At 40.1% G+C, this 60,796-nt stretch overlaps 2 protein-coding genes across 5 annotated transcripts; both read left to right on the top strand.

The window, feature by feature from the left end:
* The first annotated feature begins 309 nt into the window (after positions 1–309).
* LOC113007039 (uncharacterized) lies at positions 310–11,654 on the top strand. Of its 2 annotated transcripts, XM_026143363.1 has the most exons (15): positions 310–496; positions 615–683; positions 1,494–1,615; positions 1,732–1,792; positions 1,938–2,084; positions 2,929–2,997; positions 5,115–5,236; positions 5,353–5,413; positions 5,567–5,719; positions 6,174–6,242; positions 6,910–6,927; positions 7,030–7,080; positions 8,476–8,532; positions 10,342–10,551; positions 10,811–11,654. In XM_026143363.1, the coding sequence occupies exons 2-15, from the start codon at positions 623–625 to the stop codon at positions 11,104–11,106; spliced, it is 1,497 nt and encodes a 498-aa protein (XP_025999148.1). In that variant the 5' UTR covers positions 310–496; positions 615–622; the 3' UTR covers positions 11,107–11,654. The 2 variants fall into 2 exon arrangements, with proteins under 2 accessions (XP_025999148.1, XP_025999149.1); XM_026143364.1 differs by lacking the exon at positions 6,910–6,927.
* Positions 11,655–13,350: 1,696 nt separating this feature from the next.
* akap7 (A-kinase anchoring protein 7) lies at positions 13,351–60,463 on the top strand. Of its 3 annotated transcripts, XM_026194053.1 has the most exons (11): positions 13,351–13,971; positions 14,044–14,296; positions 16,101–16,256; positions 16,608–16,762; positions 16,864–17,000; positions 19,027–19,187; positions 22,394–22,506; positions 22,982–23,028; positions 23,523–23,623; positions 53,389–53,424; positions 57,703–60,463. In XM_026194053.1, the coding sequence occupies exons 1-11, from the start codon at positions 13,789–13,791 to the stop codon at positions 57,921–57,923; spliced, it is 1,563 nt and encodes a 520-aa protein (XP_026049838.1). In that variant the 5' UTR covers positions 13,351–13,788; the 3' UTR covers positions 57,924–60,463. The 3 variants fall into 3 exon arrangements, with proteins under 3 accessions (XP_026049838.1, XP_026049839.1, XP_026049840.1); XM_026194054.1 differs by lacking the exon at positions 53,389–53,424; XM_026194055.1 differs by lacking the exons at positions 53,389–53,424; positions 57,703–60,463 and adding an exon at positions 34,203–36,363.
* Positions 60,464–60,796: the final 333 nt, after the last annotated feature.

Genomic DNA, 60,796 nt, shown 5'->3' with positions numbered 1-60,796 from the left:
GTTTGCATGCTGAGCTCTTTCAATCTGGCTCTGTAACACAAACCTGAAGACTGATGCTGTGGGACTCGAGTGAAACAATGAAGTCCTTACTTAACTGTTATATAGACTTTTAAAGTTTTACAGATGAGACACATTACAGGATTACATTGTGACATGGTGTTCTTGTTCGTTTTGCCAAAATGTGAAATGTACTTTGTGTAAAAATTATGTGTACGTTTAACACACAGTGCATGACTTTGGATATTTTAGGACCCAGACTTTTTTTAAGCAGTCATAGTGGGCGGGGCTGCTCATGAACCAATGGTTGCTTAAAGCCCTGCGACGTCATAGCATGACCAACCACTTCAGTCAGTCTACTTTCACTTTCCTTTGACTGTAAACGGTTTTTGATCAAGCTAGGCTAGACTGACGATAGATCAATATATATCTGAAAGTATTTGGGGGTTTTTTCATCCCAGCGTCTCTTTTGCTCCCGAAGACCCCATTTGCACAGCAGGTCTGTTTCCACGTTGTTCAGATGTCATGTCGATCCAACAGGAGAACAGAAACAGGAACTATACAGTATGAGAAATGTCCAACATCCGTATTCTCTGACTTTTTCTTCTTTTCTGCAGGTGAAATCATGGATGGTTTGCTTAAGGAAATAAGAAGCAAGGACCAAGCAGCCGCCTCTGTACTGGAACGTAAGTGGCAGAGAAAATGAGAATATTTATCCTAGGGCTGTGCGATATGACCAAAATCTCATATCCCGATATAAGAATTCTGTCGTCCTGATAACGATATAAATCACAAAAATGTAACATTTTCTGTAAATTCTGTGAATCTTTAACAGATGCATGAAACTATACATTTTTAGACATAAGTTAAGCCGTTTTCTTTGTGAGAATCTATAACACGGCGTGCTGCGGGGAAAAGCCTGTTCTAACGTTTGAGTCTAAGGTTTAAAGGTTTATGTGGAACATAAACAAGCGGACACGCGATGCTGTTACCGTCGTTGTTGCTAACCACAACACATAAAAACAGGCGCTTGTCCGTCTGTAGTGTGGTTATATTAAATATAAGAGAAAGAGAGAACTTTAAGAAATTAATATAGCCACTACAGTGACCATCAAAACGATGAAAAAATATTGCTGTAAACAGTTTATTTTGCGACACCACGAAACAAACGATAGCGTAAAATGAAACGATAGACGTTTTTATATCGTAATCCGATATATATCGTTATATCGAACAGCCCTAATTTATCCTACACTACTAGAGTAAATAAGATGAAAATATTTATGCAATGTAGGTAGGCTCCGTTGTTGCAACAAATGAGTATAGGTGTCAGAAACCACTGGAAACTAACAAGAAGAAAATCAACAGAACCACAAATTGAATGTTATTTCAATTCAGTTTTATTTATACAGCGCCAAATCACAACAACGAACAATAATAACTTTAATTTGTATAATCAGGAGGCTACTTGATCAATAACAGATCTGCTCTTTCAGAGGCGGATTTACGCAGTGACTCAGATCTCCAGTCACTGACTTTACAAGACCTGGGTTTGCTGTTCCCTGGAGTTAAAAATGTCAAACTGAGAAGGGATATCTTTGATATAATACACAAGCAGGTAAGCAAGCAAGCTGTGTATAACTGAGAGGAGAGGGATTCAGCTGGACGTGTGTAACCCATATAGAAAGTCAGATCTGGACAATAAACACTTTTATTTGTTTTTCTTTGTTTCAGAAATCAATTGGTGAGCTCATAGAAAAATCCAAGCACTTCATCCCACATGACTCTCTCAGGGGTAAGTACAGCCTGCTAACATTGTTGGCTCTTGCATTTGATTTGGATAGGCGGAAGAAAATAGATGGATGGATTTAGGATGTTTTGGGGAAGTTTTAAAATATCACATGCATATTCTTATACATAACCTTAAACTTTCCATCTAGCTGCCTTAACTGAAAATGGAGTTTTGGTCGACTACCTGAAAATGTTGAAGGAAATGAAGACCCAAATGAATAAAGATTTCCTTGATCCGCATATCAATCTACTGGAGGACTTCAGGAAATCTCAACCATCGCAGGACCAGGACAAAGGTTTTTAATCCAGTTTTTTTAAGCCTAATATTAACGTGTCTTAATTTCATGAGTGCAGATTCAAAGCTTTTACAGAGGGTAGCAAACTTCAACTTAATGTAGGTAAAGCTTTTTATCTCATCCAGTCCATTTATGCTGAATATGCATAAGCCATGTCTTTGATATTGAATAGACACAATATCTGACCACAGCTCAGGCTTGTTTGCTTTTACATCTACTTTTACATGAATCCACAGAATGGAAATAACAGAGACATGAAGTCTCAGTTGACATGTCATTCTCTCAATGTAACGGACAGATTAACAGGCATCCATTTTTTTAGTCAATAATGGGCCCTTGCTGCTCCAACATGACTGCACACCAATGCACCAAGCAAAGTCCATAAAGTCATCAATTAGCCACTTTGGTGTGGAAGAACTTGACTGGTCTGCGCAGAGTTCTGACCTCAACCCGACACAACAACTTTGGGATTAATTAGAGTGGAGACTGGGAATCAGGCCTTCTCGTCAACATCAACGTCTGACTTCACAAATTCCCATGAACACTAACCCTTGTGGGTTAATTCTGAAATGATGGGCGTTTTGTGATCAGCTTGGCTAGACTGACAACACGATCAACAATATCTACAGCTAAAAGTGTTTGGGGGTTTTTTTTGGGGGGGGGGGGGGGGGGGGTTTCATCCCAGCATCTTCTCTTTTGCTCCTGCAGGCCCAGCTTGTAGAGCAGGTCTGTTTCCACATTGTTCAGATGTTATGTCAATCCAACAGGAGAACAGAAACAGGAACTATACAGTATGAGAAATGTCCAACCTCCGTTTTCTCTGATTTTTTCTTCTTTTCTGCAGGTGAAATCATGGATATTTTGCTTAAGGAAATAAGACGCAAGGATGAAGTGGCAGCCAATAAACTGGAAGGTAAATGGCAGTTTTTTGAGAATATTTACTGTCAGAGTAAATAGGATGTAAATAGGCATAAATATATTACACTGAGTAGGCTCCATTGTTCCTCCATTATGCTGCAAACTAACAAGAAAAAAGCTAACAAAGCCATAAATTGAATTATAATTGTAATTCAACTCAGTTTTATTTATACAGCGCCAAATCACAACAACAAACAATAATAACTTTTATAATGTATAATCAGGAGACTAGTCTAAGGAGCTTGGAAAGAAAAGCGTCTGGACTTCTTTAAGTTGCTTGAAAACGTTTCACCTCTCATCCGAGAAGCTTGTTCAGTTCTAAGAGTCAAATGGCGGAGAGTCCCAGATTTAAACCCAGTGGGAGTTTCCCCCCAAAGAGGGACAAAGGACCCCCTGATGATCCTCTACCTAATCACATGAGTCAAGGTGTGAAAACGGGTGTTGGTCACAATGTGCTAGGGTTTCGGGTGAGCTCATTGTGAAACCTGGCCCCACCCTATCATGTGTTTTTCTAAGGTCAGATGGTCCCGATGGCCAACAAGGTCCAGAAACTTACCCTGGATCCAGATTAAACCATAGTGTTCTTTGATGTAGTCTCTCTCTTCACTTGCATACCTACCACGGAGGCAGTGGAGACTTTCAGAAAACGACTAGAAGAAGACAGCTCCTTGGAAGTCAGGACCAACTTCACACCCGATCAGATTTGCACCCTGTTACACCTCTGCCTTACCACTTTATATTTCGAATACAATGAGGGTTTCTACAGACACCCCCGTGTCACCTATTGTAGCCAACCTTTACATGGAGGAAGTGGAAAAAAAGGCTCTTGGCTCTTTTAAAGTTAGAGTACCCAGCCACTGGTACAGATATGTAGACGACACCTGGGTCAAAATCAAAACACAAGAAGTGGAATCCTTCACAGCGCACATTAACGCCGTGGATAAAAACATCAAGTTCACACAAAGGATAACTGTTTGCCTTTCCTGGACTGCGCTGTGCACACTGAAGAGAATGGCAACCTCAACATTGAAGTTTACCGGAAGCCCACACACATAGACCAGTACCTCCTCTTTGACTCCCATCACCCTCTGGAACACAAACTTGGAGAAATTAGACCCTACACCACCGGGCAGAACATGTTCCCTCTAAGCCTGAAGGGAAAAAGAAAGAACACACACATGTAAAGGAAGCACTCAAAACATGCGGGTATCCTAACTGGGCATTTATAAAGTCAGTAAAGATGCACAGAAAAGAAGATCGGACACCAGCTAGGGAGGATAAGAAAGTCAGACGCAACAACATTGTCATCCCCTATGTAGCCGGTGTATCAGAGAAACTCAGGAGAGTTTTCTCCAAGCACGACATCCCGGTGCATTTCAGACCCAGCAATACAGTCAGACAGAAACTGGTTCATCCCAAAGACAAAACTCCAAAACACAAACTTAACAATGTGGTGTATCCTGTACAGTGTAGCGAGGGATGCCCAGACCTCTACATTGGAGAGACCAAACAGCCACTTCACAAGCGCATGGCACAACACAGAAGAGCCACCTCCATGGGACAAGACTGGGCGATCCATTTGCATCTAAAGGATAAAGGACACTCTTTCGAGGATGCCAATGTTCACATTTTGGACAGAGAGGACAGCTGGTTTGAAAGAGGAGTGAAAAAAGCCATTTATGTCCACTGTGAGCGACCATCTTCCCTTCCCAGACACCTTAACACCCACTCACACCCTGGGCCATCTGACCTCAAGAAATCACATGATAGGGTGGGGCCAGGTTTCACAATGAGCTCACCTGAAACCCTGGCACATTGTGACCCACACCCGTTTTCACACCTTGACTCATGTGATTAGGTAGAGGATCATCAGGGGGTCCTTTGTCCCTCTTTGGGGGGAAACTCCCACTGGGTTTAAATCTGGGACTCTCCGCCATTTGACTCTTAGAACTGAAGAAGCTTCTCGGATGAGAGGTGAAACGTCTTCAAGCAACTTAAAAAAGTCCAGACGCTTTTCTTTCCAAGCTCCTTAGACTACAATGACCTGGAGGACTGAGAACCTTCACAGACAATCAGGAGACTACTTGATCAATAACAGATCTAATCTTTCAGAGGAAGGTTTGAGAGCTGACTCAGATCTCCAGTTACTGACTTTACAAGACCTGGGTTTGCTGTTACCTGGAGTTGAAAATGTCAAACGGATAAGGGAAATCTTTGATATAATACACAAGCAGGTAAGCAAGCAAGCTGTGTATAACTGAGAGGAGAGGGATTCAGCTGGATGTGTGTAACCCATATAGAAAATCAGATCTGGACAATAAACACTTTTATTTGTTTTTCTTTGTTTCAGAAACCAATTGGTGTGCTCATAGAAAAATTCAAGGACTTCATCCCACATGAATCTTTCAGGGGTAAGTACAGCCTGCTAACATTGTTGGCTCTTGCATTTGATTGATTTGGATAAGCGGAAGAAAATAGATGGATGGATGGATTTAGGATGTTTTGGGGAAGTTTTAAAATATCAGATGCAGATTCTTATACATAACCTTAAACTTTCCATCCAGCTGCCTTAACTGAAAATGGAGTTTTGGTTGACTACCTGAAAATGTTGAAGGAAATGAAGATCCAATTGAATAAAGTGCAAGATTTCCTTGATGCACATATCAATCTACTGGAGGACCTCAGGAAATCTCAACCATTGCAGAACCAGGACAAAGGTTTTTAATCCAGTTTTCTATCTGATCCAGTCCATTTATGCTGAATATTTATAAGCCATGTCTTTGGTATTGAATAGACATAATATCTGACCACGGTTCAACCTTCTTTGCTTTTACATATATTTTTACATGAATCCATAGAATGGAAATAACAGAGACATGAAGTCTCAATTAACATGTCATTCTGCCCATGCCATGCTCAGAGCAGTCTGTGTACAAAAAGTGTTACATTTTGTACATGAATCACAAACACATGGAAAAGGTAAAGTCTGTCAAAATTCTACTATGTTGCCGTTCACAAGATAGATTCTCAGAAACCCCTTACATATAGTATATAACTATGGCATATGACTATATGGTAAATTAGAACTAGAGTACAGTTAAAATTTTTACATACATTCATAAGATTTTTTTTAAAGTTCTTGTAAATGTATTATGCCAATGTACTCAACAGGTTCTTCGTCAAGTGGTCCAGTGAAGCGCCACAATAGCCAAACCAGTGACCCTCCACAAATGCAACAAGGTAAATCTCACCTTGTTTTTCTTTGCACTCCAGTAAAATTTAACACAGGCTATTGTTAAATTTTAATGCTGTTTTACATGAAGGTTTATTAGATACAATTACCAGTAGTGCAATGTTGTCCCCACCAAGGTAAATTTAGCTCTTCACCAGGTGTTAAGGTCAGTGTTGGGAAGGTTACTTTTAAAATGTATTCCACTACAGATTACAGAATACATGCCCCAAAATGTATTTTGTAACGTATTCCGTTACATTACTCAATGAGAGTAATGTATTCTGAATACTTTGGATTACATAATATATTATCATGCTTTTTACAACTACATGAATGTACTATTGCTGTGTGATTTATTACTATTACTGAAGGCTACTCACCTTACCAATACCAACTAGATTTTTAAATCTTAATATAAAATGAGTAACAGTAGGGTGGACATTTTGCAGCAATCGCGTGGTTATAGTGGGCGGGGCTGCGCATGTACTCCAATAACCAATGCCGGATCACAGCATGACCAAACTGTTCAGTCAGTCTACTTTCACTTTTTGTTGACCGTAAACGGTGGGTGTTTTTTTGATGAAGCTAGAATAGACTGACAGTACAATGCAAATATCTACATCTAACAGTATTGGGGGGTTTTTCATCCCAGCATCTTCTCTTTTGCTCCTGCAGGCCCAGCTTGCACAGCAGGTCTGTTTCCATGTTGTTTAGATGTCATGCCGATCCAATAGGATAACAGCAACAAAAATGTCCAACCTCTGTTTTCTCTGATTTTTTTCTTCTCTTCTGCAGAGGAAAACGTTTTGCATAAAGAAAAAAGACACAAGGATGAAAAAGCAGCAGGTAAACTGGAAGTTAAGTGGCAGTGTTTTGGGAATATTTATTCTACACTGTTAGAGAAAATAAGATGTAAATGTTTGTATTGGGGTGGGACGCGATTAAAAAACTTAATCTAATTAACTAGAGGTTTTGTAATTAATTAATCTCTATTAATCGAATTTAATATTATTTGCTTGCTTTTCAATGTCATAAAGCTGTTGAATTTTACATGATATAGTTTTTCTGCATGGCATTTGGAAAGTTGAATCACCTGACTCTAAATAGCACATTTTCTAACCCCCTATCTTGTACCACTGATGGTGGTCTACAGCAATCCATTCTCTGAGAGATTTTGTAAGTTTGTCTGTTGACTCACTAATTTTGGTCCTAAAACCAGTCATTTCATCAAGTTTGGGCTGCCGACACCTTTTGTTGATACTCGAACGGCTAGGGCTAACAGCTCCCACAGTTTCTGTGCTCGCTGCAACATGTTTTGCATTTAGATGGTACCATAAGGTGCTTCGGTGGTATGCAAACCTTTTGCACAGTTTGCACAAAACCAAGATTTTATCAAGGCTTCCGTCGGGTAGTCTTTTGAAATGAAATTTGCCTCCGATCAGTCCTAGCAAAGCACTTTCTTCCGATTCTTCCATTTTTCTAGCTGTGTAGTGTAATCGGTATACTAGGAAATCGTGCACTGACAAAAGTTCCCCTTTGCTTGGAATGCAAAGTGCGTTAAATGCGTTAATTTTTTAACACGTTATTTTTTTTTTTTTTTCAAATTAATTAATCGCAATTAACGTGTTAAATTCCCACCCCTAATTCATATATATATATGTATATATAGTTACAGTAAGTAGGCCTCTTGATGCAACAATTGAGTATAGGTGTCAGAAACACCTGGACTACCTTATGCCGCAAACTAATAATAATTAAAAAAAACACAAAAGTAATTATAATGAAATGATTTGTATAATCAGCCTAATCTTAACGTGTCGTAAGTTCATGAGTGTAGATTCAACAGGCATCCATTTTTTTAGTCAGTAATTCAAACACTGCTGGCTTTTCATTTAGTTGATTTTATGTATTTCTCACTGGTTAGAATTAAAAGTAAAAGTGCAAACATTTGTGTAATTTTATCTGATTTAAGTTCTTGCCACAAAATCCGCTGGTGTAGCAGTCTGCTTCAAGTGTTAAATCTTGCACATGAATCACAAACACATGGAAAAGGTCAAGTCAGTCGAAATTCTGCTATGTTGTCATTCACAGGTTAGATTTTCAGAAACCCCTTACATATAGTATAAAACTATAGTATATGACGATATATATTATTACTTAAGTACAGTTAAGATATTTACATACATTCATAAGTTTTATTTTTTATTTCTTGTAAATGTGTTATGCCCTTGTACTCAACAGGTTCTTCGTCAAGTAGTGAGAATAGCCAAACTAGTGACCTTCCAGAAATACAACAAGGTAAATTTCACCTTCTTTTACTTACAGTCTAGTGACACACAGACACATGCATATGGAGCTATGTATGGCTATTGTAACAATAGCCATACATAGCTACATAGCTGTTTTACATCAATATTTGTTAGATACAAGTACCAGTAGTGCAAATCGGTTCTCACGCTCTCCTTCTTTCAAGCGTGACCATCCACATAAAAGACAAGGTAAATTTAGCTCTTCACTGTTAAAATGTAAGGTTGTATTATTGACCAGGTTTTAAGGTTTCCAACTCCAGGCAATATTCAATATTCACTTATTATATGTTAAAAAAAACCTCAGAAATCTAACTTAATACACTGTTATACACACTATATTGCCAGAGGTAATCACCCATCCAGATGATTGAATTCAGGTGTTCTAATCACTTCCATGGTCACAGGTGTATAAAATTAAGCACCTAGCCATGCAGACTGCTTCTACAGACAATTCTGAAAGAATAGTTTACTCTCAGGAGCTCTGTGAATTCCAGCATGGTGTCGTGAAAAAAACACCAGCTGTCTGACAAGTGCAGTTGTAAAATTTTCTTGCTGCTAAATATTTCACAATCAACTCTCAGTGACTGAAAATGATTGGGAATGACAGCAACTCAGCCACCAAGTGGTAGGCCACGTAAAATCACAGAGCGGATTTAGCGGAGGCACATAATGCGTAGAGTCATGGTATGGTTTTCCATAGCCAAGATGCTAGATCCAAGCTTTATTTCAATAAGTCCAAGGTGTTAGATGCAGTGGTGTAAAACACGACATTACTGAAGCATTTGAGACGTGTTCTCTCGAGTGACGAATCACACGTCTTTGTCTGGCAATCTGATTGATGAGTCTGGGTTTGGCAATTGCCAGGAAAACAGTACTTGTCTGACAGCATTGTGCCAAGTGCAAAGTTTGGTGGAAGGGGGATCATAGTTTGCTATGGGGCATGGTTTTTCAGGAATTGGGCTCGGCCCCTTAATGCTTTAGCAAACCAAGACATTTTGAAATATTTCATTCTCCCAACTTTGTGGGAACAGTTTGGGGATGCCCCCTTTCTATTCCAACATAGAAGGAACATGACTGAAATTGACTGGCCTGGACAGAATCCTGACCTCAACCTAACAGGACATCATTCGGTTGAATTAAAGCAGAGATTGCGAGCCAGGGCCTCTCGTCAACATCAATGTCTGACCTCACAAATGTGCTTCTGGAAGAATGCTCAAAAACTCCCATAAACACTCCTAAACGTTGTGGAAAGCCTTCCGAGAAGAGTTAGAAACTGTTATAGCTGAAAACAATGGGCTGGCATCATATTAAACCATATAGATTAAGAATGGTATGCCACTTAAGTTCATATGTGTGTAAAAGCAGACAAGCAAATACCTTTGGCAGTACAGTGTATCAAATGATATTTTGTTCCACTCTAAAAAATTGTATTGAAAAATAAACCCTAAAATTTCAGCTGCATGTTGTAAAGTGTATAGTTACCTGAGCACATATATTGTTTTCGAGAATGCTTAACATTTTTATATTTGCATTTAGATGATCTAAAACACTATGTTTAAAACCTGTTCAACTCAAAACTTTATATATAAAAGACTCAGACAGCTCTGTTAATCATTCTAGTAATGTTTTGAAATTTAAGCAAGAATTTTTTGTGCTATATTAATAAATTGATTTCACTCATTGAAGCAAAGTCTTTTATTTCATTTATCATGAATCACTGTATTCCAGGAAGTTTAATTTGATTCTCCTGTGAATTTAACTTGCTCTTTATTTGTAATTTTTTGTATTATTTCTATAGCCACACTGAAGTACAAGATGGTGATAAGTGGAAAAACCTTTAATGCCCATCAACAGATACTGGAAAAAGTAAAGGCTTTAAATGAGGATCCAGATTTGAATTTGATCGAACAGGAAGACAGCAATCAGGATTGCCAGGCCATTATTGTCTTCTGTCCCATTGTTTCACGTATGGGGACAGATATTGATGCAGCCATGACGCAAGTCAAAGGTAAGGGAAAGAATTAAATTAGTCATCCATTCAAAAAATTGCAGTTGTGTTTTATGAGACATTTTTGGGTTTGAGAATACGACCTGAAAGTAACTCATAATAATGATGAGCTTTTAAAAGCATCAGGAATAGCATGAATTTTGTCTAATGTTTCTATAGTATAAGAAAATCTGTGGCCATTAAAATTTTTTTCTTTTAATACTTTTCCACTGTTATGTTATGTTCTCGTAATCCGTCTCCTCTTTTTTGCTCTCTGTAGGTTCTCAGCCTGTCATTCTGGTTTTGATGCATCACGCACATGAACCCAAGCATGTAACTTTAATGAAAATACAGAATAATGTTTCTAATGTTGTGTTACCTTTCCATGTTTTCTACCATGAGACAGTGCATGGATTGTTGCAGTGTCAGCAAAATAACGATGCCATTTCTGAAATTCGAAAGGCATTACTGAAGCACGCAGATATCCAGACAATTAAAGATACAAGTGGAAAGACACAGAATGTAGCTGCTAAAAGTAGTAATCGTGGTGGGAGTTTTATTTTTCGTTTTTGGTAAATAATGATAGTGTAAATTCAGATATTACAAGTCAAAGAAACTGTATATATATCCCATGCATTACTCTTTTGTAATCTAATTTTTTTTGCGCTGTATCACTTCAGTAGTGTAGATTGCTCTGACCATTTGAGTAGGAAGCGAAAATTTTATGGTTTTGATCATGCAAAATAATTATTTTGTACATTGTGAAACAAAAGGACAGCACAGAATCGTCTTTGTGACCTTTATTTCAGTACTTTAAGATATTTCAGCTGTAAGGGTAGTTGCAGAGTCAACAGGTGTGATCATGAAGTGTCAAAGAAGAGGTCAGAGACACAGTATATGGGTGTAGATAGTCATAAAACTACTTTCAACTGTACCAACTGCTGTTTATCTCTAAAAACAAAAGTGACAGCTACAGCTGTATGTACACAGTGACATCGTAAGTCCTTTGATCATTAAGATAAATAATAAATATATTTATATCAAAGTCAAACATATTGTGATTAGTTTCACGGTTGCTATGTAAATCTGCAAGTTATTTTCATCTTTCAGAAAAAAAAAATCAAGCCAATGTTTAAAATTGTGAATAAAAATGTAAAAAAACATCTGTTGTCTTCTTTTTCTTTTTTCCTTTTTTTTTTTTTTTTTTTTTAAATTGAGGGGTCCTGAACAGTTCAAAACACCAGTGTATTTACAGTATAATTTAACCTAGTTCAGCTAATATTTCTGCTGTTATTTTCTATATTCTTGACTTTTATTCACTCTAAGAAAGACTAAAGAGTGCAAAGACCACATATTCAATGATAAGCCACTTTATACATGTTTACATTATATTCATAGAAAATGAAAAATTGTGTGTGACAAACTTTTTTTTTCTTTTTTCTTTTCTTTTCTTTTTTTTCTTTCCCTTTTTTTTCTTTTTGGCTGGTGTAAAGTTTGTCATCTAAATAAAATGCCCTTTGTCTCCGGTTCTGTTCATAATTTTTATGGACAGGATTTCTAGGCGCAGCCAAGTGGCGGAGGGCTTTCGCTTTGGTGGCCTCAGAATCTCATCTCTGATTTTTGCAGATGATGTGGTTCTGTTGGCTTCATCGGGTGAAGGCCTCCAGCTCGCACTGGAACGGTTCGCAGCCGAGTGTGAAGCAGCGGGAATGAGGATCAGCACCTCCAAATCTGAGGCCATGGTTCTCAGCCGGAAAAGGGTGGAGTGCCCACTCCGGGTCGGGGATGAGTTCCTGCCACAAGTGGAGGAGTTCAAGTATCTCGGGGTCTTGTTCGCGAGTGATGGGAGAAGGGAGCCGGAGATCGACAGACGGATTGGGGCTGCAGCTGCAGTAATGCGGACGCTGCACCGGTCCGTCGTGGTGAAGAGGGAGCTGAGTGTAAAAGCGAAGCTCTCAATTTACCGGTCGATCTACGTCCCTACCCTCGCCTATGGCCACGAGCTGTGGGTAGTGACCGAAAGAACGAGATCGCGGATACAAGCGGCAGAAATGAGCTTCCTCCGAAGGGTGGCTGGCCTCTCCCTTAGAGATAGGGTGAGAAGTTCGGCCATCCGGGAGGGGCTCAGAGTAGAGCAGCTGCTGCTCCACATCGAAAGGAGCCAGCTGAGGTGGTTCGGGCATCTGACAAGGATGCCCCCTGGGCGCCTCCTGGGTGAGGTGTTCCAGGCATGTCCCACCGGGAGGAGGCCCCGGGGCAGACCCAGGACACCCTGGAGAGATTATATCTCTCGGCTGGCCTGGGAACGCCTTGGTATTCCCCCGGATAAGCTGGAGGAGGTGGCTGGGGAGAGGGAGGTCTGGGCCTCTTTGCTTAGGCTGCTGCCCCCGCGACCCGGCCCCGGACAAAGCGGATGAAGATGGATGGATGGATGGATGGATAAAATGAACTAACATAAACTGCGCTGTATTCTAGTATTTGACGGAATAATTACGTTTAATCCGGTCCTTTGATTTGCTAGCAACGCCAAATTAATGTCACATAAATGACGTGTTATTAATTCTTTAGATTAGCACTGTGGTACTTAAACTGTGTTTTGAGGCCCCCTGGGGCGTAGAGCTTCTGCAGAAAGGCATTCGTGAAAGGGAAATTTACGGTGGAAAGAAATAGTAAATATGAAGTTAAACTAAGCTGGATGAATATGATTGTGTCTTTAGTGTCTTTGTTTTCCTAAATGGAGAGGACATATAACTTGTACTTTTATTTTGAAAATGTTTGTTTTATTTTTTTTTTCAAGACCGGAAGTTTGATATTGTTTACAAATGAATGCTTCCGGTAGGTCCTGCTAGTTAGCGCGTTGGCATGAATATTATTTTGTGTTATTTACCTTACCAGTTTTGATACAAACACTACCACCTGCGTGCTTTTTGCGCCAGCTCGATATAAAAAAAAGTAAGAAAAATGTGCGCGTATTTCGTTTAGTTTGATAAACAGTAGCACAGCTCCGTTAGAGAGAGTTAGCTAACAGTTGTGTAGCTCAGCAGATGTTCTGCAGCATGGCTCTGATATATTTCAACAGGTGTTGTAAATGGAGGTAAAGTCAGTCTTTTGAGTTTCATAAGAAGCTGCAGACTTGTGGGGTTTTTTTGTTGTTTTTTTGTGGTAGTTGCAATGTTGTTCTCTGTGATGCCTACTTCACACATTTCTCTGTTTAAAAATCTAAAAGTTTATATCTAAAATTGAACAGACTTGTGTGTTATGATCTTCAGCCGTGTGATATTGAGCCTCGGGTCTAAGCGTTCACAAAGCGCGTGTTTACAAAGGATATGTGCTGTTATTAATGAAGTGCTGCTTAGGAGTCAGCATTCAGTATCTGTCAGTCATTGCCAACAAGCCAGAGCTCTTCGCCTCAAGCCGCCTGCACAGCGGTTCAGATTTCAGGTAATGAAGAGAAAAATCAAGCTGGCTGCAGAAAGTGTAACCAGGAAATGATACATGGCCTCTCTGTTTTAGGTGACAGCACCGTCCTATCATCATCATCTGCTCACCGTGTGTGATATGCAGCCAGCCAGCATCTCCTACGGAAGAGACACAACTGCAGTTGCATCAGATGAGGGTGATGAGGGTGATGAAAATCTGGCAGGAAAGGAGGTCGGAGAAGAGCACAAGGACCTGAGAGAGATGGTGATGACTTCAGCCCAGACAGGGGCAGTCGGCATGGAGGTCCAGGAAAGTCCTGCAGATCCTGAAGCTGCCTCGGTGTCCAGTAAGTTAAATGGCTGAAACTGTCATACAATACTGACTAATCTTTGGTTTAATTGGGGAATAGATTCACTTTTTTGTTGGCTTCCTGGTACCACATAATTTGAAATCTGTGTTTTATTTAGCAAAGCAATATTTATCAAATGTGAGCGTGGACAACAATAGACTAGTAAACACGACTGCCACGTGTCCTTGCATGATTGAATTTAAATGAAAAAAGTTTCATAACTGCTTTTTTAAATTTTATGAGGTGACCAAATGTAACTTTAAGTTTTTGCCAGAAACTCTTAAGCTTATGGCTTAACACGTTTTATAATGCGGTTCTGCCTGAGTCAAAGTCCAGATGCAATTTAGATGACGACTCGTACAGTAGGGCTGCTCGATTATGGCAAAAATGATAATCACGATTATTTTCACTGAAATTGAGATCACGATTATTTGACGATATTTATTTAACCCTTTAAGACCTACTATAGAACCAAGTCCACCAGAGCTTATATTATTTTTTTTACATGCTGTAGTGCCATTTGTGGGAGCATTTCAAGTTGCTATACATCAATACAACTGTTATAGCCCATATTTTAATAATATGTATGCATTAAGTCCATAGTAATTACATAAATTGCAAAAAAGTGCAATAAACTACAAAAAAAATTGAAAATCGCTTTTGTTTTGTTTACATATATTTCTACTTGGAGAAATTTAAGAGGCTTATCCCTCAAAACTTTAAATACAATAAAGTTGCAAAAAATAGTTTACAACAACAGGAAATTTATTTTGAGTGTCTTCATAGTTTTATTTTGGAGAAACAGCAATTTTTATATACTGCAGGAAAAACAAAAAACAATCCTATGATGCAAATTTGCAAAGAAAACAGCATGTGCATCATTTCACTGTGGGAAGTGTTACGAACAGCTGATAGGAACGGCGAAGCGTGTTTCTGGAATATTATGTTTTTGTTCCTGCAAGCGCTTTTTATGCAATTTTTGCAAAGCTATATGTGGAACGAAACCGTGACCGAGGACAAGCTGATGGCATCAGATGTAAGTACAACTCCTCCGGTTTCATATGCAAAACAAATTATTGCGCTAGCTTACACGGTTCAGGTTCTACAGGGATTTAAAAATAGTTACGCAAAACGGAGCGTGCTGCTCTGACCGGCTTTAAAGGGTTAACAATGACTTTAAAAAAAATAATATAAAATAGTGTGCAACACCACTGAAGTTTTTTTTTTTTTAAACTCTCTTTTCAACCAACGGCAGTCACTCTCGGCAGTCAGCTTCCCTCGGGTCCTCTTAATCAGCGGTCTCCAACCTTTTTTGCGCCACGGACCAGTTTATGCCCGACAATATTTTCACGGACCGGCCTTTAAGGTGTCGCGGATAAATGAGGGAGGGGCTAATAATCGGCTCAGTCATTTTTAATGATCGTTGAAAGCCCAGATCGTAATCGTGATTAAAATTCGATTAATTGAGCAGCCCTATCGTACAGTAGCAATAATTTAACGTTAGAAGAACACGATCTTCTATGCCGGCATTCTGCACTTAAGCAACTTAAGCACACTGTAAAAATGTTACGGTGCCAGAAACTTAATACTCAGTACCAATACCTCTTGTATGATTCTCAGACTTTCAGATTTTGGGTATCATAATTTTGGGTTCTGGTGCTGTGTCTAGCACACTATTTCATGAGCCGTGTCGAGTCTGTGGGTAACACTGCATGCCTATGACTGCATGTCTGTTCTTTTTTTCATTTGTATATTCAGTTCATGTAGATACAGTATGATAAACTTGTTTGTTTTTTGACAGCTCCTTCAGGATCAAGTGAGAAGAAGACTAGAAGGAAGTTGAGGAGGGAGAGGAAGAAACTGATGAAGAAAACGCTGAAGTGTTCTGATACTTCTGAAAACTTATTGTCAGAGCTTCCATTTGCTTTGGCCAGCCCAACAACATGGAAAACACTATGTATGTTCCTAATGTTTTATAATTACTTGAATTAGCAACATTTTCCCCCCACTATTAAGAAGCCTTGATGACAAGTCAAGCGGGCACCTTATGGCTAATAAGTGGTCTGTTTTCACTGTCGTGATCCTGTATTATATTTATTTTCATGCAAATCCTTAGCATGATGTCCAGTTTTTATGTGTGGGTGTTGGTGCTAGAGGAACGGAATCAGAAGCAACTTCATATTTTCATAGCTTATATTTTACACCTCCAACTCTATTAGAACTACATAACAAAATAGGATGTTTTCACGATGTGGGACCTTTTAATTGATATTTTTAATTGCAATTTTCATTTTGCTGTTGTCCGTAGTCCCCAGCCAAGAGTCAACTAAGAAAAAGAGAAAGAGAAAGCGAGGAGACAGCGAGGGCCGAGTGGACAGTGAGGACGATGGGGACAAGAAGAAGAAAAAGAAAGAGAGCCAGCGACCCAATTACTTTGTCTCCATCCCCATTACTAACACTCAGGTAAGAAGCTGGAGCAGGTGGAGTTTATGCACATTGTGTCTCACAAATCACAGTTTAAGGACGTGACCTTTAACTGACTTCTGCTCTCTGTCCACTGACAGATAAGTTCAGCTGTGAGTGAGGTCCAAGAGGCCGTGCTCCAGCAGGACCCCCGACTGGCCAAAGCTATGATCCCTGTCCCAACTCTTCACATCACGCTTTTAGTCACTCATCTTGCCAATCAGGAGCAAGTAGACCTGTGAGTTGGTGCGCATGCTGACATCCACATCACATCACACACACAGAAGTTCATATGAATACTATGACACCCAAATTGTCTGAAATTACCTTTGCTTCTTTAACTAACTATAACTACATTGTAGAATGTAAGTGCATGTCATATTTCATGCTATAGCACACTAACATTAAAAAGCAGACATTATATTGTTCATGACAGCAATAAATGACGTTTTAGTAGTTACATCAGGAAGTAAACTTTGCTCTGAATAAGGGTCGCCCTCAAACTGAAGAAGTTAATTATCATTTAGATACCCATCCTTTTCTTACTGCGACATAATAAAATGACTTCTATCACAAAAGTCTTCTGTTGATCCCACAACAAAATGCTTTTTTACAGCAGCCATTTTGAACTCAGATGTTACTCATAGCATTAAAAATGGCCTTGAGTAGTAACAGTAAAAAGACGGCTATTGTTAATGTTATTAGTTACAGCAGAGCTTCTCTCTGTGAGCCTGAAAATGATCATCTAAGTGCTCACAGCATTGTGGGTTGCTTTTTATATTCCACTTTTCTGGTCTTGTTGACCACTCCAGCACTGCGAGCCACATTCACACACACTGACGCTTTTCTTTGCAAGCTCCTTTGACTACGATGACCTGGATGACTGAGAACCTTCACAGACATATTCACACACACACATTCTTGCAGCTCTTTGATTCATTCCTTCAGAGCTTTTTTTTTTAAAAATAACACACATTGGATGCTACATTACAGGGCTGGGCTGAGGCTCATTATTGTACCTAAGAAGACTCAGATTCAATTCAGTTCAACTCAGGTAAACTTAGTGCCAAATTACAACCATAGTCACCTCATGGTGCTTTATATTGTAAGGTAAAATTCCTAAAATGTCAGAAAGAAACCCTTCGGTATTGCACAACCCTCTATGAGCAAGCACTAGGTGACAGTGGGAAGGAAAAACTCCCTTTTAACAGGAAGGAACCTCCAGCAGACCCAGGCTCAGAGAGGGGCGGCAAATAAGATGACCAAAGCTATGCAACAAAAAACTGTTTTACCAAAACAAATTTCAGCCCCTCACTGAGATCATTGTATCCCCCAGATTACTGTGTTGGGTCGCTCCTCCTCCTCCATGCAGAGAATCCTCAGCAGCTTTTTTTTTTCCCCCAAACATGCACACATGCATGTAGCAGCGGTGTACTCAGTGACAGCCGGTGTCGTGTCTTGGGATGTAGGTTGACTAGAACAACATCTCTTTTGTTCCGGTTTCTCCATTTTCTTTATTGTTCTCTGAGCATAAAATGCAATGCTCGGCAAAATCCTGTTGCAGAAGTAAATATATGGATGCAGTGTCGGCAGTGCCTAATTACCAACGTGTCACATTAGGTACGGCTTGTGTCTTATCTTTTCCTCTCAGCACTTCCACGACGGTCAGGCTGTACATTTTTACCAGTGGTTTGGATGTTTTAGAGTAAGCCTTGTCTTAGTCAGCTTAGATTAAAAATCACCTATTTTATGTGTCAGTTAAAGTGAATAAACGCCCCTGGATTGGATTTCATTACATCATTTTCATCTTAAACGTTCTTTTAATCATTTTAAGCATTTTCAGTTATTTTTTACTCTGTCAGCACATATCTGTCCCACACACATCCTAAAGGCTAAAATACTAAATGAGTTCAAATTCTGCCACTGCACATATCATATCATATACAACTGAAGTAAATTGAAAGTCGGTAGAAAAATAAAGATTTGAGTTTGAAATTGCTGTTCTCGAATAGCTTTAGAGGCTGATGGAAATATAAAGGCAGTCTGTGTTTTTGTGAGCTAACTCCGTGACACTCAGGGACATCGGAGCTGCGTTATGTGATGAAGTGATGCTTAATCCCATCAAGAAGAAGATGGTGTTATTAGTAATCACTAGATTCTCCCATTATGTAATATGACAGGAAGGGAGCGAGAGAGGGGATTAAGTCATGAATGTGTGTGCGTGTTTGTGTGTTGTGCATATTCATGTGTATATTTCCTTATAGGGCGGCAGCGGTGCTGGCTCAGGTTGAGCCGTCACTGGCTGAGTTGCTGGGTGGGAGGGATCTGGTCTTGCCCTTCTCAGGGATAAGTCATTTCAGGAAGGAGGTGGTGTTTGTCGGACTGGCCTCCGGACAACACAGACACACACTGGACAGCTTGGCAGGTCAGTGGCAAACATTTAGCTTCTTGCTCTTGTGGTCATCCTTCCTCTCTCTGTCTCTTTGGTGTTTAGGTTTGAAAGCATTGAGTGACATTTTTGTTCTACTTGCTTTTCACGCTTTAGTAGAGGGTGAAATTCAATGCTAATGTGATATTGTACTTGGTGTGCACTCTGGAGGGGTGTCTGAAGTTGGAATCAGCTGCTAGTAGCTAATAGTGTCTGCTTACGTTTCTACATATGAGATCAATTAAAAGTATGCACAGTTGGAGGGTTTTTCCTTCTCGAGACACTACGAAGCTTAAAACACCTTAATGCAGGTGGATGCTTGCTGTGGTGGAGCCTTTCTTATGGGTATCAATGATTAGACAACTGCAAGAGAATGAGATGTTTAAGATCTTTAAGATGTTTTAAGTCATAAGTCTTTCATTCAGAAGTCATGGAAAGTCTAAGCCTGACGTTTGTCTCGGAGACAACAGAGGACCTGGTAAAACGAGAATAGCGGAATTCTAAAAATAAATTGCAGCCAGTTTGGTAAGAACCTCCGGGTCAAAGTTATACATCGTACAAACGTGTAGAAATGATTAAAGTCATACTCTGTGTAGTGCAGAGACGTCCACATTTTGATTTGTTTTTCAGTGTGAACACGTCCTCATCTGTAATTTAGTCAATCTGATTAAATAAAATGGAATTTTTGGTGTTTTTCCTTTTCTGTTATCTGTGTGTGTGTGTGTGTGTGTGTGTGTGTGTGTGTGTGTGTGTGTGTGTGTGTGTGTGTGTGTGTGTGTGTGTGTGTGTGTGTGTGTGTGTGTGTGTGTGTGTGAACATTTCTGTTCCTACATTTTTCTTCTTGTGCCTAAATCCACGTGTGTGGGTGCCTTCAGAATCTTTTGCATGTTTGTTTTTGTGTTGTGCCTCCGGCAACAACATTAAGCCATTTCTAAGAGGATTCCCACTCCAATGCTCTTGCACCACTAAAACACACACACACACACACACACACACACACACACACACACACACACGTTTAATACACAGTAAATGAGGTGACCTTCACTTAATACTTTCCATTTTCACCCTTAACAGTTAAATTGGAAGTATGCTGTAATTAATGTGTGTATGATACTTAAGGTTTTTCGATTGTTTCTACCTCTGTGAGATGTTCTATATTAATGTGAACATATAGTGTTTGGGCAGCATTACTGTTTTTGTGGGATTTGTAGCTGTTCGTGCTGAGATTTGCTACTGAGAGCCAAAAATGTGCTACATTGGCCAAGCAAAGGCAAATCCCAGAAAGAATTGAGTGTCAGGGTTTGGTGTAATTCAGCAATACTGAAGCCGTTTTGTTTTATACAGAGCTACAAAGGCAAAGTTTCTACATATTATTACTTTTGATCTGAGAGTTTGAGGGGGATTTTATTTTATCTAAGTCTCAAAAACACTAAATCAGACAGCGATGGGTTTTGGGCATGGCTGTAATTAGCTGGGGCTAACTTTCCAGAACCAGTGATTTGGGACAAGGTTATCTAACTTAAAAGAAGTGGGATGAAATGCTGATGTGAGTATATAGTGTATCACATCCTGTTATGATACAATTATCAGCAAGCTGGCACCAGATATCAATCTTCTTAGTGAAACTTGAAGCTGTTTGAAGCTGAGAACAGTACCAGGTAATACTAAATGGCGGACAGTGGGGAATGCTAACTGGAGAGCTGGTAACACTTGCATTGAAATTAAATGGTATTGATGCACGCTGAGACCAAAATGCAGGGAATAAATTCATATTTCACACCTTTTATGCAGGTTTTTTTATCTTTTGGTTGCATGGATGCCATGATCTGTCAAAGCAGCGTGCCACGTATCGCAGAATCGCTGTGTTGTGATGCTGTTTGGATGATGTTACGTCCTTGCTGGTGTTTCGCTCTTTTCTTTGCTCTCTGCTTCATCGTGTACGTCTCCTGTGCTCCTCCGGACGAAACAGAAACGCAGACAGAGGAGAGAAAGTGACAATTAAGGTTCAAAGGAAATGCTGATGTTTCTTTGGCTGGGAAGCTTTTACTGCACTAATGTTAATGTATGTAAAAGCTTTGCTTGGATGGCTGTATTGAATTTTCAGCAGCACCACGACCTGTTCCAGGACCTCGTGGTTAAGACATTAATGAACAGGGCTTTTCTCATCTGGTTATCAAAACAAGCTGGAGAATTTGAGAGTGTGGAGGACTCTGGGGGACGAGTTGCAGGCAAGTGGAAGGATAATGCAAAAGGGCTGATATGAAAGTCATAGATCTTTGCATATTAAACAAGTTAAAGGTGTAGAGTTACATTTTATGGGATGAATGGAATATTTTAATGGCCCCTCCACCCCCTGTGAATCTGAGTTTGTAAGGCTTTCCTCATTAGTAGTAACATTAGTACCGCAAACAAAGTTTATGTTTCAACATAAACTTTGTTTTCACGTAGACTGAAGCTTCTTTTAGGGCCCTGCTTATGAAGCATTTAGAAAAGTTGGAAGTTTAACAAGCAGCATTCATAAAGAACGGCTCTGGTTGTTGTTTTTGCAGAAAATTACTCTGTAGGGACAGAAGATTTACAAATCAAAATTCCTTATGGGAAGTGCTATAAGAAAAGGAAATATAAGACAGGAAGTCAGGCTCTCTCGTCATCTTGTCTGTACTTTCCACCACTGGTATTGATTATATACTAACCTTTCTCTCCCTGTAGAGCTCCTCATCTAAAAATACCTCTGTAGTCTGACTCTAAACACTGTTTGTCTGTATATTTGTCCTTGCAGGCTTGTCTGTGTGTTCACGCCTTTATTCACTTATCTATCTTTATCTCAGTAGCTAAATGATATTTTGGCTAAAAGCTTTTTTCCCCATCATCTGACACACATTCTCAGCCATCTGTGGCTGCTCCATTTGTGTGCTCTGTTATAGCAGTAAAAAAAAATCTATAATAGGGAGTCGAGATGCTTGAGCGGAAGAAATGGAGTCACGTTATTGTGCATTTGAATCCACGTCATGTTCTCTATATTTATGCATGTGTATCATTATATCAGTTATCATGCTTCCTTTTAGTTTATTAAATGTGCTTGTTTTGGTTTGCTGTGAAAATATGCTGAATTTTTTGATGTGCTTATTTTCAGTATTTAATTGAATGACTCACTGGGAGAAGGTTTATATTAAAAATAAATGTGCGCACGTCTGTTGCAGAGTTGTTGCGGAGCCGTTTTGAGGAGCAGGGGCTTCTGCAAGGAGACTGCCGAGGGTTTGAACCCCACCTCACCATTATGAAGCTGTCCAGAGCTTCAAAACTCCGATCTCAGGTTTGTGTTGTTTTTAATAAAAAGCTGCTTTTAACTACACCATCTGCACTGGTGCTTCTCCCTCCCCTTCCTCTCAGAAGCTGTTAAAATGTTGCAGCTGTAGGTAAATGTCACATTGTGGCTCCAGCAGAAACTGATAATGGGCATTAGAATTAATAACTAAGAAGAAATTTGAATTTATATCACTTTAGAGTTCGTGATGACTACTGTAAAGGTTAAGGGCCAAACACCAAGAAGAGAGAGGAGATAAATAAAGAAGATATGAAAGATGGTTGAGGGTGGATGATAAGGGAAGAAGAATTATAGCATCTATCTCGTTCCCTCTGACACTTTATCTTACCTTATCCTTCCTGGTGCCTGCCGGGCGGCGAACTTGTCTTCTTCCTGTCAGTGCGTTTGTGTGCGTGCAGAAATTTCACTTTGTTTATCGCAACCTGTGACTAATACGACTTCCTTTCTCCTTTGTCTCTCTCAGGGTATAAAGCGTGTGGACCCGGCCCTTTACTCCAACTACACTGACAAGTAGGTACTTTGTTTCTCATACAATGGAAAATTCATAATCTGCACAGCACATTATAAGGTTTGGACTTCTTGTGCAGTGGGGCCATTGTAAGACTCACACAGCAGCTATAGATGACACGGTGCTTGAACATTATGGCATCTCGTAATGTTTTGACTCAGTTTTTGTGGTTTTTAAGATGCAAATTTACACAGAAACCTAGTGTACCATATATTTAAAGCCATCTCCCTGGTGCAAAATACATTTGACATCTGATCACTCCAGCATGAGAATAGTGCAGGTAATAATCCTTTGAATTCCCAGCTTACGAGTGCTCATCCTCTCTCTCCCACCTGCTGCGTGTGAAAAAGGCTTAAATTTGGCTGTCACCCCCGCTGCTCTTTGCCATCATGCGACTATATGACTGACATCTGCCTTTATTATCTGCTGGAGGCCTCAGTGCTCGCTGCGTCTTTATCTTCTGTCATTGTGACTGTTTTTCGTTTCATCACCACAGATTCTTTGGAGATCAGACGGTGGAGCGGGTGGATCTTTGTTCTATGTTGAAGAAGAAGCAGCAAGATGGATATTACCACACTGAAACGTCACTACAGCTCGGTTAGTAAAGGCACAAACTCACACAGTTATTTTCGATGCTCGTTTTGTTGTGTCAGAGGCAAAACTGAACCACCGGAGGGCGCTGTCAGCTCGCATGAGAGTCTCAACAATTTGGTTTTCATAGCTGTGGGTAAAATGTACTCACAGCAACAACAGTTTGGCTTAATATTTTTGTAATTTGAGAAGTGAACTGGAGCTCAGTTAGTTTTGTTATTCATTAGAATGAGGATTTGGTGGTTTTGCTGATTTTATCTGCAGTTTTTTCATTTTCTTGCTACTTGCTGTTGTTGTTAGTGGTTTGATCAGTTTTCTTTTTTATTCTAAGGGGATTTGTGTAACACCGTCAAACTTCAAGTACTTAGCAGAACTTAAAAGAGAGGCACAGTGGTTTAATCAAACACAGCAGTGTTACACAAGAGAGCTAATTTCCATTTTAGCCATTACCACCCAGCTGTGTATTAACGCCTGCCGGGTCTTTGAAAACTTGGCGGCGGTAGAGAATAATGACTCAAATTTCCTCTAAATGTAAGAAGTAATGGAAGGTTTCTGCTTTAAAAACTTAAGCAGTTTCATTACTGTGAGTAGAACATGTAAAAATGTGAGTGTGCAAAACATGAAGGGGAATGGCTCATGCTTTTAGTTCGGTTTGATGTGAATCGCGTAGAATAATTCTTGTGCCCGTTCAGCTCCTTTGTCATTGATGTCGTGCTGTTTATTACTCTGTAGCCAGATATGATTTGAGACGGCACTGTCGACTTGGGACGCTGCCAGGCTGTCAGTACGTTTGTGCTCTTCTTGTCTAGCAGCTACCGGGAGTCGACAGGGAATTGTGTTTAGAGGAAAACGTGTCTTTTAAAGGATTACTTCCATCAGTTTCGTCTGTCTGGGATAAAACAAATTGCCGTGATTAGTTTGTGAGCGGCCACTTCTTGTCATCCGTCATTGAAAAACAATAGACTGATAGTCCTCACATGATGAGATGAGATTGGAGACATTTTGTTATTAAAAAATGAAAAAAAAAAAAGATGTTAAATTATTGTAATCATTTAATCTGCTTTTAGAAACAAAATGAAAATGTGCCCCTCGGCTCTGAAATACCAACAAAGCAACATGCTGTACTTAGATTAGAAGCACAAATGCTTCTCTCAGGGTCATTTATGGTGCTTTTCATAAAACATCCATCATGTAGTTTTAAGCTGTGACTGATTAGTGTTTCAATCTGCCAACAAAGAAGTCTTAACTTGAGAAACTCTGCTGACCTAATTAATGTGGTCTGTGGTTCAATGAAAATCACTTGTGTGATAATTAAAAAACCAAATAAATATTCAGTTAGTTTCACGGTGGGATGGAAACACTGAGTGACTTGTTTCTGTGCATTGGCCACATGTTTTTCTATTATGAGTAGGATTCACCGAGGAGCCACACCAGTGGTATCACAGTATTTAACGCCCTACGTGACGGGTCACCTGTGATGCTTCATAATATCTGTGAGTAAATGTGAAAGGTACCCCAAGAAAGCTGGAGGAAAAGATGAATGAAGTGCTGAATTTAATGACTGATGACCCTCTTTTCAAATAACATTGAGTTGATTAAATTAGCAAATGCTGGATGCAGCTTGCAGTATAAAATATGGTTTGAGTGCTGGGTAAGAACATAAACCACCTGGTGTCACCCACTTGTTTGTGAAGTCCTGTTTTGAAGCTTTTAGATGTTTTCACGAAAACCTGATGCGATGAGAAGAGGCAGGTCTGAGTGTGAAACCGCATGCTCTTCGGCTAACAACTTGTCAATCACAAGTTCTTATTTTGTGATTGTTGCAAACCCGAAATAATCCTTTCTTAACACAGTATTACCAGAATTTACAAAATCTTAAAAAATGATCCGACTAACTAATGAGCGACTGAGCCCATTAACTCATCAGGTGTTTACAGAAGCCGTTTTCCCGACTTCTATAGGTACAGAAGTCTTTTTGCAACCACGCAAATCAGCCCCTTTGCCTTGGTTTCGCCCAGACGTTACATTCATGTTTTAAGTGTAGCAGAAAACCTAAACAGTCATTAAAAAGCAGATAAAAGCATCAAAATTTGGGGTCTGAACCAGATGCCATCAAGTAAAACAGGTCTGAAGTACTGAAGGAAGATTCATGGTGGATTTCATCTTCGTGTTTCAGATGAAAGGATCCACTGAATATCTCATTTCTCTTGGCTTCAAAGCAGCTCCATAATTATTATATTCATAATGTTGTTACCAGTAACCCTTTCCCTTACAATATTTACTTCAGTAGAAATATTTATATATTTTTATGACTCAGTCTCAGTCATGAGTTTGAAATAAAGTTTGGCTCTGAAAAGTGGAATAAACTTTAGTTAGGGTATTTTGCAGAAAGCTCTCACAAGAAAAAGCACTCCGATATGTCGTCACACCAAAATTTGTCCTACCCTTAGTTACCATGGAGTTAACAGGAGTTGTGTATACCTTAGTCTCACACACAAGCACTTCCTAAGTCTCGCTGTCAAGTATCTGCGGTAATTGCTGTGTATGCGTGAGTGTGTGTGTGAGTGAGAGAGCTGTCAGTGTAACTAGGCTGTCACAATGTTTTGTGGATCACTGGGCTGTCTGTGAGAGACAAAGAGCGTGTGTGTGTGTGTGTGTGTGTGTGTGTGTGTGTGTGTGTGTGTGTGTGTGTGGGAGTGAGAAACGGTCAAGGGGAGGGGGTGTTTACCTCACACTTCACATCATCAAAAAGCTTGTGTTTTTTTTGTCAAGTGTTTTTCCAAAACAGCGCTTATTTAAAATGTATGAAAATGGGGGAAAATATTGCATCCATTGCTCTGATGTTACCATGCAGCCTGCACACTGAATGTTACAGTGAGGAGAGTTTAAATATGATGTGATACTGCTCGCTGTGTGTGAGCAAAGTGCTAGGAAAGGCAGGATTTAAGTGGATGAGTCCCTCAAGCTTAGAGGTTACGTAAGCTTTAAACCGAGACTATGTAAACTTTAAGAGAAAAACAAAATCGTCCTCGTACAAACTAAGAACTACAATAACTCAGCTGAAGCTGTAGTGATGTTTTGTACTGTGCAACGTCTCGCGGTCTCACTGCTGCCATTCAACAAGCCTTTAATAATGAAAATAGTGACCTACAAACAACTGCAACAAAAAAAGATGGGAGCCCCGGCTAAAACACGCAGAAGAAGACCATGAACCAACCTCAGAGCGGGCTGGCGGATTCAAGCTTCTCCCCTAAACTACTTTTAGTCCATCAGGACTAATACACAACACTAAACACTTAATACACAAACTGTAAAAGCAACAGAAAGATAAAGCCGGTGCTGACTGAGGTGAGGGAGGAGTAAATTGCGACAAAGACGCCAAATGCTGACCACCATGCTCGGCCTTCTCTGGGTTTTGGAACCCAACTTTGTGAGCACAGTAACTTAAGAACAAGGGAACTTAGGGTTTTCAAATTGATGCCATAGGTGCATCTACTAAAAATCTCTGACGAGTTCAAATCTCACTTACCTCGATGTCAAAAACAAGTTCTGAGGTTTTCTGAAAATGTTGTAAATGCGATAACTCAAGGTAGCACTGGTGTCTGTCAGTATTCTTTTTAAAGTGTTGTATATTTGTGACAGCTGTTAACGTCGTCACCTAACTAAACACCCTAACTCATGGAGGAAAACCCACTTTATGACTCAGAATTCACTCATTGGACTCTTACGTGCAGACAGAACAATGCTGACCATAATCACAGCTTCACCAACACGAGACAGAAATCTGACATGAGACCTTAGCATATTTTTAGATCGCTATAACCGGGCTACTTGTTGCAACACTGAGAGCAAGATGACAGTCTGTACCACAACAGTCCTCTCCTCTGAGCATTGATAGTGTTTGATTTTATTCTGTAGCAAACCAGGATGGATGGATGCCCTCCAAAGCACACTGTGGTTTTTTTATGTTTAAAAACAGAGTTTCTTCATTTTCCCACAAACCACTCAAACACACCAACAAACCAATACTTTTTTTTTTTCATTTTGCTGCCAGCCATGGTACAACAGCAGCATTAAGAGCAGAAATGTTGTGTATGATGGATCTACTTATACCAGTGCACAACAATGGCAGAATTGAAGCAGTTAAGAAAAACAAACTATTCATCTTCCCAAACACCTGTGGTTTAAGAGTGACCGGCATCCGCACGAACACTTGAAATCTTTAAAGCAAAGAACACATGATGAGCAGCGTGTGTCATCACTCTCTCTGTAGGAGAGCAATTATTCAGCCAGCACACCTGCTGCTGTCTTATGGCTCAACGGAGATGACGATGCAGCGGGAATAGACTTGGCACTTCAACCGTATTTGAAATGGGAAATCGCTAATAACGTGGCTAATTTAAAGTGGAGCTTTATCGCATACTGTTAGTTTTCATCAAGGCCTTGTACTTGAGTTGCTTACAAAATATTGCATAAAATATCATAATGCGTTGCAGGTGATAGCAGTAGTTTGGTGTCTATTGCTATTGATTATAGCGTCCGATGAACTGGTCGGGCTTGTTCTCCTCTACATCCGTGTTTCTCACGGGAAATGATTATTTGATCATTTCCTGCTGAATTTGAAAGTTTGCTCATTTACAAAGAGATGAACAGTCTCGGTTTAATTTTAATGGAAAGACAGAATATCAACTAAAAATCCAGAAAAACCCTAACACATTCAAGTTATAAATTGATTGGTAAAAAACATAAAATCCAGAATTATTCAGGCTCTCATTCTGTGGTTTTTTTGTTTGTTTTTTTGTCTGGTGGGGCACAGTGGTCAGAGTCTGTATGTGTATATCTTAATCCCATAATCCACACTACAACATAATCCACTACAGAGCTCATTGAATGTAATCTAAAAGGGCATCTTTTTATGTTTGAGGAAGCAACACTGTACAGAGTGCAAGAACAAAGAGTGAAGGGGGGGATTTTTGTTGCCTGTTGTAATGTTCTTAAGTTGTATACTTTTATGTTTTCGGTAGAGATCAGTTTGTCGTGGCGGTTACAGTTTAGTAGTACAGGTCCTGAAGCAAGCAGGGATTTCATGCAACAGGGAGCAACTGGTTTGTGTTTGCAGTGTTGCCAAAGAAGCCGATAGTGCCTAATACATACAGCAAAGTGAAGTGCAAACAGTGAGGCTCACGCCACATAGTTAAAAATAAGAAAAACTATGTTATTTGCTTTCAACTCACCTGCACATGAAAAAATAATTTCATCAATCAATACAGGAAATAGTTAAAAAGATACTGTGTAGAGTTTGTGTTGCAGATGTAATATAAAACAAATGGTCTGATTTTACAAAAATCTGACATGTTTATCTGACTTATTTTGTTCTGTGGCGGCCAGAGAATAAATGGAAAAGCTGTTTGTGCACTTTTGTTTGGACAGGCGCTAAAAGTTCAGCACGAAGATACCAAAAAACACTTGAGTCTCTTCTCGTTCGCTTTCCACTCGCTGGCCTGTTGGAATGTGACATAAATTTAAGCCACGGTGTCAAAACAATGAAAGAAGTCTGTGTGCGTGTGTTGAAAAGTGTCCTCATCACTCGTGATGTCACTACAAAATGTGCCTGGAACATTTAAACTGTTATACTTATCCTGATTTTTTTTTTTTAATCCCCCCCTAGAGGTAGAACAGTTTCCCATTAATATGTAGTTACAGCCAAGGGAAGTCGAGCCTATAATAAAAGCAGCCTTACATAGGAGATGGTCAGTGTATTATTTCCAGTCTGTGTCTGTGGAGGTAGAATAATAGGTCTAGGTCAACTCGGGACCTTTTGGTATTTACAGTATTCACACCTACAGCTTTATGTACAGACACCCAAATAAATGGGTGTAAATGCTTATTAACAGGCATGCACAGACTAGAAGTGCTCAGCAGCACTGTGGGACTGCGTGCACATGGACTCAAGAAGGTGCTTTGTTGCTCTCTGACCCTTTGCTGTTTTGTTAAGATAAGGTTACTCACTTCTGTACAGACTGTGCTGCATGTTTTTTTTTTTCTTCTATGAAGTAACTCTTTGGCAGTGCTCGTTTTCCACTCAGCAGCTACACAGACTGATGACGCAGTTTTGTTAATTTGAGTGTAAGTGGGCTAATTTCTCTCTGGAGAAATATTGAATCAGGGGTTTACAATATTTAAAGGATGAAAATTGAGCTGTAAAGAGTTTAACGGCATTCAGGGACCGCTGATGTTTTGAACATTTAAGAGTTTCGTTGGATGGATTATTATTATTATTTATTTATTTATTTATTTTTTACTCCTCTGGTTTGTAGAAGCCACAAGGACGGGTAGGTCCGCTGAATCTTATCTGCCTTGCATTTGTTGAAAGACACATGCCAAACATTCGAGTGCAGGGACCATGGAAAAATGCTTTTTTTGGAATTACTTGGGTAGTGGTTCATTGTTTGATGGCACTAAGCAGATAATTTAGATTTCCTCCCCTTCTTTCTCATCTTTTGTTACAAGTTGCGTTTTTATGGCTGTCGCTACTGCTTTAAAAGCAGTGATCAGTGTCCTTATTTGACTGGAAGCACAACAATTATGGGTACGCTAGGGAAATAAAACAGTAAAAACAAACAAGCCTTAATTATACTAAAGGCTCTCACTGTTAATGCTTAAGTCTTCCCGTGTGGTAATATTGGCACATCCGCCTGGCTCTGTTTCTAATAATTGATTTAATTTAATATAGACTACCTCTCTTCCTGTACACGCCTCCTCCTCTGTAATTCCTTGTAAGAAGGGAAGATATGAGTGTCTGTTATACTGGAGCATCTGTGTAAGGCCTTCGATTTAGTGCTATATAGCGCCATCTCATAAAACAGAGGTATTGCCAATTTTGGTGTGACCAGCATAATTTATACTTAAGTAACTCTGTGTTTACAAGGGAGGAAAACATAATTGTACAAAAATAAAAATGTAAACAACACATCTGGCCAATAAGCCGATTGAACATTCACACATTGTTTGTAGTGACGCCTTTAGGTTCGCGTGGAGATCACTTGGATTTTTCTCTGTGAAAAGAAACCAAGTCACAGGGAAAAGCTACAAGTTTCCAAACTTATCAACTGATTCGGACCAGAGTAAGCAAACTATTGGTGTGAAACTTCTCCTTCAAGCTGACCTGATTTTTGTGTGGCAAAGTGGGTCTCTGGCTTTGACCCAGCATGTTTCAGTTGAGGTCCACAGTTCAATCGCAGTCAATCCAGCGACACCAAGTTGTGCCACAATTTAAGTTGTGCTCTGTGAATTTGTTCCCTAGGATGAAAATGTCTTGAAGCATGTAAACCTTGCAGTGGGAACCAGAGATGGGCAGTAACGCATTACTTGGAGAGTAACGCGTTACTGTAATCTGATTACTTTTTTCAAGTAACGAGTAAAGTAAGGGATTACTATTGCAAAAACAGTAATTAGATTACCGTTACTTTCCCGTAGGAACACTGCGTTACTAAAACCGTGGTTTTTTTTTTTGCAAGAATGTCTCATGACAGTGACGTAAGTGAGTGCGACCTTCGTGACAACAGCTGTGTGCAGATCAACAATGGATCATATATCGAGTACGGGAGAGAGTATGAGCGTGCAGCGTTTAAAACGTGGAAGTACTGACCTTACTTTGAGTTTGATTCCATAAAAAGTGACAAAAACATTAGTGTCCGTTGTGCGTGGGAAGAAAACTTCTTTTTACACCGAAAAAACCCCTAAACAAGCTCCGAGTGCGCAACGACTTAAATTCAAATTCAAATTCAAATTTTTATTTGTCACGTACACAGTCATACACAGTACGATATGTAGTGAAATGCTTGGACAACTGCTCGTGACCTAAAGAAAACAAAAAAGGAAAAGGCTATGAATAAGATAGGAAATAAATATGAAAAATTAAAAAGGGTAAATTTAACTAGGAAGGAATAAAATATAAATTAAGGTTAAAAATGAAATAACTGTACAACACAAATTAGAATGAAGGGTAAATTTAACTGGGAAGAATAAGATAAAGATAAATATATAAATTAAAGTTGAAAATAAAATAACTGTACAACAAAATACACAATATAGAACTATATAAGAATGTATGAAGAAATCTAAATATAAATAAATATATACACAATAACAGCAGCTGTACAAGTATTAACCGGAAATGAAGAATATAGTGACCAGTGTTGTGCAAAACCAAAGTCCAGAAAGTCCAGTGTGTGTGTAAGAACTGTATGTGTGGGTCAGTACTGTGTGGTGGTGTGATTGAGAGACCGTATCGCCTGCGGGAAGAAGCTCCTCCTCAGTCTCTCTGTGTTGGTCTTCAGGGAGCGGAATCGCTTTCCTGACCTCAGCAGAGAGAACAGTCCGTTGTTGGGATGGCTGAGGTCCTTCACGATCTTCCTGGCCTTGGTCCAGCACCGCCTGCTGTAGGTTGAGTGCAGGTCAGGGAGCTCGGAGCGGATGGTGCGCTCAGCTGACCGCACAACCCTCTCTAGAGCTCGTCTGTCCTGCATGGTGCTGTTCCCGAACCAGGTTAAGATGTTTCCCGCCAGGATGCTCTCTATGGTGCACGAGTAAAAGTTAATGGGAAATTCACAGAGAAACTCGCGGATTCTTCACCTGACCGCTGTGGCACACCTGCACCAGAGCACACCTCCGCCTACCCCACTCCTGCTTTACAGGTGAAAATATTTATATTCTGCTGTGTTTTACTTGCATCTATTTGAAAAGAGTGTAAACGCAAAAATATTTTATTTTATGCGCTGGAATGTGCAGAAAATAGGTTTAAATGTTAAACTACTTTCTTCAAGTCAGAGAATGTTGCATATAATTTAATTTTTGCTTGATGCATAAAGTTAAAAGATTAAAACTGATAAAACAAGTTTAAAAAAGAGATTTTTCCATTTGATTACATTTTGTATGATGGATTATGTAGAAAAAGTAGAATTGGGCTGACAGATCTATCGCTTTATTACCTATTCAGGTTGTAAATCGTGTTTTTACAAAGTAGCTAAGTAACTAAGTAATTAATTACTTTTGAAAATAATTAATCAGTAAAGTAACGGGATTACTTTTTTGAGGAAGTAATCAGTAATTAGTTACTGATTACTTTTTTCAAGTAACTTGACCAACACTGGTGGGAACCTAGAAGAATACCATCGACTCGCCAGATTTACCTCTCTTCAAGTTCCCCTGAAATAAAAATCCAGTTAAAGGATCACCAGTTTGACACACTGGAGAAAAACGACTATTAATCAAAGAGGAAGTTTAAAGGCAGCGAACGAGCAATGCTAAAGCTGAACCATAGGGACTACTGAGGTTGACCTTGAAGGGGAGTTCAGCCCGATTTAAATCAGGCATTGTACACAGTCAGATTACACAATATTAGTCCAATGATCGCAGAACAGTAAAACAGATGCTTGTTTTATTGCATGCTGTGTTACTACTAGAAGTAAACTATAAGACAACTGTCCATCATCTGGGAACAACATCATTTTCTCAGCTAGTCTGACAAATTCTGCAGAGTGTCATAGTCCCGACGAATACCATGAGAATATGTTGACGAGGAAGAGCGCGGACGTTGACAGTGCTGCCATGATTAACACCCCCTTCACAATCACCTTTGTCCTTCATGCACACTATGAAAATCCAAGCTGTCGTATGAGGGTCTAGTCTTGTCTCATGGCCAAGTAGCAGTTTCTTGACTCTCACTGCTGTATCTGACATCTTGAAAGAAAAAAATATCATGTACTATGATCCTGGAATTACACATTATACCAGATAACAAGGCTCCAGCATCAAGCAGGCCCTGCCAGGAATTTTTCAGATGTTAAAAAAGAACGGTAAAGCTTATGTGCGGCACACAGGTATGTTATCTCAGGTCGACATCTGAATCTGTAGGGAGCGCAGCAAACTATAAGCACCTGACAATTTGCAGTAGTGAACGCTAAGAGGATAGCAGGTGTGTTGGAGCAAGATAAAGGAGATGAGAATAGAGAAGGAGAAAGGAATCAAATAATCCGGCCAAATAGATGGGAGGATGGAAGCACAGCAGAAAGAGATTGAAAAGGAGAGAGCAAGAAATAAGTGAGATTAATCGAGAACGATAAATGAGTGTGGGAAGAGAATGGAAAGGCAGAGGAGAGAGGAACGGGCTTGCACAATCAGTAGAATTAAATAGATCGTGCGGATGGAAAGGGCAGATAGGTAGGCCAGACAGATGGTGAGAGAAAATTGGAGATGTGAGTGAAGATGACATTAAACAGACAACCGAATTGAAGCTTGATTTAAAAGGCGAGGTGGAGGAGGCTCGGTCGAGCTAAGGAGACACTGCAATGACAAGAGGGACTGGCAAAAGATGCACAACTGGGTAGTGGCTTTCAAAAAAAATTAAAAGAATGCTTTTTAATCAGAGTTTAGCATCAAGTCAATTAAATGTCTCAGATACAAATCTACTTAATCAAGTTGGAGAAACAGGAACAGAATTGGTTTTACAGGTGGAGGCCACTGACAATTTTTTTTCCTTTCTCATCTTTTCTGACTGTTTTTCACCTGTTTTGCATTTGGCTAGGGTCAGTGTGACTACTGGTAGCATGAGGTGATCCCGGGACCCTGCAGAGGCTGTACAGGTAGTCAATCTCCTCCAGGATGACACATCATTACTCCATAAGCATGGAGTCTCAAGAGCACGGAGAGGTGCCAGAACACAGGCAGTTAGTCGAGGAGAACTGGACAAGGCTGCGAAAAGTTCTTAACCCATCAACAGGACCAGTATCTGCTCCTTTGTGAAAGGAGGAACAGGATGAGCACTGCTAGAACTACAAAATGATCTGCAGGACACTGGTGGACATCTCTCTGACCAGACAATCAGAAACAGACTTCATGAGGGTGGACTGATGTCTGAATGTCCGCTAGTGAACCTGGCTGTGTCAAGCCTGTTTGCCACAGAATACCAGACCTGGCAGGTCGACCACTGGCGTCCTGTGCTTTTCACAAATGAGAGAAGGTTCACGCTGAGCACATGTGACAGACGAGAAAGCGTTTGGAGACTGTAACATCGTTCAGCATGACCGGTTTGGTGGTGGGTCAGTGATGGTCTGGTGAAGCATGTCCATGTAGGGACGCACATTCCTCCACAGCCTAGGCAACGGCACCCTGCCTGCCATTAGGTATCAGGATGGAATCCTTGGGCCTTCTGTCAGATTCTAACCTGGCTTCATCTTGGTGCTCTACAATGTCTGGCTTTATTTGGCAAGAATATGTAGATAGTTCCTGGAGAATGAAGGAATTGATACCACTGATTGCAATAGAACACCTCTGGGACATGATGTTTGATTCAATCCAACAACACCAGGCTGCTGATTTCTTCATAATGTGTACTTGTGAAATATTCAAGATTAAAATACAAAAGAGAATTGTGTTACTTACCTAGATATTACCATAATACTTACCATAATTTATGTCTTTCTGGTGCATATCCAATTGCCAGAACCATGTTACTACATGTTACTTTGGGGGAAAAAACATTACCAAAATGACATTTGCAAACAGCCTGAGGGTTTCACATAGTAGTATTGTATGATTGAGTGAAAGAAGCTCCACCAGCCTGTGAATGAGTAAATACAGATCCCAGCTCAATGGACAGTTTGTTTATTGGAGTGTGAGTGAACGCTGATGGAGCGAGCACGTGAAAAATGCTACTTTACATTAGTTTCACCAAATTGATTCAACACAACAAACAATCGAACATCATAACAAGGCCCGTGTGTGGGAGAGGGATGTGCTACTTTAGACGAGCAAACAGGCTACATTATAGCAGCCAAAGTAAAGTGAATTTATGTGGTGTTTTCTGTCTAAATAAAACAGACAATTAGAAAAACCTCATCTGTCGGTACTGTGGAAAGACCACATTATCCACTAAAAAGCCCATTTGGTTTTGTGTTCAGTCTTGGCTGAAATGTGCAATGCAGATGAGTAATCTTTTTTTTTTTTTCCTTTTTAGGTTGATAAGTAGTTTGAGTTTTTATGGTAAAAATCCTACCTCGTGGCGACCGCGCCAGGAGAGCAGTAATCTGTAAATCTGCACCTCTGTGCTGAATAGTTCTCATCTTCTTTGCAGTGAAAGATGATTTATAATTTACCTTCCTGTAGCTTTAGTTTACCTTAGCAGCAATAAGATAACTTTCAGTTTGTTCATACTGAATAGATGGAGAGGTGTTGGTTTGATTTACGTATTTGAAATGCCAAATTATGTGACCAAATGTTTATAGTAATGCTACATAAATAAGTATTGGTTGATTTTATTGAAATGCCAGGTGTGTTACACAGTCTTACATAACTGTGGGCACGTGTATAGATAATCACATAGCATTGATAACAACAGGCTCTCAATAGGGCTCGGTTATCTAAAGTATGCAGTTGTCTTGTTTGCTTTGTGTGCATAACCTGTCTTGTGACAAAGTGCTGAGGCACCATGAGTTCAGATCAGCTAAACAAAGTCCACACTGTGTCTTTTTCTTTTCTTTTTTTTAGCTATCGCTGTGTGTGCACTGTGAGGCTTAAATGGAAGAGTACTTAAGATACCACCAATAACCCCAACTGTTTTTATGGTTTAACATGCGGAGAATAAATGTGTTCTTCTGGGATAAAACGTCCTCACATCGCTTTTTGTTTGCATAAGTAACCCTGTAGCTAACCCTGAACATCTGACATTAAAAAGCCCAAAATCAATACCAAGCGTTGCGTGTACACATACTGTATTGTTATGGTGTAACTGATACTCAATAGAAATCAAGGCAAATCAATAAGAACACCTCCTCACAGCTGCGAGTGTGTTTGTGTGAAACGTGGCAGCTGTGAGCTGAATTCTTCTGATAGAAAAAGGGCTCCACTGTCTACTTATGCAGCTGAGCTCAGCTTATAAAGCTCCACAATGCACATGGTTTACATATATATGTGTGTGTGTGTGTGTGTGTGTGTGTGTGTGTGTGTGTGTGTGTGTGTGTGTGTGTGTGTGTGTGTGTGTTTCCTTTAACACATCTCCCCTTACCCTTAGCTCTTGTGTGTAATCCACCATTAATGCTGGAGGGTAGAGGTGTGCTTTTAAGCAGACCCACATGAACACTTGCAGCTAGAAAAACGCGTCCCTGGAACTGGTGGAGAGTAATTTATTACTCAACTCCCTTCAGAGCTTCTGAAGGGAGTTGTTGAGGACACTTGAATGCACCCTTATGTTTTTATAAGTCGTGTGTCGTGTGTGTAATCACTCTCCTTCATGAATCCTCATTGTTTCACACAGTCGTCTGCGTAGCAGCAAAGTGCTTCCAACAAAGACGGCTAGAAATTTTAGCTTAACACTTGTTTGCCTGTAATTTGACTTTGCTTTTGTTGTTTTTTTTTCCCCCATATTGATGTAAGTTACATTGACATAAGACTGAAAAACAAAATCAAAAATTCTTTGAATATGGAAGCCACAGCCGTGCAGACCAACAGAACAGTTGGTGAGGCCCTGGCAGCCTCCGGTTGCTGGAGAAAAATGTTTATAGATTTTCATGGTCACCTGTAGTTTCCATGGAAGATGCGCACGTGATTTCAAACACTTACTAACTAACCACAGAGTGGTATTGCAACTTGAAAACATGCAAGGGGAGGTGTTGGTGTTTGACCCATCCAGTTGAGACCTTAAGTTTAGGGAGAATGAGGCTCCTCACTCACCTTATTTAAATTTGTCTGATGTACCTCTGAAAATAGACTCCTTGTGCACCTCTGGATGGTTTCTGGATCTGTGGTGCACACTGAATCGGTTTCCTTATTTTAAACAAACAACTCTTTAACTTTAATTTCATTGTGGAGTATAGGGTGAAGTTGTAGAAAGGAAAATCTGGCAGGTGAAGCTGGTGGTGAACAAGGATTGTGTTGGCAAGGCTTAAAAGATACATAACACACGTACTGGCACACAGCACAGATCATGCAGCGTGATACTCGTGCTCCTGGTTGTAATCTTACCTTGATTACAGCTGTTTGGTCTCTGCCTTATACCTGGAGGCCCAGTTCTCATCACCATCCTCATGTAAAATTGATCCTTGCTTCTCTACTTTTTGCAGATTGCATGTTGGCTTGCAGAGCTAGAAAGTGGGATATACGTACGTGGATATAATTTCTTCAGCAGCCCACCGTTTTGATTTAGGTGTGAGTTTCCACAGAGAAAGTGTTACAGGGATCATGCGCGTCCATATTTTGTGTTTTGTGCCCTGAGAACAACTTCATTAAAACAGGCACAATCTGATGGTCTGTTTTGACTCTGTTGGCCATTATCATAATCCATTTTCACAGATGGATGAAGCAAAACATTTTTTTTCTTTGCTGGAATAGTTGCAATGCCTGCAATGCCTGAGCTCCATCTGCGATCCTTCTTTGAGGTCAGTGCCTTTGAATGTAGGACCTCACGCTCACCTGAAAGAGGAGCAGGAACATCTGCATTTTTAGGCACCATAATGCACATTACATCATCGCTGTCGAGCAGCTTTCTTTTTATAAATATTGAAAAACCTGCTGACATCATCGAGCTGGATTAAGCCAAGACCAAGAGATGTACTCGTTAAAGATAAGCACAAGAAACCAATCAATTCACAGACGATACTTTTCACTTATCACTCCTAACAGATGTCACGGCACATAAATCTGCATGCACCTCAGTTCAATACATTTTTTAGTATAGAAGAAACAGGAAATCTATACATAGTAATGTAAAAATGATGTTTTTACCATTTATAAGGAATATAAATATTAATAAGTGTCTGAAAGGCCAAAAGTCTTAACCATAATAGCATGGAAATGCTGGCATAGGAAAGAAATGGAAAAAGAAATCTCAATAGTACACGTAATAGTACATCTTCTCCAGTTAAAGAGTTACTGTCAATGATGAAACACTACCTAAGTTAGTTTACATTTCTTCAGTATTGAACAGCAGAAATTCAAACTTTTTAAAATTATGACAAATTGCAAAATGCTTAGCAGCGTCTCTAATAAAACCTCTGTAACTTCGCTTCAGCAGCATCAGGTAATGTTCATATGCTGAGTCATGTTTTCTTCCGTTTTTGTTCTACTGCAGAATATTTTTAAGGTTATCTGCTATAAAAAGCCAGGCCAGGAAAATCTCCTTCATATTTTTCTGTTTTATCCTCAGTTACTTTGATACGAAGGCATCTGCTGTGATGCTTACACCTCTGATGAAGTCTCACAAGTGTCAGTACTGATAAATGATCAGAATTATAATATTTCTAACTGTCTTAGGTAGAGCTGGGCAATATGACGATATATATCGTGTGGACGATAGAAAAGTGTCTATCGTGCCATTTGTCTTCTATCGTTTCTAACCTAATTTTATAAATTATTACATAAAATATATCATTAACACTTTAAAGCCGGTCGGAGTGGGCACGCTCCGTTTTGCCTAATTATTTTTAAATCCCTGTATAACTGGAACCATGTAAGCTAGGGAAATAATTTTTTTTTGCATATGAAACCGGAGGAGTTCTACTTACATCTTGGGGCGATCGTGGAGTTCGCCTTGTAATCGGAAGGTTGCCGGTTCGAGCCCCGGCTTGGACAGTCTTGGTCGTTGTGTCCTCGGGCAAGACTCTTCACCCGTTGCCTACTGGTGGTGGTCAGAGGGCCCGGTGGCGCCGGTGTCCGGCAGCCTCGCCTCTGTCAGTGCGACCCAGGGCGGCTGTGGCTACAGTGTAGCTTGCCATCACCAGTGTGTGAATGTGTGTGTGAATGGGTGGATGACTGAATGTGTAAAGTGCTTTGGGGTCCTTAGGGACTAGAAAAGTGCTATACAAATACAGGCCATTTCAATCTTATGCTACCAGCTTGTCCTAGGTCACGGTTTCCTTCCACATATAGCTTTGCAAAAATTGCATAAAAAGCACTTGCAGCAACAAAAACATATTCTAGAAACACGCTTTTCCGATCAGCTTTTCATAACACTTCCTATGTTGGAAGTGTTGTTGTTGGTCAGCGTGAACTATCGCATGTCCGCCATTACCTGCCCGGAACCGGAAGTGACGTCATTTTTGCGGAAAATGTAGATTTGTTTTGTTTTTAACCTTCAGGGCCTTATAAGCCTATACTGGTGTTTTTAAAAGTTATGTTTGACTTTATGCTTTTCTGTATCATTTCTTGGATGCTTAGAACTCAAATTACACTGTTGGAAATCGTTTATTTTGATGTACATGCTGTTTTTTTGCAGCAAGTTGGGAAAAGAAAAACTATAGCCAGCCGAAGATACAGCAGTCTTTCACACAAGGCTCTTATGAGAAAACGTCCAAGCGCCATAAACAAACCACAGGAGCCGTCTCGCGTTATATTTGTAAATTCATGGCCCCTGTTTATGTAGTTGAGAAGGACAGCTTTCGTGACCTCGTCAAAGTCCTTGATCTGAGGTACGTTATGCCCGGTCGTAAGCACTTCAGTAAAGTCGAGTTGCCTCGCTTATATGACGCATGCCGGGCCAAAGTAGAGAAGGATGTTTGCAGTGTTGTGCATTATGCTTTGACGACTGACCTATGAACGAGCAGAGATACGCAGCCCTACATGAGCATAACCATCCATTTCATTAACAAAGACTGCACCCTCTGCGCTCGCTGTTTACAGACTGCGTACTTTCCATATGACCACAGGTCAGGTGGTATATTGTGATATATATCGTTATCGTGATATAAAATAATTCATATCGTGATAAATATTTCTTCCATATTGCCCAGCACTAGTCTTAGGCAAAATTTACCAGATTCAAATCTAATTCAATTGAATCGAATCGGGACCTTGTGAATCTGAATCGAATCGATTCTAGAAATCAGTGACAATACTCAGCCCTACATGTGAGCACAAAAAAGCCTAAGAAGTGGTTTCCTTTGAAATTTTGACTGCCTGACACACCAGTTTAACAGAAATGTAGATCATTCTTGTAACTCTTCAGGAACTACACAGTATTGTGTAATAAAATATAAAATTAGAAAATATTTTGTGTTTTGGGTCTAGCCCTAGTCTTCCTCATGTGGATTCGGTCTGGCTGTACTCGGTGATGTGCTTTAACCTCAAATGGTGAAACGTTTGTTGTTTCCACTGTTAGCAGGATCAGTTTTCCTGCATCATTTACAAAGAACTGTGCTTTGTTGGATTTTCTTTAGTTTTTAGGTGCTAACACTGCTCTCGCTGTCAGACATGCCTGCCAGTATGGCCCAGCCCTATCTGCTAACTGTATTTCCAGTAATTGACATGCTTATTTCCAATTAAATTTATATCCAGGTTGGATAATGATCGATTGCATCTCTAATAATAAGGAGTAGTCTATGTCGTCTAGAGCGCATTTACCTGATTTTACAAATAATAACGAAAAAATTAAGACAACTGTCACCAGACAACAAACAAAATAAAGCAAATATTTACCTGCAAAAATTGAGAAACCATGACAAGCTTTTTTTCCAAACCATTTTTTGTTTAGCATTTGAAAATCACTTATTGCCAACTAACTTGCTGTAAAGATGTTAAAAAGAAGACATTAACAGCTCAGCACCCCCAGTCAGGCTCATTGAGATCCCGGATGTAAATGCCACACTGAATTACTAGTCATTACATCTGAATGACTGCAACCTTCACAATAAGAGAGTGGATATATATAGGAAGCTGATGATAATCTCCTTATGTGCCTTTCCTTGACCCTCATCTTGGGACGTCGGTGTTTAGCCCTGACTATTGTTTTAGTCATAATCCACACTTGAGTCCAGAATTTTTACTTTTTTTTTTTTATCTGTAATGTATGTTATCCTCTTTATTTCACCACGTCCTAATTCCATTCCAGACCTTAAATTACACAGATAAACCCAGTAGCAGGCTGCAGCTGCCGGCTGTTCAACAATCATTATTCAAGCTACAGTGACGAGAGGAGGCGGAGCTTGTAGGCACCCGACCCCTCCACACACAAACACAGAGCGATGTCCGCCGTCTCCTCATACGCACTGCTCCCTTTTCCACATCCGAAGGCTCGCTCAGTGTCTTCTCACTGAAGCCTGCTCATACATGCAGCCCTCCTCCTCTGTCCTCATCTAGTTTCACACACATGCACTCTTTATCTTTACTCATGCACGCCCCTCCCCTGCTTTGCTCACTTCAAACCAAAATCACTCTTTATTTGTTCTGTCTTTTTGTCTCCTACACATGCACCGTCCAGCTCTCCCATTCTCTTCTCTTTCTCTCTCCTCCCTCTTTCCCTATCTCTCTCCCTCTCTCTGATACACACCCCCCTCCTCCCTGTGTTAGTGCAAAGTAGAGCAAGAGCAAGGAATCACTCGTTCATTTTTTTCCAGCGTCTGCTGTCTTTCTCTGTCTTCTTCGGGCTGCACGGACGGAGAGCGAGGGTTTTTTGGGGGTTTTTCTTGTTTGGTTGCTTTCATCCTCACTGGGTTTGTCTGCCCTTTGGGAGGGGAGGAGAACAAGTGACACAGAGGGCAAGACGGGAGGAGAAGCGGGGCTCTCCCTCCATCCGTCAGGCTTAGAACAAGGGGCTGAGGAAAAAGAGGGGTAACAGTAGGGCGAGGGGAACAGGAGGAGAGGGAAGGAGGCGCCATGGGTCAACTGTGCTGCTTCCCTTTCTCCCAAGCCGAGGAGAAAATCAGTAAGTGCCTCCTGCTCCTGTCTCCATGCGTGGGTGTGTGTTGTTGGAGAAACCAATCGGATTGATACTCAGCGGTGCTGCTTTTTTGGAAAAGACTGCATGTGTGCAGTGTAGGAAGATACTGCACATCGTATATGTGTGTGTGCGTAGTGCTTTGTGTCAGCTGAGTGTGTGCGCACAGCTACATACATGTCAGTGTGTGACCTACACATGGACAAGGAGTGTCTGTGAGAGAGCAGCATCATGTCACAGCATTTGTGTGCAGATTAGTGTTGTGTATGTTTGAGCGTTTGTAGACGAGTGGTCCTATTTCAGCTGTGTAATTCTGTGTCATCAGTGTGTAATTAATCAGTGGCCGAGCAGAGCCACTGATTAAGCTTCAGATGAAACACTTTGTGAATAGGTTGTGCAAAACGTGTCTGTAGAAAGCTGCTCTGTGGCTTTGCATTAGTGTTTATTTTTTATTGTTTGTTTGGCTGTTTGTTTTCGGTGTTGCTGCTTCTGATAAGCAGGTCCTTAATTTCTTGTGCATGTGCATTATTTTGCACACGAGCCAAACAAAACGGGGCTAAACTGTGACTACTACTTACTACTCCACCTCTATTATATTACATAGCAGTGGTCTTTCATAAATATAAAGTTATTAAATAAATAAGCAAAGGAGCTTTTTGCTTTTGTGCTTGCCTTTAAGTTTATATTTCTTATTTAATCGTATAAATTATACTCATAATACCTATGAGTATGTTCTTTTATTAACTTTTGCTGCTTTGCTTTAACATAATGGACTAAAGAAGCTAAAGATCCTGTCACACTGACGCACTTTTTCAATAATGCTCCTTGAAGTTAGATCTACTCATCCCCCTTCACAGCTGTTCTAAAATATTTCATTACTCTGTGGTTTTTATTTGATTGTTTTAAACTCGATGCCCGATATTTCACTGAAACTCTCAGTCTGTGGTCAGCGTATCAGCTGGCAGAGCTACAATTTTGGGCATAATTGGCTCCAATGTCATTGCCATATGTGCACGTCTTAAAACTCAGATTCAAGTTGGGCACAAAGAAAGTTTCGACCTTTTAGCAGACAAATACGAAAACGCTCATCTCACAGTCAAGCTCTGCAAGTCACGCTGCGCAGTGAAGGTCAAATATCCAACGAGTGGAGGGAGGGGCGGCTCTAAAATAACTTGTAAATGCCTCTTGGGTTATCATTCTGCATTCGTTTAATCGTCATGTGCCATGGATTAGCCAGTTAACGCGTCTTCTGGAAGATGTTTTTTTTGTTTTTCGAGCACCACTGTTATCTAATGCACGGGGTCGTTGCACAATATCTGCGGTCGGTTAAAGGAAAATTCAAATGAATAAATAGTTAAAGTCAGGGGACAAATTTTCCACTAAGTGACAGCGACAAAAAGAGGCTGCTCTTCATCAGCTTACATGAAATTAAATGAGCTCCAGAGGATAATTATGGGAGCAGTTTGTGGTTTGATTGCAGCCTTCCCTCTCATTGTTCTGCAGCAGCTGTATTGTTAGTTAATTTGGGTTTTGCATGAATGTGCAGCGTAGTTTTTGGGGCTGCTGCATGTCATAGGACATGAATTGCAATTATTACTCTCTTCCTCCAATATTATCAAAACACACACACACAATCTGTTGTGGAGGGTCATAGCATGTCACAACATTTAACGCAACATTAAAGAGTAGTGTTAAAGGTCAATACATCTCTTCTCTTAAACTGAATGCACACATGCTGCCACATATAGATTTGCTCTAGTTAAAGGAGGGTTTCGGTCAGTGTGAGGGTTTCTCTTTTCTCTTCGGTAAAATTGGATTTGCTACTTGTTTGTCTCAGTCCCAGTAATGAAATGAAAGTCGGTAAATTGAAATTGATCTAATGTAGATACTAATAGAAAAGCTAGTCTCTGTGTGAGGCTACGCTTACGTAGAAGGTAGATGATGCCTTCTACGACCTGTCAGTTAGATTAATAATTAAACAGAGATACAAAGTAATAAAATCGTCCACTGATTTATGGTCAGTTAAGGGTATGTTTGTGTGTGCAGGCCTTACATGAGGTCTTGATCGTGCTGATCATGAGGTCATAAAGACAGACTTTGACACCAGCTGAAATGGCTCGTCTGCAGAAGGGCTGTGGGTGTGTGTGTTTTCTTTTTTTTGTAAGGGCAGAAATATTAAACTGGGCTGAGTGTGTTCTCCCCTCCTCTCTGTTTTCTCCCCGATGTGTCTCTTTGCTCTTTTCCCCGCTTGCAGCTGCATTGCTATAAACAGTCGAGCCACTGTGCCCTACTTCTGTGTGGAGAGAGAAGGATAGAGAAAAGGAAAGAGCGGCGCAGGGAATGAAAACTAATGAGGGAGAAAGGAGGGATTGGGCTTTAAGAGAAGTGGGAATATTGAGACAAAGACAGAGGCAAGTAGAGGGAGCCAACAAACGTGTGTGTATGTGTGTGTGCGTGTGTGTTCTGTAGGTCAGATGCTACCCCTGTGATGTGGTGACAGTTGCCCCTCGTGAGCGCAACAAGACACATGCGTACTTGTGTTCCTGCTGTGTATCTGTGTGTGAATAAAACACTGACCAACAAGACAGGGTGTCACACGGTGGTGTTGGCTGTCACTGCTGGTGAAACTTAGAAAATTGAAACAGTTGAATTAATTTCTTTATATGACTATAACTTTATGAATAATAGCCATTTTTTGTCATACCCATTAAAATGCCGTATGAGAGCTAGATGTGTTCTTACGGTTGTTATTTAGTTGAGTATTAATGTAAAAAATGTAATAGAAACCCAATCCTTGACTTGATCAGCAACAATAATCAGGTATGCTGTGGTGTTTAAATGATGCTCGGCTCAAAGTGTTACAAGAAACCATGTCCCACACCATTACACCGCCACCACTATCCTCAGCCGTTGATACAACGTGGGATGGATCTGTTCTTTCACGTTGTTTACACCCAATTCTGACGCCAGTATATAAATGTTACAGCAGAAATTAAGATTCCTCAAATCAGGCAACACATCTGTGTTCAGTTCTGGTGAGCCTGTGTGAATTATACCCTCAGTTTCCTGTTGTTAATTGACAGGTGTGCCATCCAGTCTGGTCTTCTGTTGCTGTAGCTTATCTGCTTCAACATTCAATGTGTTATGCATTTATGTGTGCTCTTCTATAGCTTGGTCGTAACAGGTGGTTATTTGATTTGCGGCGTTAAAAAACAGATGCAGTTAGGTTGTTTTGCATTGTTTGAAGCTGACAGCTGGTTGCTTGCAAAGTTTCCAGGCTCCAGTTGACTAGTATTGACCCTCGACTACGAAGTCACACGTCAGTCAACAGTATCCTGGGCTCTCATTGGTAGTCGCTTTAATCTCTCACCTGATAGTTCAGAAAAATTTATCTCAGGTCCACTCACTCTGTGTTGCCAGTGTTTTTTCACCCATAGTCCACTGAATTCAAGGAATGTCATTCACTTTGTATGATCACTAGTCATCGTTTTCAGTGTGCAAACAGCTTCACTGTTGCCTCAGCTCAACACAATCTGGCCATTCTCCTCTGACTTCTTGACATCAACAAGCCATTTTCACCCAGACATCCTGCTGCTCATTGGATCCTTTCTGTTTTTCAGAAAATTCTCTGTAAACTCTAGAGACTGTTGTGTGGGGAAATATCAGCAGTTTCTAAAATACTCAGAAACTGTTGTGCAGCTGTTGTTGGTGCCAACAACCATGCCGCATTCAAACTTACTTAAACCAGCTTTCTTTCTGACATGGAAAGGACAGGAGCAACACTCATGTCCTTTCAGTGCAGTTAATTTGTACCCATATCTTAGATTCTTTTCTTCTTCTAACAGTCTGGTAAAGGTAAACTTTATTCCTCACACAGCATGCTTGGGACAAGCTATTAACAGTCACACAGCCTCTATATGGATATCTGTTTTAGCTTTTCACCTGCATGATCTGTAACTAAAGAGCAGAAATGACCTTGATCGGACATCTTTCCCTGTCGCATGGGTTTGCACAACTGTGACGTCACAGAAGTGTTAAATATCCAGCTCTGTGTTTGTATTTGTGAGATGTGCCGATGAAGTCAGCAGGGACCACGTGCGGAAGAGGGGAAGCAAATCGACAACAAAGAGAAACAGAGAAAGGGAAGAGATGGATACAGCGCTGCTCATTTCACCTCTTTCCTCCCAGCCACTCCTCTGTGCTAAGATTTCTTCTTTTATTCTGGCGCCTCTCTGGTTTTACTCGTCCTTGTTGTATGGAAACATCAGGAAATGAAAGGATTTTTGAAATGATTACCTATCAGATGGGCTCAGGTGTTTATAGACGAAACAATCTGACTGAACTAACAACATACAGACAGCTGTAATTGATCAGACACACTCGGTAAGTGAAAAAGTAGGGAAACTCTCGAATTTAGTAACATCTCCTTTAGAAGCAACACCATGCCTCGCAGTTGGGGTAGGATGTTTGTGTTGGTCTGCTTTGACGTCTCTCTTCAACTGCAGACGTTCGACTTTTGTCTCGTGTGTCCACATAAAACGCTACTCCAAGAGTGTTGTGGAGCACTGAGATCATCTTTCACAAACTTAAAATATGCTGCAGATTTGGTTTTTGGGAACCAGCCTTCCTCTAACACCATTCAGTGTTTTCCTTATGATAGACACATGAACACGACTTTAGGAATTTGTTGATCTGTGCACGTTTTGGTGTCACCCATGGGTTTGGGGGTTTTATTTGGTTTTGTTTCTAACTTTTCATCATTACATGTCTTGCTTTTTATGTGATCCAAGCCAGATGTCTACTCTAAAGAAGATTGTCAACAGTCTTAAGTTTTGTTTTTTGCATGGTTCACACCAAACAGCCTTTTTATTTTTGTAAAGAAAATCAGTCTGTGTGATTAACTGGATTTTGTGGATTTTATAAAACCCACATTTAAAGTTTCCTCTCCTAAATTGAAGATGTTTTATGTTTGTCTTTGCTCAAACCACATTGGATTAGTAATCAGATCTGAAGTTCTGCTAATGCCAAAGCACTCAAAAACCTTTCTCTGTATTACTAACACTGAAATATTCCCATTCTTTCATGACCTGTAAGTGTGCTTTTATAAGAGTGGACCTGACAGCCCAGGTCACTGAGCAGAAAAGGCCATTTCTGAGTGCTGTCTGCCTTTTCCTCAAGTCCTGATACTAAGGAGTGAGTCACATTTGGGTTTAAATTACACCACACATGGCCCAAAGAATGGCCTAGGGGGCCTGGGGACTAAGTTTTTGTTACATGAAGACAACCCACTGTCTCCTTTTTTAAGGTGCAATCAATATGTGATGTTCACTTCTTCAGTGCCTTTTCCCCATCAGTGCTTGATTGTGACAGGATTGTAGCCAGCGTCTGTGTTTGTGCAGACTCTGTTTAAGCTCAATTTGTTTTAGAACCGGACCAGACTGTCTCCAGCCGTTATAAAGATCTCCAGCACACATTAAAGCCAAATTAGATACAGTTCTATGTGTAAGTAATGAAAATAAACCAGTTTACTATCACTGCTTACTGGTGAGGTGTGGAAATGAGCAAACAGACTATGATGTGTTGCTCTGTCACACCAGAGTAAAAGACCGAAACATATCAAATCAAAATGCAGTGGGATTTTTTTTTTCCCGTGCTTGTTTTCCATTCACACTAAAAGACCGGGCTGTTTGATGCACAGTCAAACTGAGTTCACAGACGCCGCACATGCCCGGCTCTGCAGCTTTAATGTCTGCTTCCAGTGTCAAACCCACAGGAATCTTAAAAGATCACGTGCCACTTTTTTTTTTCTTAAGTTAATGAAAGCAACGCTGAAACTGTTATCTTTATTCATTGTCGGTCACATGGCTCAATGAAGGCAGTGCTGGTCTTTTGGGCTAGATATCATTGCTCATTGGATCTGCTGACATTTCTTGCAGCTCATCAGTCGGATTTATATTTTTGGACCAGATAAAAATGGCTCAACACAAGTTGAAGATGGACACTTTGGTTTTGTCGCTGCAGTGTTTACATTTACTTATTCAGTCAAACGTTCACATATTAATCAGCCTTTCTTCCTGCATGTTCATTTAACTGATTTCCTCTCACTGAGTTTGTGATAATCGTCTTTCTAAAAAAACTACGGTAATTGTTGGAACCACTGCTGCCTAAAATAATTGAAAACGTACTTTGTTCAAGTATTATTGGACTGCTACAGTATTAAAGCTGCCACGTTTTCAAAATGTTTGAAAAAATTGGAACTACAGCGCAAGTTGTTGAAATATTTTCAGTTATAGTCCCACAGAGTAATGCTACCCCACTTTACTAAATCTGTTGTTATTATTGGTGATTATTGGTGCCATCTATGAGTCCGCAGCACTTTGTTTCCGTGTGTAATTGTGCAGTCAGCATGGCTTTGGCTCGCTACCATCCGTGTCCATTTTTAGTTCATTAGCTCAGTTTGCTGAGCGGCGTGGAAATCAGGAAGCTTCCCTTTTTTTCAAGTTTATTAAGAGAAACTTGAAATTAACAAAAAAAAATTCTGATCACACTTTATTTATCACCATTGTTTTTTTTTTTATCTCATTATTTTGTATTTAGAATGATATGAAAGCAGATTAGTGGGTCCATCCTTGTGTCTCATTTTGTTTGAGCCATTAAAATTGTCTTCACTGCGCTGGTTGAGTTGCACAGATCTGGGCACCAACACCCTGCTGTATCCCATTGCTCTGGCACGGCGAAGAGATGGTCAGAAACGTAATTACTTTCTTGTGTTGCAAGATTCACAAAGTAGTGGAAAATTAAGCCACGTTACAGCTGCAGAATTTTCCTCGGTGATAAAACTTTGAATTTTCTTTTCAAAGCCATTTCTGGCAGGTTTATTGATCTGAATTAATGCAGATAAGCAAATGTTTAATCAGGCGGATTAATACTACGTCCTGTTTGTTTTGCAGCATGTTTTTAGGGAGCACATTTGTTTGCTTTTTGAGAGGCTAATAATCTAACCTGGTGCTTAATAATAAACGATCCATGGACAGCTCATCCTCATAAAGTGTATACCAGGATATGGGCTGCTGAGAATCAGGCATAAATGTGCTGCACTCTGCTGCAGTCAGAATCAAGTATGGAAAACTTTCTGGTATATTTCTCTGCAAACTGTCAGTGCTCTGTACCCCAACCCACCCCTCCACAGCCTACAAAACCCCGCCGGCCTCTTCTTTTTCAACCTCAGCTTTCTCTCTTCGTCTTTGTCCTCGCATGCACCAAGTTCATTTTTCCCCCCCTGCTTTTTCTCATTTCAAGCTCCATCCTATTGCACAGATATTGTTACCCTCTGCTTCCTAAAGTCACGTACTGAAGAAGAAGCTTTTACATTCAGTCTCTTCTACATTATTAGACTACTATGAAATTCTTCTGTTTTCCCAGTTGTTTGCGGATACTGAGGTCAAAGCACGCACTCATGATACAGCAAGCCTTCCTCTAGGGCCCGAACACGCTCCTCTCCTCCTCCTTTTTATTTACCCATTCCTTTCATCCTCCTTCTGCAGATATGCTGCATTGATGTTCTGCTCAAACCCCTGTGAGAGCTTTCAAAAATGATCAGCTCATTCAAAGTAAAAAGAGTGTATTTATGACAGCAAATTTTTAGATAGTTAGCAAACACAATCCAGTAAATTAGATTCAATTTAATGCGATTATTAAGGATCATTTTAGATACTACAGCTAGTTCCTGTGCACGGTTTTGCATCATCAGTAGCTGCTGTTATCTGGTCCGTTTAATTTCCGGTTTGGGCTCAGTAGAATATCCATCCATCCAAGAGGTGATATTTTCAAGTGAAATTGTCCAGGTTTCAACAGAATCCTGCAAATGGTTCTCTTGAAGAAAAGGCTGTTAAAAGCAAGATGAATAAGTAGGGGAGGTTGTGTAAGAGAATTTGCAGTAATGGTGTTTAACGGTCCCTTCAAAGGGCCAACATATATTACAGTGGAGTGGTGACTTTGAGCAGACACACACTGCCACTTGACGTTGTACAGACTCAAAGCTGACAGTGTACGGTCAAAATCCTAAACATAGCGTCTGCACACCAAGAACAGCAAGAACCTTTCAACCTTTGCCTCTCGGAGCAACTATGAGACCTGGAAGATATTAGAGACCGAGACAGCAGGAGCACATCAGAGAGGAACAAAGAGAACATATCAAGAACACCCAGCAGCTCCGATGCTTTAAACTATATGTTAACATCAGTACATGGACATGCTGGGACTGTGGCAGAGTGACCTTTTTATTTAGAAAACTTAATAGAAAACCTCTTTGAGTTATTGAAAACCACTCCACATGTTAAGATTAGAATTGTGTTTTATTTAATAAGACAATTTCTGTTGCTGTTGATTGAATGCATATTCATTTGGTTGAGTTTCTGTGGATCTGAACCAGCAGCAGCAGTAGCAGAATAGTGATTTCATATGTCTTTATGTACCTTGTCACATGTCCTAAACACATTGAGGGAACTAATTACATTTTACACAACTTTTCACATGGACTCTGCAACAGCTATAACAATAAACTTAGTAATAAACGTCTTAGATTTTGTTTGTCAATGGTGACAGTGCCAAGCCCATTCTTGTGAATATGTCATCACAGTAATTCTTGAAAGGAGTCTCCATCTATCTGCTAAAGCCAAGGATGAACTGATAAGATTGTGGCTGTAAAAGATCAAGGGTCAGCTTTACTGTAATATCAAAAGGATTTGCAAAACCCTTGTTTGGACCATTATTCAGTAGAGGTGGGAATCACCATACATCCCACAATACGATATTATCACAATACTTAACGCACGATACGATATTATTGCAATTTTTTAAAAATATTTTGCGATATTCAGATTCTGTACATAAAGGTAAACTTTATCAATATTCATTTTATCTAATAACAAAGTCTCGCACTCAGTCTTTCTCTCATTTCAGTCAGTTTTAATGTTGACAAACTGAACGGTTTGTATTACAGTCTAGTCCAACTTAACTCAATGCAACCATCTGGTACAATTATAGCTATTCTGAACTATGCAATTTGTGAAAACTATGCAGCCCCTTCAGCAACTGAAGAATTTCAAAGTAAATTAAAAAAATATATAATTTTACATTAAATAAAAAAGTTTTAAACTTAATTAAAATAAAACATGTCTTAAATTAAAATAAGTATGTCATGTTTATTGCTGCCATAAAAAAAGTTAAACACATTTGGACAGTGAAGGAATGTCAGGATTCTTGCTCAGAAAAAGGAGCTGATCAACATGCTCTGAAGTCAGAGCATGTTCCAGGCCACAAAAACTTTTTTGTAACAAAATATCGATTTCTGCTGTCCCTGTATCGATACATTATTAGCAAACAAAATATCACGATACTACACAGTATCGTTTTTTTTCCCCCACCCCTATTATTCAGTGACTCAGGGAAAGATAAGAAACTGAATTACTAATAAAATTAGTTTTAAAGTCTACACTGCACCTTGACTGATTACGGGAGGGACACAACTGTAAGGCTGTAATGTAATCATTTTAACAGTAATGCTGTAATTCTAGTTTGGATGTGGATAAAGTCAAGTCAATAAAGTTACACTAAAAGATGTATTAGTCATGATAGTTCAGATACATTAGCCTGGATCGAAGTAGAAAACCAACGAACCTCTGCCCCTTTGTTTTAGAAACGAGAACAAAAATTACATTAGCGTATGATTAGGGTCACTCCTTGATGATGGGACCTCAGTGCAGAGCGCTTGTAACTTTTTTTCTCTACTGTTTTTTTCTTTCAGTATAAGACCAAAAAAGCTGTTTTAGAGACTTGAAAAAGGCCAAAAAGTGAGGAAGTGGAACGTAAGAAAGAGGCAAAGAAGCCAAATAGGTAAAGACGAACTGGTTTGGGAGAAGATGATACTTAGAGGCTATAGAGAGTTAAACTTGACAACAAAAACAGATGGAAAGTCGGTACAACCTCCTTTTGCTGTTAAAAGTGTGTGTCTGGTTTTCATCACTGTCACCATGACTACACAGCCAGCAAAAAAAAGGTGAAGAGAGGGAGAGCAAGAGGAACAAATGTTTGAATAAAGAGAGAGCGAGGTTAGAGAAGGTAAAAGCAGAGTGGCAGCGAGAGGAGAGGATACGAGGAGGGCTGGTGCTTTGAGAAATTGTGGGAACACTGAGTGTGTGTGTGTGTGTGTGTGTGTGTGTGTGTGTGTGTGTGTGTGTGTGTGTGTGTGTGTGTGTGTGTGTGTGAGGGGGAGAGAGAGATAAGTTGAGCGAGTGAGATTCATGTGTCTGTCAGCCTCGTTGCCGTGGAGTCCGTTTATCCGCAGTTTGAAAAGCTTATCTGTTTCTCTGCTAGTGTGTGTGGGTGAGAAACAGGTACAGAGGATGGCTTTACTGCCATCATAAAGGCCGTCACTTCGACAGGTCAAGATTGAATAGGCAGATAGAAACACGCAGTCACATTAACAGATACAGACACAGAAGAGACCTTTGACAAGCGAGACGAAACCACCTTACGTAAGGTTGGCATCGAAAGCGATATTTTCTGGGTGTTCAATGCAACGGAAGGAGCTCAAGAAGCGCTAAGTCACGGTTTTAGTTCACTCTTATGTCATCGTATCTTGTCCAGTGTTTTATTTTCTGAAGTGCAGCCTCAAAATAAAAGCTTCTGGTATGCAACAGATTTCTTTTAAAAGCCACTTTTTACAAGAAGAAAACTTGCCCCACGGTATTGTGCCCTGCTTTCCTTCTCCATCCTTCTGTCCAACCTAATGCAATATTTTGGTAGTATGACTCAGTGGCTTTGGTTAACAGTTTTGCCTTCACAGTATTTCTGCATCCATTTTAGGCTTCATGTAGCCCCGGGGTCCAAAACTAATGTTTAAAATCACTGCTGTCTAGCACTGAAAGTATCTCCCCCGTGGTAACACACAAAGAGGCTCTTATAACGGCGCTGTTTGGAGAGTGTGTGCAATCCCTGAGACGCCAGAATATGTCTGCTTTGTTTGTTTGTGCTTACTTAATATTTGATGTTTGTGCTTGTGTTGCAGATTTGGTTCAGGCTCCAGTCCGTGCTAAACGCTCAAGTACGTGTCCTCCTCCCGTCATATGTGTACAATCAGAGTTGGGAGGGTTCATTCAAAGTGTGATCTGCATCTGATTACAAGCTACAACTGCAATGACCCTAAAGCCATCATTTCCCATATACCTTCACAACAATCAAATTCAGGCTGATTAATGGTGTGATTACTTCTTGCCTTGGAATAATCTCCAGTTTATTGATTACAAAAGATGATACCATCTCGTTGCTTTTTTGTATCCAAATCGTCTCTCTGATCATTCTCAGTATTTTTACTAATATTGTTGTAATCCAATCACATACAATCTCATTCCTCTTTATTAAGTTAGCGTAAATGGTGGAAGCAGAAGCAGTCTCTGTCCTATTTAGAGCATCTGGGCAGGAAGTGATTAAGTAGGCTGTCCATTAATCGTGCTGCTGGGTTTTATGTATTTGTTTCAGTTGCATCCCCCTCATTTGAGTAAAATAATTCATCCTGCACTCGAAATCATAATCCTTGTTTACATTTTAGGTTTACCTTTCTTACTTTGATATTTACTTACACATATTTTATTACAGACATTCCTTCTTCATGTGTTTTATTTTCAATCTATATTCAAATAAATTACTTAAATTGGGTTGAGACCTTTAGAAACTAGTGGACATATAATGGGTTCAGCATGTGTACAAACTGCAATTCAACTGTAGAACCAGTAGAACCCTGTTGAGGAATATCTCTTGTAGTCGTCTTGTCCTTTGCAGTAAATTACACAGTTCCCACCGTGATATGATTCTTCTGTTTTGATGAGAGGCGAGGTTTCACCCAGTTTGTTCCGGCTGTAACCGTCACTGACTGGGCTATTTCTCAATTCATAAAATGATGATTAGACCAAACATATTGAAATATGCCAGCTCTAATGCATTCTTATACAAACCCTCAAATATCCAGCATAAAATTTAACAAAACATAAATAACAAAACACAATTAACGTACAGTTTTCAGCTTTTATATGTGAACTGCTGCAGAGAAAGAAAGCAGAGATTAGTTTGACCAAATTACAGCTTTACTGTTGTTAGGCACAGTTTAATTTAACTACATTTACTGCAGTTTTACTATATTTTAAATGTTGATTAAACAGTTTCTGACAGCAGAGAGGACTGCAAACATTTTAATGTTTGTTTTACTTCAGACTGTCGCCCACTAGGAGGTTGCCTAAGTAAAGTGCAGAATATGCTCCCTGCTTAAAAAATAAATAAATAAGTATTGGCCCAGTTGCTGTTTATCTCATGAATCAGAAACCGGTCATCAGTAATGAGCGGACGCTTTGTGGCGCTGACTGTGAGGGAGTTCTAAGAGTGGAGCAAAGACTAAACAGGATGACCGTCACATGATTTAAACGATTGTGATCATTAGTGCTAGGAGCGCCACTCTGCGCTACTTAGAAATCTGCCTGCAGTTTTACTGAGAAAGGCATATTCAGTGAATTCAGTCACTAAAACTAAAGGGTAGATAGAAAAACAAACATCAATCAGAGGTATGACTCACTCAAAAAGACAAGCAGGCAGGTAATCAAATAACATCTCAGTACAACAGCAGCAGCGTTTTGTAGAAAGCACAACTCGATAAACCTCAAGTTGCTAAAACAGAACATGTTCAAAAACAATAGATGGAAAAGCTGATTCGAGCACACGGGGACGTTAAATAGATGAGTGAGAAGCAACTGCTGGCTTGTTCTGACGACTCCTGTTTTCTGTTTGGCGTGCTGTTACCAGGCTGGACGCTTGGCATAAACAGCATAAATCCACAGTCGCACAGTGCTCGTGTCATCAGACCGTGGCGGAGGTGATATACTCGCGACAGTGACTTATTCCAGTGGTCTGGATAACAGATTTCAGCTCACAGTCGGTCTTTGGTGACTGATGCCACTGTATTATATTCTGCACAGAGGTCAGCAGATGCACTTCACTGATATTTGCATATTAACAGAGGGCACAGCAAGGTCGGTGGCACCTTGTTGTATTTATTATTCATGGGTATGCTAATTTAGTAGTCTGCACAGAAGGATTTTCATATAAAATGACTCATTGTGTGTGGATTGTCACTTATGTAACAGTCTAACAGCAGATGACTGAACAATTAACACAGCATCAGAACTTGCTTTAATTTAATTTCACCATCTTGTTGGTTAATATTAAAAAAAACATAAGAAGAGAATGTGACACATGGCTGGTTTGAGACACCTCTGTCGGATGAAAACAACAGATGACAATAAATTACGCATCATACTCTCAGCTGGTTCTGACCTCAGCAAAATTATCATCGTCGTCTCCTGCTTTATGCTCTGTCTCTCTGTATAATGAATAATAGAGCACGACGCTGATTTCAAATGAAACAAACCTATGGGCCCAGTGGGATTCTGTGGTAAAGAGGGTTAGTGTGCGAATCTTGTGCTTGGCCTTGGTAATCAAAAGCTAATGCGGTTATATAGTGTTTGTGCGTACCTGTGTGTGTTTGTGTGCGCCAGACAGACTGGATGGCTGAATGATTTTTCTATTACTCTCTTTCTGAATGGCTTGCTCCTGCCTGTCCATCCTACAGCCTGCCTGCCTGCTTTGCTCTCTTTCTACATGAATTATTGACTGACTGACCATCTCGGCGATTCTTATGACTGGCGTTGCCGTCTTTCTGTCTGCCATTTTGTCTGTAGCTGAACTAAACTTAAATGATTTGCTTTGGTGTTCAAACCAAAAAGGAAATTAATATCAGCTGTTTACATCTTCTGTGACTATCATCTCTGCAACGATCACTTCTTTCCTATTGCGACATCAATCTGTTGTCGCCGTGTTCAGTCTGTGATGAGTGGAGAATCCACACAATTAATTATTGTCAGATTAATGGTTATTTTCTGTTTTCATTTTGAGCATATTAGAAAAAGAATGAAACGGGTCGTGCTTTCATCAGAAAGGCACTCAGACACCACAGGAAGCAGCTTAGTGCTGCAATCAAATTTACCGTCGAGTTAAATGTCACTATAGCTAAAAATTGACTAATTCCTGACACATATGGTGAAGTGGAAGCTCAGCTGGAGCCACAAACACAGAGAACAATCAGCAGTTTCATGATGGGTTTGGATATTTTTTTTATTGAGTACTGATGTTGCTCTAACATGCCCTTTTACAGGCACAAGGGGGCATTTATATTCTGACAGTTGACGATGGTGGTATAAATCGGGTTTAGAGTTTCATTGGCATCCTTGTTATCACTCCCATGTTTTTATTCTTGGACTGTGTAGCGTAGCTTTGCATTCAGGTTGATGACAATACTGTGGAAATCTCCTATCACTGACATCATTCAGATGTTTGTGCACTGGTTTGTGTTTAATAGGAGCACCCATCATTATAACAGTGTGTGAAAATATAATAGGTCGCCTTTAACATTGAAGGTGCCAGTTATACAAAATTTGCCTTTATTACATTTTAAAACTACGCGTAATATGGGCTAAAACGAATTTAGACCTCAGTCACGCAGGCTTACAGATCAGTCATTGACCCTATGGCAACATCCAGTTGCTAGGGAAACGTACGTGTTCCGCAACCAGTTGGCAAGTGGTTGCTGGAGGTTGCTTGGAGTTGCCAGGTGTAATTGGTAGCCAAAGAGTGTGCTGCACCTAGTGCTGCATCATAGATTGAATGGCAGATGCCAGCTTGTCTGAAAATACTCGCCAACAACTTACTCAGCAGTAGTCAAACTTGCAAAATTGATATGCAAGCCAGAAACGTGGCAACGTTTGACTTTCAACTTAAAGTCAATGTGTTGAAACATATTGGTTGCACTGGTAAGAAGCAAGTTTTACTCACTAGTTTTACTCACTAGAGTCCCCCATGTGCTGCATCATTGTTGCCACCAACTCCAGCAGCAACTCGGCAACTGCAAGTGGTACACACTTTGCCTAGCAACTGGAGCTAACTAAGGGAAGGAGGGGTCGTTACTGACCAGACTCTCGACCTTGAGGCAATATTTATGTAAAATGTTTTGCTATGTCCAATACCCTTTTTTTTTTTTTTTAAAACAATTTTAAAGTAAGTAATTTGAATCTGGCCCATGGCTGGATGGCTTTCTCCTTTGGCACAATTCCACTGATCTTCTAAGATTTGTTGATTTTGATCAATTATGTGATTTTCTTTGTTTTTGTTTCCCCACAATATTGCTGACAAACTCTTTTATTGGCAAAGTTGATTGATTACTTTTTTCAACTCGCTGTTAATGGACATGACGTGCTCATATACTTGTGCTTTTGCTACCCAGGTGGGCGTCGCCGGTCTGAGCCAGACGAGGCGGAGCTGCTGAAGGTCAGCAAGCGACTGGTCGAGGACGCCGTCAACCGCGCCTTGCAACAGTACAAACAGGAAACACTTCAGAATGGGGGCGGTCCTAATGCTGCCGCAGTGAAGCCCCCTGGAAATACAGAGGAAACTGCTACAAAGACGAACACTACAGCCAACTCCATCACAGTGAACAGGAAGTGACCTCACCCGACCGAGGCGCAGAGACTGAAAAACCAGCAGTCCGGACACCATCAGCCAAGCTTGGTTAGACATGAGAAGAGTCAGTAAGACCTGGGCACAAAGCTTGAACCAGCCAACCAGTCAGCCCGCTTTGCTGACCAGCTAACCCAGCTAGCCAGCCACGCTAGCCACCCGCCCACCTGACCTAGCTCGACACAGTGCTAGTTAAATAGATGTAGCTTGAAATTAACGCCAGGTGACCGTCCTAACAGGCCAGCCTGTTTAGCCTGTTGACTTACCGCACCAACTCTGCTGTCCTACATCTAACAGCGAGAGTTTCGTCCCTCCTTCTGCACTGATCTGCAGGGGAGGGGTACATGTTGGCACTCAAACCCAGAACACAGATGTGAAGCACTCCTGTAGAGACACTCATCCGTATTTAAGGCTTCACTGTGACCCATCACTGCAAAACTGCCCTTTTAGAATAAGAAAAATTAAGTTTTGTTTATAGTTTAGTTTACCTTTTAAAATGAACTTGAAATGTCCTTTATTTCCCTCTGATAATGAAAAAAAAGCCTTTTGCTGAAACGGTTTCAGGTGAAGAGTCTTTCACCATCCTTTAAACGTCTTCTGCCTTCATAGACAGAAAATCATTTGTTCATCTTTGTGGCTGAAGAGGCCGTGTGACTGGCTGGATTCTTCAAACTTAAGTGTGAGACACGCGTCAGTATGCTGGACTTGAATCTGTGCAAGCTTCTGTTGCATTTGGCAGTCCACTTAAATAGATCTTATTTATATTTCTATCATTTTATTTTATCTTCTTCACGTCTGGTACAGAAACTGACATAACCTGCCCCCACCCCACAGCTTTGCTTTTAGTGTCATATATTACAGTTGCATTACCAGAGTGTGTACTACCGAGGCAGCACCGAGACAATCATGGAGTTGAGATAGATTCACTTTGGAAACTTAAGTGATGCTTTTGAGCAAAATCCTATAAATCAACCTCTACTAAAAATAAATAAAAACACTAACTTTGGTGGCTTGGGGATGCTACAAAATAAAATGATGTGCTTCAGCGTAACATTACACTATGAGTTGCCAAAAACGTCTCTCCGTTAATGCCAGAACCTTCATGATTAAATCCTTGACAAGCTGTTATTACTGTTAGACTTAAGTATTTATTTCAGAACTCGCCTTCCTCTCTAATACATCAGTGTGATTTTTCTTTTTTTTGTTTGATTCTCTATGAAATGCATTTTTAAAGAGCAGCACAGTTGGTCAATTGTTAAGTCTGTGACACAGGCTGGAGTCCGTTTGTTTGAGGCTCAGTGTTTTTGTTTTGGGGTGTATCAGTATGCTGATGCTGAGAAGCATCTGATTCTGTAGTACTGTACATGGAAGAGCTGTTAAAGGCAAGCAGTGATTGAGAGTCCCACAATAGCTCCTCACAGCTGAGAACCCCACAGCTCCTAATTTCGCTGTCTTCCATCTTTTTTTTTTAATGTAAGCTTAATGACATAGGCCCTTATAGCGTTGTGCTCATGAAATCCATCCACTGTTATTCAGAAATACGTACGCACCAGTGTTAAATTAGATATTACTGCAGGAAACAGCTAGAACAGTGATTATTTAATCTGTTTAGCTGCTTTGTCTTACAGCTGATTTACATGATTTAATGTAAAAACATAAAAAATGAAGACGCTGGATTTTAGTTTGTATTTCGAAGGTGTACAAAGCACAAGATTTTTGTAATTTATGTTTTTAAAAACTGGTTTCGGATTTTACAGAGCAGGTTTATACTGTTCAGATCAAAGTGGCCTTCAGTCACTAAAACAAACTCGTGCGATTCTTGTTTTCTTGAAGGATGTTTTTTACCCCGCGTGTGGGGTAGGTTCGGGGATTTGCCAAAGTCTCTTAAACATCAGCCTGAGGCTAAAGGGTTGGATTCTTGAGTTAAATGTTTTTAAAAAAAATTAAAAAGTCCACCATAAAACAGAATATGTGTTATTTCCATTGTAAGAAAAAAAGCAAGTGACTTTGATTTTCAGCTGTTTGAGGTTTAATTTCCCTGCAGTGAGAACAGGTGTGAGCTGGAAAATGCACTCTCATCTCTGTGGAACCTACTTAAACGGTCAATAACACAGACGGATGGAAGGAGGAGGAGGAGGGGGGTAGCTGTCTTAAGGTGGACTTTGAATATTTTCTTTTCGCTTTTTTTTTTTTTTGTTGTCACCAGGTCCTTAATCTCCTTAAAATCCCCTTTAATACACAAGTTGTCCTGTTGGCCTGTTCATGTGTCTGTGAAAGCGTGGATGTGTTTGTCTGTGGGACGTTTGATCAGCGGTTCCCCTGAGAAATTCTTGTCTGTATCAATCATGCAAACTCAGACTTGCGTGTGTGTGTGCGTGTGTGAACAAGCGTACAAATATGTCTTCTCTGTTTGCCTTTCCATGTTTCCACGTGTATGTCCGACTGAGTGGGTGTGTTGTTTGTACTGTGTTGTATATCTTGTTCTGCCATATTTGAACAATAAAACAGGATATGAGATTCAGAACTAATATCCTCTTATCCCCGTCTCCTTATTTCAGTCTGTGTGTGTGTGTGTGTGTGTGTGTGTGTGTGTGTGTGTTGCTACATTAAGATTACAGTAAGAAAATTATTTTTAACAATGGCGAGCATTTTAAAGGGACTGTTTTACTTCGATACAATTGTATATGCTGGAGTCACAGTGGTGGGAGACCGCAGCACGTTCAAAATTACTGCAGTCTTTGAAGCCTTGTTGCCTCTGAAGATGAGTCAAAGATGGGTCTGGAACCACTCAGTCAGTTGCCACCTTCAAAGCAACTTTAGTGCAAACTTTAGGCAAATTGTTGCCATCTACAAACAAAATT

The sequence above is a fragment of the Astatotilapia calliptera genome, chromosome 15, assembly GCF_900246225.1.
Source record: "Astatotilapia calliptera chromosome 15, fAstCal1.2, whole genome shotgun sequence".
Lineage (NCBI taxonomy): Eukaryota > Metazoa > Chordata > Actinopteri > Cichliformes > Cichlidae > Astatotilapia > Astatotilapia calliptera.
This window is presented reverse-complemented; position numbering and strand designations above follow the sequence as displayed.

Excerpts from the sequence above, each read along its gene's own strand:
- LOC113007039 (XM_026143363.1), top strand. The coding sequence starts at position 623 with ATGGATGGTTTGCTTAAGGAAATAAGAAGCAAGGACCAAGCAGCCGCC. Across the intron at positions 1,616-1,731 it reads TTGATATAATACACAAGCAG|AAATCAATTGGTGAGCTCAT; the intron begins GTAAGCAAGCAA and ends TCTTTGTTTCAG. Across the intron at positions 5,720-6,173 it reads ATTGCAGAACCAGGACAAAG|GTTCTTCGTCAAGTGGTCCA; the intron begins GTTTTTAATCCA and ends TGTACTCAACAG.
- akap7 (XM_026194053.1), top strand. The coding sequence starts at position 13,789 with ATGATCTTCAGCCGTGTGATATTGAGCCTCGGGTCTAAGCGTTCACAA. Across the intron at positions 14,297-16,100 it reads TGAAGCTGCCTCGGTGTCCA|CTCCTTCAGGATCAAGTGAG; the intron begins GTAAGTTAAATG and ends GTTTTTTGACAG. Across the intron at positions 53,425-57,702 it reads AGTCCGTGCTAAACGCTCAA|GTGGGCGTCGCCGGTCTGAG; the intron begins GTACGTGTCCTC and ends TTTGCTACCCAG.